This window comes from Nicotiana tabacum, chromosome 22, assembly GCF_000715075.1.
Source record: "Nicotiana tabacum cultivar K326 chromosome 22, ASM71507v2, whole genome shotgun sequence".
NCBI lineage: Eukaryota > Viridiplantae > Streptophyta > Magnoliopsida > Solanales > Solanaceae > Nicotiana > Nicotiana tabacum.
This window is the reverse complement of record NC_134101.1, coordinates 67,228,022-67,300,110: the sequence shown is the minus strand read 5'-3', so window position 1 is coordinate 67,300,110 and position 72,089 is coordinate 67,228,022. Positions and strand designations below refer to the sequence as shown.

Sequence of the window (72,089 nt, the reverse complement as noted above, 5' to 3'; positions counted from 1 at the left end):
CATATCAATTTGTATCGTACTCGGCCTCGAAGAGGACTCGGTAAAATCTTACATTATTATTACATCGTATCCGGCCTCAAGAGATCTCGGTTGTACCCGGTCTCATTAAAGCTCGGCGCACCCGTTCTCAGAAGGACTCGGTCGTACCTGGCCACACAAGGGCTTGGTAATATTTTATATCACATCACTCCATACACGGTCATATATAGGACTAGGTCGTACCCGATCACACAAAAGCTCGGTAGCATTTCATATTGTAACTCATCATACCCAACTGATCAGTGGTTTCACAATAGGTATCATACCTGGCCGTCTATAGCATGGCTCGGTAGTGTAAAATAAATACATACATATATATAAGTGCAATGTATGATCATTTTCAAGATACACTAAGACTTCACTCAAATGAAACAGAATCCTACTTTCTTTCCTCAAGACACTATCTGGGAACATCTTCAGACTTTAAAAGAAAGGCTATTGGTTGGAAAATACAAGAACATGAACAACATTTTTGGGAAGGGCTTAGAGCAAACTAATTTTCAACATAGAAATCCTTTAGAGGGAGGGAGGGAGAGAGAGAGACTTACACCAAATCATGATAAGACAGAAAGACGCCTTACATACCTTGTTGTAGAAATAGTTACGTTTCTATGATGGTTACTCTTCTCCCAACGAATCTCCAGAATTAATACAACGAGATAATAGATATTCTAGTGACGATTCCAATCTCCTACACGTTAATCCTACTAGATTCAATTTCGATTGTCTTAGACTATTTTGGGAGTTTTAAAGGGGGTTTGAGAGTATTTTGGGAGAACTGATGTTGGTGATATCTTCTAGAATGAGGGAGAAGAGGGATGCACTATTTTGTTTATACTATACCATGCCCAGGATATTCCTCATTATTCACATGCAAAATAGGTCGCCCCGCCCTGGTTATAGCACCTGGTAGGACAACTAGCGCACGTCTAATGAAACATGTAGCCACATTCTATCCTCGTACGTGTTACTGGTTGTTTAGCCACGCCAAACTTACCAAGATTTACTATATGTGTGGGGTGTAACATCATACCCCCTTCGAAATATTCATCCTCGAATGTTGAATCGTAGTCACTCCTTGCGAACGTCTTTTTCATTTTGGGCTATGCCCGTCATGGTAATCCTTTCGTTGCTTCTTGTTATAAGGAACAAATGGGGGTACATGGATTTCATATCTTTCTCATCTTCCCAGGTTATTTCTTCTATGTTATTGTTTCTCCAAAGTACTTTAACCGAAGCTACCTCTGTGATTCGCAACATGCGCACTTGACGGTGTAGGATATCCACCGAAATTTCTTCATAGGATAGGTCCTCCCTAACTTGAATATCTTCAATAGGGGTAACATGCTAGGGGTCACCCCAAGCACTTGCAAAGCATGGACACATGGAATACCGAATGCACTGCTTCTAATTCCGGGGTAATTCAAGCTTATAAGCCACTTGACCGATTTTCTGAGTAATTCAATATGGTCCGATATACCTAGGGCTGAGTTTGCCTTTCTTACCAAACCTCATCATGCCTTTCATAGGCGACACTTTCAAAAATACCCAGTCTCCTTCATAAAACTCCAAATCTCATCATCGGTTATCTGAATAGGATTCTTTCCTGATCGGAGCGGTTAATAAATAATGAATCATTTTCACCTTTTCTACAGCATGTTGCACCAACTCAAGGCCCAATAACTTTGTTTTACCAACTTTGAACCAGTCGATAGGAGATCTATACTTTCATCCGTATAGGGCCTCATACGGTGCCATCTGAATACTAGCATGGTAGTTGTTGTTGTAAGAACATTCGATGAGTGGTAGATGGTCCTCCCAATTTCTTATAAAATAAAAAAAACAGGCTCGTAACATGTCCTAGTACCCAATTCTTTTTGGATAGATCTCCAAATATTAGCCATAATTTGGGCACCTCTATCTGATATGATGGAAATCATAATCCCATGGATTCAAACTATTTCTTTGATGTACTACTTAGCATAATCTTCAGCTAAGAAGGTAGTCTTAACTGGTAGTAAGTTAGCCGGCTTGGTGAATTGATCTACGATAACCCATACGAAATCAAATCTTCTGCGCGATCGCGGTAGTGCGGTGAAAAAATCCATGTTGATAACCTCCCATTTCTAGGTTGGAATTTCCATATTTTGAAGTAACTCTCCCAATTCTGGTGTTCAACCTTAACTTGTTGGCAATTTGGACATTAGGCGACATATTCAGAGATGTTCCTCTTCATGACATTCCACCATTGAAGATCAGGGTACATCTTGGTTGACCCCTGATGAACAAAATACCGGGACTGATGAATCTCCGCCATGATTTGCTCTCGGAGTACACCGACATCAGGTACAGACATACGGTCCTTGTATCAAAGGACTCCATCCTCAGATAACTCGAACACTTGCTTATTTTGAGAGGGAATGCTTTATCTTATTTTCACCAAAGATGGGTAATCAAATTGTCGTGCTTTTACTTCAGCCATTAGCAACGATTCGGCAGTATTTCGAACTATGGATCCTCCGTTACCGGTATCGATCAATCATACACTTAAGTCAGTCAATCGGTACAATTCTTTGGTCACCTCCAACTTATGCTTTTTCACATTTTGTAGACTACTCATAGCTTTCCGACTTAATGTATCAGCCACAATGTTTGCATTCCTAAGGTGATATAGAATATTAATATCGTAATCTTTTAACAATTCAAGCTACCTCCGCTGCCTCAGATTTATTTCTTTTTGCTTGAATATGTACTGCAAGCTCTTGTGATCGGTGAATATGTAAACATGAACTCCATACAAATAGTGAAACCACATCTTTAAGGCAAGTATAACAGCTGCTAGATCCAAGTCGTGAGTTGGGTAATTTTTCTCGTATTTCCTTAGTTGTCTCGAAGCATAAGCAACAACTCTCTCGTATTGCATCAAAACAATGCCCAATCCTATTCTAGAGGCTTCATAATATAAAACGTACCCCTCAGGTCCTTCAAGAAGAGTTAGAGCCGACGCCGAGGTTAACCTATCCTTTTACTCTTGGAATCTCTTATCACAAACATCGGTCCGCCATAAGTTTGCTTCCTTATGTGTCAACTTTGTTAAGGGAGCAGCTATAGATATGAAATTTGCTACAAATATTTGGTAGCAACCGGCTAATCCTAAGAAACTGTGTACCTGCATAGGATTAGTGGGCCTTGGCCAATTCTTAACCGCTTCAATCTTTTTGACTATCAATTTGGATACCCTCACTCGACACTATGTGCCCAAGGAAAGCCACCGAGCTCAGCCAGAACTCGCGTTTAGAAAACTTAGTGTACAACTGGTGATCCCGGAGTGTGCATAGGACCTTTCGTAAATGTTTTGTGTGCTCTGATTCTGATCGAGAATACACCAAAATATCGTCTATGAACACGATCACGAAAAAATTCAAAAATAGCTTGAACACCCGATTCATCAGATCCATGAAGGCCTTTGGTGCATTGGTTAGGCCAAAGCACATGACGACAAACTCGTAATGGCGAAACCTGGTCTAAAAGGTTGTCTTCGGAACATATTCTTCCTTGATCCTTAATTGATGATACCTAGATCTGAGATTGATCTTTGAGAAATACTTAGCGCCTTGCAATTGATCAAAAAAATCATCAATTTTCGGAAGAGGGTACTTGTTGTTAATGCTTACCTTATTCAGCTGTTGGTAATCACTATTCATCCTCAACGAAACATCTTTCTTTCGAACAAATAGAACGGGGGCTTCCCACAGAGAAGTACTAGGTCGGATAAAGCCCTTATCAAGAAGGTCCTTCAACTGATCCTTTAGTTTCTTCAACTCGACAGGAGCCATCCTGTACGGAAGAATAGATATCGGTTGCATATCGGGTGGCACATCGATGGCAAAATTGATCTCTCTCTTGGGTGAAACTCCCGGGAGCTCATCAAGGAACACATCGAGAAATTCACTAACAACCGGAAGCGATTGAAGGGTTGGAGGTTTTGCCTCCGCATCAAATAATAGAAACACCCTTTCGTGATTATCTTTTGAGCCTTAAGGTAAGAAATAAAATTTCCTTTTGGCGCTACTACATCACCCTTCCAATAAAAAATGGGCTCTCCCAGAAAGTGCGAATAACTTTTTTCCAACAATCCACCGTAGCATAACAAGAGGCTAGCAAATTTATCCCCATAATAGCATTAAATTCTATCATTTCTAACTCATTCAAATCAGCTAAGGTATGGTGATCATCAATCATCACATCACAACCTCAATATACCTTCCTAACTACCATGGACTCGCCCACGGGCGTGGACACTTCAAATAATTTTTGTAACAATTCAGGTACTTTACCACATTTACCAGCAACAAATGGAGTAATATATGACAAGGTAGAGCCTTGATCTATTAGAGCATACGCACTAATGAAAAATATGGATAGCATACATGCGACCACGTCCGGTGATGACTCCAGGTTTTGTCAGCCTGACAATGCATAAATACGGTTTTGTTGTTCGCTTGAGCTAGTCACTCTGCCTCAACCTCTACCTCTTCCCACCTGCGGTTGCATACCTTGCTCATGAGGATGTGTTGTCAATGAAGAAGTTGTTGTTGATCACGTTGGCGGTATCCCGCCACCCACGTTTCTCATTGGGCAAAAGCGCATGATATGACCAGGCTGCCCATAAGAATAATGCAAGTCTTAGCCCTGGCGGCAATGTCCAAAATAATTTCTACCACATGCCATAATGTGGCACCGGAGGCCTCATCTTACTAGGGTCTACACTATATTGTGAGCTCTATCCTCGGGGATTCTGACCCTGGCCGGAGTAGGTGATCCGATCACGACATTGACCTTAGAATTGTGATGTCGTGCTATCCACCAGATTAGATGGATGTCAGGGAAAATAATGTCTAAACTTATCTCATAACTCTGCCATATCGCTTATAGACCGGGCTCTCTTATGTTGGCCCCAATCATGCTCTCGAGCGGCTCGCTATTGCCTCTTACGATCCTCCAGGTTCTGCGCATAGGTTTGAATACGGTCAATATCCATAATTGGATTCAAAGAAGTTGTGGTGCATTCATTTTTCAGATGTGGTCCCAAACCGTCCACAAATTGATATACCCGATCACTCATCTCAGCCACCACCAAGGGAGCATACCTAGCCAAGGAGTTAAATTGCATGCTATACTCGCGGACACTCATATTACCTTGCTCCAACCATAAGAATATGTCTTGTTTTGCTCGACGGAGCTCAACGGGCAAATACTGCTGCAAGAATGCCTCAGAGAATTCCCTCCACCCTATTGCTGGGGCAACAGATCCCCCAGACTATTCTCAAGTCTCATACCAAGTCACAGCTGTATTCCACAATCAGTAAAAGGCAAGCTCTATGGACTCAGTATCAGTGGCATGCATAACTCGTAAAATCCGATGTATTTGATTTAGAAAATTTTGGGGATCTTTATTTGGATTTTTTTCCAGTTAATACTGGGGGTCCAAATTAATGAAATCACGAACTCTTCCACTGACCGTTCTATCTGAAGTGTTGGGGGCCTGCTATTGGGCCTGAGAGGCCACTAACCGAATCAACAACTATACAACACTTCTCATATCTAAATCATGTTCAGTAGTAATCGGGGGAGGAACAGGAGGTACACTAGTTTCCCTCTGATGTTCCAGGGGAAATGGTGTTGTCCCTGAAACCTGAGTACCAGCCTTATCGTGAGATCCATGTTGGACTATAGGGTCAGGTGGCACCTGACTGGTACCTTCTCCCGCTTCTTCATTAAATCCCTGAAAAATTGTCTGATGTCTCGTTTTAGGCATCACTATAATCATAAACAAGATGGGGATTAGAAGTAAATACTTACGACTCAGCTCTATCACATGATCTAGATTAGAAAGAAAGGTATCCACCTAAGATATCCCGTAGCCTCCTATTTATAAGTATGGTGCATAACATACCCATAAACAAGACTCTAAGATACGTCTTACAGACTTTCTAGGACACGACTTACTCTGATACCAAGTTTGTCACACCCCAATCTTAGAAGGTGTCGCTGGCAGCCGATGCGGCCAAAGGCTCATGAAAACCGGCGTCCATGCATACATATTTTTAATCATGAGACCTGGGCCAATGAGGCCTATACATACTAATAACAGAGTTAAAATGTATACAACTGACTTACAAAAGAAATATTACCATTTTATACATAATCATAGTTGTACCCATCAAGTCATAACCCACTCTTTAACCGAACACTAACACTAGTCTGCAAGTCTCTAAGAGTACCAAAAGAAATTTTGTATTTACACAACTTGGTCAGGACAAGGCTCCACCATGCCCAAAATGATTAAAACACATATACTTCAGTACCTATTGACTTTTGAACAGCTACTCCAAAGAAGTGGAGTACAACGGCCATCAGTTGAACGTGTACCTACTGGGGAGGGGCGTCACCGGGTCTATCTGTACCTGTAGGCATAAACACAGTGCTTAAAATAAAGGGGCGTCAGTACAGTAAATATACTGAGTAAGTAAGACTAGGAAGAAGGGTAAATACAAGTCATAGCATAAAAGATATGAATATATGATTTCAACCTCGATACCGAAGACAAGCCACAAGGGGCATAAACTGTAGAAACCATCAAACCCAAAGTATGCTAGTTTTACAAAAGGTTAAGCCACTCATGGAGACTATATATTAATTATAATATAATAATACTCAGCCGCTCATTGGGACATATCATTTCATACCGTACCCGACCTCGAAGAGGACTCGGTAATGTCTTCCATTATTATCACATCGTACCCGGCCTCAAGAGATCTTGGTCATACCCGGTCTCAGTAAAACTCACTCTACCCAGTCTTAGAAGGACTCGGTCGTACCCGACTACAGAAAGGCTCGGTAATATTTCATATCACATCATTCCATACTCGGCCTCATAGAGGACTCAATCGTACCCGTCACACATGGGCTCGGTAGCATTTCACATTGTAAGTATATATATGTATGTATGTATGTATATATAAGTGCAATGTATGGATATTTTCAAGAGACACTAAGACTTCACTTAAACAAATTAGAATTCAACTTTCTGACCTCATGACACTATCTGGGAATATTTTCAGACTTTAAAAGAAAGGCTACCAATAAGAACGTACAAGAACAGGAATAACATTATTGGGAAGGGCTTAGAGCAAACCAATTTTCAATATAGAAATCCTTTAGAAGGAGAGAGAGAGAGAGAGAGAGAGAGAGAGAGAGAGAGAGAGAGAGAGAGAGAGAGAGAGAGAGAGACTTACACCAAATCATGCCAAGAAAGAAAGTCATCGTACATACCTTGTTTAGATATAGCTACGCTTCTACGATGGTTACTCTGCCTCCAACGAATCTCCAAAATTAATACAACGAGATAATAGATATTCTAGTGACAATTCCAAGCTCCTTCATGTTGAATCCTGCTTGATTCACTTTCGACTGCCTTAGATTGTCTTGGAAATTTTGAAGAGGGTTGCACTACTTTTTTTATACTATACCATGCCTAGGCGATTTTGCCATATTCACATGCAAAATAGGTCGCTCCACCCCGGTTACAGCACCTGGTGGGACAGATGGCATGCGTCTAATGATACATGTAGCCACCTTCTATCCTCGTACGCGTCGTCGGCTGGTTGGCCGCACCAAACTTACCATGCTTTACTTATGCGTGGGGTGTAACATCAGGCCTTGTGCCACTCCGACTTATTCCTTAGGATCCAAAATTTTGTCTAACTCCTAAAATTTCAAAACAAATTGGTAGAGTTTCCTGCGTAACTGGAGTTATCAAAAAAATTCAACTTGTCCAAACCACTCAACAATAATATTTTTCACCTCTAGCTACTCGATCCAATAATTTACAATGTCAAGGCCCACCGATATACCACTAAAGCCACTTTACCTCACTATAAGCACAAATATATCATAACTTCCCAATCTAAGTATTTTAAAGCATAAAATGAATTATGTACCTGAAATCTCGAACAAATAAGGATACTTTTCCTTTATAGCTTCCTTAGGCTCCCACGTGGCTTCCTCAGTTGAATGGTTGCTCCATATTACTTTTACAGAAGCCACATCTTTTGTTCGAAGTCTACTAACTTGCCTGTCTATTATAGCTACATGGGCCTCCTCATATGGAAGAGTATCATCAAACTCTATCTCTTGCCTATGAATTACATGACTCGAATCGTGAAAGTACTTTTTTATCATGGACACATGAAAAACTGAATGCATCGAAAATAACTCTGGAGGTAAAGCTAGACGATACGCGACAAGCCCAATCCTTTCAAGAATTGGATAAGGCCCTATATATCTTTGGCTAAGCTTCCCTTTTATACCAAACCTCATGATGCCCTTCATTGGAGACACCTTTAAAAATACATAGTCACCCACTTTGAACTCAAGATCGCGGCGTCTAACTTTTATGCATATGACTTTTGTCTGCTTTGAGCTATTTTAAGTCATTTCTGAATCAGTTTCAACCTTTTCAAGGCATCTTGTACTATATTTGGTCCAATAAGCTTCGTTTTACCTATCTCAAACCATCCTATAGGTAAACGACACCTCCTCCCACATAGGGCCTCGGATAGGCCATCTGAATACTTGCATGATAACTGTTATTATATGTAAACTTAATCAAAGATAGATGATCATCCCAATTATTTTTAAAAATCAAGAACATATGCTCATAACATATCTTCCAAGGATTGAATAATCCTCTCGGCTTGCCCGTCTGTTTGGGGGTGAAAGATTGTACTTAGATTAACTTGGGTACCAAGACATTCCTGAAAACTCTTCCAGAACTAGGCAGTAAACTGAGGACCCATGTCAAAAATAATGGACACAATAGAACCATACAATCGAGTAATTTCTTTTATGTATAATGATGCATATTGAGGAGATGTGTAGGTTGTTTTGAGTGGTAAAAAGTGAGTTGACTTAGTGAGTTGGTCTATTATGACCCAAATGGAATCATGTTTCTTAAAAGTTCGCGATAAGCCAACCATAAAATCCATATTTATTTGTTCCTATTTCCATTCTGGTATTTCAATGACTTGAGTTAAGCCGTCTGGTCTCTGATATTCTGTTTTTACTTGCTGATAGTTAAGGCACCGTGGTACATAATCTGCAATATCTCATTTCATATTATTCCACCAATAAATATCTTTTTAATCATGATACATTTTAGTAGAACCCGAATGTATTGAATATCTTGAGCTATAACTTCTACCATAATTGCCCTTCAAAGATCATCTATGTTAGGCACACATAAGCGACCATCAAGTTTTATCACACCATTCTCATCAAGTACAAAATTTTTAATCTTGCCACTAAGAACACCTTCCTTGAGCTTAATCAAGCTAGCGTCATCGAATTGTTTGGTTTTAATTTGCTCTACTAAAGTAGACTTAGAACCCATACTTGCTATAAACCTACAATCATACCTCTCATCTAGACGAATCCCTTGGCTAGCTATTTGTAGGGCTTCCTTTACTATTGGACGTTCCACCACAGAAAACCTGACCAAACTCCCCAGGGATTTTCTACTCAGAGCTCAGCAACCACATTCGCTTTACCCGGATAATAAATGATATTACAATCAAAATCCTTAAGCAATTTCAACTACCTGTGTTCTCTCATGTTAAACTTTTTCTGCTTGAATATATATTACAAACTTTTGTGATTGTATAAATGCCACACTGCTCTCTATAAAGGTAGTGACATCATATTCTTAGTACAAAAATAACTGATGCTAGTTCAAGATTGAGGGTAGGTTAATTTCTCTCATGATTATTTAACTACTAGAAGCATAAGAAATTACCTTGTCATTGTGCATAAGAACACATCCTAACCCCCACTCTGGAAGCATCACAATAGATCACATATCTACATGTAGGGGTAGGTAGAGTTAATATTGAGGTTATAGTCAACTTGTTTTTGAGTTCCTGAAAACTTTTCTCACAAGTTTCAGACCATTGAAACTTTACATTTTTCTGGGTTAACTTTGTCAATGGGACAGCCAGTGAAGAGAACCCTTCTACAAAACGACGGTAGTAACCTACCAATCCTAGAAAACTATGAATCTTTGCAGGGGTCATCGGCCTAGGCTATTTTTAACTGCTTTATTTTCTATGGATCTACTCTAATGCCTTTTCTTGAGACCACGTGTCCCAAAAATATAATTGTATCGAGCCAAAATTCATATTTGGAGAATTTGGCATAAAGCTGACGCTCCTTGAGTATCTGAAGAACTATTCTCAAATGTTTTTCATGCTCTTCATGGCTGCATGAATATGCCAAAATATTATCGATAAATACTATGATAAAAGTATCTAAGAAAGTCTTGAAGACTCTGTTCATTATGTACATAAAAGTCGCTGGTGCATTGGTCAATCCAACGGACACTACTAAAAATTTATAACGACCATATTGAGTCCTGAAAGATATTTTTGGAATATTTGCTTCTCTAATTTTTAACTAATAGTATCTCGATCTTAGATCTATTTTTAAGAAATACCTAGCACCTTGTAAATGATCAATAAGTCATCTATCTTGGGCAGTGGATATTTATATTTTATAGTAACCTTATTCAGGTGGTAGAAATCTATGCACATCTATAGAGAACCATCTTTTTTCTTCACGAACAATATTGAAGCACCCTAGGGTAAAACACTTGGTCGAATAAAACCCTTATCTAAAAGGTATTGTAATTGCATGATAATTTAACTATCTTAGTGTGGCAATCAACTATAGCATGATAAGAGGATAACCAGTCCATGCCAGCTATGATATCAAAGTCAACCATATCTAACAAGTTTAAATCAGCTAATGTTTCTCGGCCCTAAACTGTGATGATGCAATCTCTGAATATATATTCAACTTTAACAGATTTCTCTATGGGTGTGGAAACCTCAAACGGAACCCCCTAATGTTTCTGGTGCTTTCACAAAGTCGACACAGAAATAAGGAGACACATAGGAGAAAGTTTAACCTGGATCAATTAATACATAACCAAGGCAACCACAAACTAAGAGCATACCTATAATAACTTTGTTAGATATCTCAGCATTCTTTATGTCTAGAACTGCATAGAGTCTGGCTGGTCCGCCTCTTCCCCGAGATTCACCTTTATTTGTACCACGCCTAGTCTGAGTATTAGGTTCCCGAACTGGAGGAGGTAAAATTAAAGAATTACATGTGGATGCTACCTGGGCTACTAGAGCCTTCCATGGAGCATGCCCAAGTTGTGGACAATCTTTCATAAGGTGACATGGGTCATAGCAGTAATAACATCCTCTCTAACCAAAAAGGCATTGCTCGAGATGATTTTTGTTGCACACGGAACAAATTGGATAGGAGAACCAAGTCTGGCCTTGACTAGTTAAACTGTGCCCCATATAGGCTTAACCATTACTCTGTTGACCCTGTCTGAATGGAGCTGGATAAGAAGACAAGTGAGATGTTGACTGACTCTGAGCTGAGTGATTCATGTTCTTTTCCCCAATTGAAAGTCCACTATAACTACCTATAGCTCTTGCCTTCTTTTCATTCTCTGTAGCTTCCCTGGCAATTTTATCAAAGACCTCCTTGCATGTAGCAATATTAACTACCTAAAGGTAAGTCTTATCATCCTGGTGCGAAGTCATATCTTTGGCCATATATGGATTCAAGCCATCAATGAAATCGTCTGACTTTTTCTCTCTGTGTCGGTATCAAATTAGGTGCATACTTTACCAAGTTTGTGAATTCCATCTCGTATTGAGCCACTAACATGGTGCTATATTTAAGATGTTCAAACTAACACCAGAGATCATCATACGACTGTAGGGGTACTTTCAGGCGAATATTTATGCTTAACAGTTCGGCTTATCGGTTTATAAATATGTTAATCTGCTAGCTATTCAATAAGACATTGGTGAATTGGTCTAAGATTAATGATTATCGGGCGATTTATAACCTAAATCAAATAGACAAAGAGTCTATTAGCGTAATTCCTTCTTCATTTAGAAACTGCTTGAAAATGAGTAATATATTGCTTGGTGAGCATCACATGGCAAGCTAAGTGATTATGGGATGTCTATCCTTATGGAAGAAAGTTCTGACTTAAAATGAAGTTGTTGTCTAGCTGAGCAAATATTTAAATATTCTCAACAAGAAAAACTTTTGAACGTTACATATTCTATGACGAGATTAGGAATTTGTGAAAAAATTTAATTAGGAATTAAGGTGATAGAGAAGAGAGAAGAGATGACTATTGCGGGCTGCTATTCCTGGTGTTGAATTGAGATTTAATAAATTAGGGATTTAGGGTTTCAAATATTACTTATAAACATAGGAGTAAAGTGTAAATATAAAAATCCTTAATAGGTAAATAATTTATCCGATAAGAAAATTGAGTATTCCACTCCCAAACCATTAAGAAATTAATTATAAAATTTCAATTAGTTCATCAACCATTATCCCGATAACTCGATATCAATAAACCAATAAGTTATTTTTACTGTTCGGTTAACTGTTATGGTTTGATTTTTAACAGCCCTATCCGACTGCTAGGCAAAAACTTGGCCCTAAAAGCTTATTTAAATTGTGTCCAAGTAAGTGGCGATAATATGAAATCTCTAGCCTTCTTGTAACCTCTCCACCATTTTCCTGTTGTACCCTTCAACCGAAACCTAATTAACTTTGTGGCTAATATTTCAAGGCAATCCAAAAAAATAAACATTTCCTCTATCTCTTCCGAAAATAGCATTGGCTCATTCGGCTTGTTTGTACCATTATAAGTAGGAGGTTTTAATCTCAGAAAGACATGTGGATCGATTCTTCCTGTTGGTAACTGCACTGGCTGGGCAATATATTTGCAGGGACAGGAAGAGGTGGTATCCCAGGTAGAGCCTGAAAATAATGTTCTATAACCTCTTCATCAGAATCATGAAGGTCATGAGGAGGAGTATGAATAGGTGCAGCCCGACCATCTACTGGAGGGGCTAGGGACTCCAGAAAATCCAAAATTCTATCATTTCGATCATCACGTTGTTGTGGTTGATTCACCCTGAGTGGGTTAGGAGGGGGTGTGACTTTAATCTGATCATTATCAACCTACTGAGGTGGAGTCTGTGCCTTTCCAGTGGCCCTACAACGAGCCCGATTACCTCTGGCATTTTCACCTTTACTCGTGGCATTCTGATCTCGACCTCTACCTATACCTCTTCCACGTTCTCTAATTGTAGTTGGTGCCTTTGGTGCAGTCTGTACCTCTGGTACTTCTTCTTGATGATTAGAAGCTGGTATCCCAACATTGTTAGCAGTAGAGGATGAAGTTGATCTTGTTTAGAAATGAGAGACAAAGGACTGTTAGAATTTTGAAACATTTAGTTCTAACTCATAATGTAAGAATCAAAGAAAAGGTAATTTCTTAACATGTCCTACAGCCTCCCAGATATAAGTATGGTGCACAACATACCTATAAGTAAGACTCTACTAGACATGACTCATGATTTTCTAGGACTCCCTAAACCTAATCATCTGGTATCAACTTGTCATGCCCCAAAAGCTAAGGTGGGACGTGATTGGCACCCGACCTAAGGAACTGTAGAGTGAACACTTAACAAAGTTGTACTGAGAATAATGATAACTGAAGTAACCCAAAATGAGGCCATGACATATTTATTAACTAAAAAAATTTAATTCAAACTGAGAGTTAAGTCATAAATCTCAACAAAATACCCAATTGAGAATAAAAATTGTATAATACCCACTGGACTAAGTCATGAGCCTCTAAGAATATCGAACATTTACGTCCTTGGGGCACACTGCAAATGATAAAATAATATAAATAAATACTAAATTTGAGACCCACCAAGAAGAGAATCGGGAAAAGTTGTGGTGGAAGCTATTCCTATCATGTAGTGTCGGGAACGTGATCAGCAATATCTGCATCAATGATAAATCAAAACAAGCCCTCACAGGCTAAATATCACGACGGGATACCCAACAAGTCTCATAGGCTTCCTCCTAAGAAGGCGGGGTGAGACCTTCTGGGATAAATATAACAAGAAGGAAAAAATATCCATATAAAGCATGTAAGCAATTTAAGGTTTGAAAACTGATAGCAGGCAAGACTAAAACTATAAGCTGAACATGTAAACAGATAACTGAAAACTAAAACTTTAAAATAATAGTTAAAATGGAATGGAATTTAAGTTACGTATAGTGACCATGTGTACATGTGATTTGACAACACACACAGGGGAGTGTCGGCCTATCTCCCCAACAAATAATAGTTTCTGCGATAGTAGGGTAGCTAATCCTAGCCCTGGTGTCACTCACGCACAGGGAGGTTGTCTAGCTCTCCCTTCCGAATATGAACATATAAATGCATGAATGAATAAATGATGAAACTAAATACTAAAGTGAATGTAAATATCGCAAATAAAAGTACATAACAAGTAGTAATACAAGTAAGCATGTAATTCTATCACATATAAAGTAGTACTAAATAAAAGTGGAAGTAATAAAGTACAAGAAGATAGGGATTAGATTTGTTGAACACATGGATCATGTAGGTTTTAATAAAATTTTCTACTGGGAGAGTACGCCTCAACTCACCTAAAAGCTACGTGCTCACTGTAATTCACGCTTTTTTCAAGAAATCCCGATTTACAAGTCTATCTACATGATAAAGGGGATCAATTTACATCTATACAAGAACTAAATGTATAACTTAATTCATTTAGTTCATGAATATTTAGGCTTAACCTGTACAACTTGTGAGTTCTAATTCAATATGCACAAATTAAGTCCACGCGTTCCAAGTTCTATCAATTAATAGATTTAAACAATCTTCAAGTACACCCCAAGTTATAATAATCGGCACCCATTAATGTTTCACCATCTTTCACCACCACGCTTATATCCAAAGTTTCAAGTACTCGAAACATAGAAATAACTGATAAACTAGCATAAATAATGTTACTTACACAACATCAACTATTCTGATATTTTCGAAATATTGATACAATAGCTTTAATCTAGATGTATTTACTTAGTTGAAAAGCTGTAATATTTAATAAAAAATATTTCTTTTAAACCCAAAGCATGCTCATTCACCCCATTTGTAACCAAACACGGAAGATGACTTGAATTTGTCAGAATGTCAATGAATCGAGTAAAGTATACTTTGTTCCAAAATTTATTCTTTAAATTATATATGATAATACCCACAACAATAAAGATGTACGCAATACTCTTACATTGAATTTCTTCTTCACCGCTTGAAACAATGCTTCGGGATACCTAATTCTCCTTTCCTCCCTTACTGCTACATTTTTTTGTGTCTAAGAAATTCCAAACCCCTTGCCCTTAATCCCCACACTAACAGGCGTGGGCTTGGCCCATTATCTCATTATTTACATAGTTTCTTTTTCTTTTCTCTTATTTTTTTTCTCATTCTTTGTTCAAATTATTATTTCAAGCACTTTAGATCCATATCTTGCACTCACATGTATATTTCCAGATAATATGCGTGAAGTGTGTGGGTCTTTATACTCCCCGGGTAATTTAATTATATCATTAAATCCGTAATTACTGAAATTTTAAGCCTAGAAACTTATGATGCCTTACAGAAACCTCAAAAATAGAGCAACAGAAGAAAGGGAAAGTAGGATTTACGATTTTTTAGATCAGGAAGTGTAATAAAATTTTCTTTCTTTTTTCCTTTTGGGTATTTTAAATAGCGTCGTATGAATAATGAATTGGAGAGTTGAAGAAGAAAGGGGCATGAGTGTGGGTCTGAACGAGAGAAGAATGTGAGAAAGTTGCAACATCCATTTATCGGAGTTCATTTCTAAGAAGGTCACTGAACTTGAACTAATGAAATTTATTCTTGAAAGTCACTTTACTTTGTTTTATAACCGAAAAGTCATCATACTTTGAATTATAACTCAAAAGTCACTCAACATATTTAGGGTATATTAAATATTATTTTTTTATTTTTTTAAAACTCAATCAATTAAACAATAAAAAGCCACCCATTTAACCCGTGACTCAACCCGCTCTTTGACCCGACCCACTTTCTCTTATTTTTGTTACAAATAACGTAAATATTACTTTGTTGTTAATTATCTCGATTTTCAACATACTAGTTTAAGTAAAATATTAAAGCAGTTCGACTAGAAATGGTCTTTTAGTAACATTATTTTTACTATAAGCAATGCGCGTTCTTGTTCTAAAACATCGGGGATGTTGTCTTTTAATTTACTCTTATATTAATATTTGTCGGTCAAAATTTCAAGCGTAAATAACTTTTTTCATTTTTCCTTCCTCTTTTTTATTTTATTCCACTTAAACGCTGCTAATATTTTTGTTTGACTTTCAAATTTAACTCTAGTTTGTTAAGATTAATTTAACTCTAGTTGACAAGTGAGGATTGCTCAGTTGGTAAAGCTCCTCCACCCACGACCGTAAAGTCCTGGGTTCGAGTCACGCTGGAGGGGAAGTGTGAAAACAGTATAGATCCTCCTAATTTGGGAGGGGTTTAAAAAAAAGATTAATTTCTTATTATCTATCTAATACTTTGCTTAAACCAGTGTATACATTCAGTATAATTATATTGAAAACTAATATAATACACTATAGCAAAATAATATTTACGTTTTTATAATAGAAATAAGAGAAAATGGGTCGGGTCATGGAATGGTCGAGTCATGGTTTAAATGGATTTTTTGATTTTTTAAATGGTTGGGTTGTAAAGAAATATGAAAAATAATGATTAATAATACCCTAAAAGTGTTGAGTGAATTTTGAGTTACAATGTGCAAAGTATAATGACTTTCCTGTTACAAAATTAAAAAAAAAAATAACTTTCATAAACAATTTTTATTAGTTCAGTGACCATACGAGAAATGGACTCCCATTTATCCGTATGTGTTGTGTTTTATGTAAACTTTTAATCAAATAAGAGCACATTTAGGAGTAATTAGAAAAATGAGGAAGAGAGAGATTATAGAAAGTGCAAATGAAAATGGGCATACGAATGTGTCCAAGTTGTTAATATGGTTACTAATCTTTAATACTCCATTTTTTTATGGATAATTTAAGAGACCTCCCTTCAAGTTTCGTCCTATCACACTGACCTTCATTGCGTTTATAATATTACGCCGCCCTCCTTTTTTGATTTTCTTGTAATCATTATTTAAACTCATTTTAAATAAATATAAATAAAATATAATTTGATAAATTTGCCCTTTTTAGTATTGAAAAATACGAACCAACCCAATCTATATACACTCCTACATGTATATTTCCTTTTAGTAACGAGATGATAATTTACACTACAAATAGACTATAATTGTTAAGCTTTTAATTTATTCTATGTAACAAAACTTCTAAAATAGTGGTTACGTCCGTTTCATTAGTTCTTATGTTGTTTTCAAGGATCATTTTGATGACGAGAAAAATCAAACTTTCTCTAACAGTAATTAAATTCAAAGTAATTTATCTAATTGAAAGAAATTAACATTAAAAAGGGCAAATCTGTCAAATTATATTTTATTTATATTTATTTTAAATGAGTTTAAAGAATAGTTACAAAAAAATCAAAATAAGGGAGGTAGGTGTAATATTGTAAACCACAAGAGAGATAACTGTGATAGGGCGAAACCTGAAGGGAGATTAGTGTGATAGGGAGAAACATGGAGGAGCACTCTCAATTTATCCGTTTCTTTTTAAGAAAAATATTTTCCACTCACTTGGTCTAATTTGTGACGCACACGATAGTAATAATTGGTTAGAAAATTTGACCTTTTCTACGTGGTGTAAATAAAGCACTAAAGCGAAGTTGCTTTCAGGGGTTATATTGATGGTGATGGAGTAATGGACTAGTGGTAATGGTAATGATAATTGTCTAAATTATATGAAATTTAAGGCCTCCAGTTTTTGTTGATAATTTCTTGCACGCAAATGAAATATTCAGCCTATAATAATTTGCACGAAAGAATAGGGCACTGACGTGAGTTTACCTCACCTTCATAATTGCAGCTTTACTTTCCCATCTTAACATTCGTTATTTTATAAAAAAATGAATTTGATTATAAGCAGACATAATTTATACATAATAAAAGGAGAAGCCAACTTGTATTCTATATATTGATAAGTTCGTGTTACAGCCCAAATCAGCTTCCTTTCATACAAATATCATATTAGAAAACCAAACAGAAAAACCATGAAACAACATCAAACAAACCTTGTCAAAAAGATTTGGAGATGGTCAGTTTCATGGTTGTAGTTTTATTAATACTACAAAGCTTTTAAAACACATAATATATTTTTGGGCCAGCTAATGACCATGTTCATCAGCAGTTGCAAGGGTCACATTTGCAGTTTGCTCCGCACTTGCAGCCATTTCCTCCTTCTGTTGCTTTCTCAGCAGATCCCTCGTAGCTTCAATTCATGAAAAAAAATTATCAGTTTCTTGCTATACAAAAATTATTTCTTCTTTCAAGTTTATTTTCATTATGCGATTACTAGATCTGTCATTTAACCCTAATTAAATTCAACATAATTTAGAGAGATTTAACTCATATAAGCGGATCGCAACATAGACTCAATGGATAACTGAACCTAGTAATTTTAACCCATAACATGAATATATATAATTCGAAAAATTACTTAAATTTCAATAAAATATTAAGTTTTGAACTCATAATTGGGAAAGTGTAATAAGTTTAGTGGTCAGAACATAAAGTTCTAACCTATGAAGTCTAGATCGTGAATCCAACTCCGCTACACGTGTAAAGATTTTTATACTAAGGTGTTTTAATTTCAAACTTCTTGTAGTAGGTTTATATGCTTTAGTTTTGAGGTTATTAATCCTTTGTCACGACAGTTACCTATAGTTATGTTTTAGTTGACCTGATAATATTTTTGAAATTAAATTAAATATAGAGAAGGGAAAGTTAAAATTAGACTAACTTCTTCATAGGTGCAACTCCCTCAATGATGGTAAAGGTGGTGGTGTTCTCCAAGTCGGGGTACATCCCACATCTGCAATTTAATCAAAATCAAAGAAACAAATAAATGGAGTCAAAGGAAAAATAAATTGTCAACAGGATCAGTTATATATGTTAGTACTAAATATTTACTCAGAACTTACCCTCCACAGCCACTGCCGCATTTGCAACCAGATCCACAGCCACAGCTTCCTCCACAGCAAGACATGTTTTTTTTTTCTTGGAAAAAGACTAGGAATCAATTTATCAAAAAGAGTTTGTGAATTGTGTTTAGAATGGTGAAGCAGAGACGGGGATTTATAGCAGAAGGCAGGAGACTATTGGTGATTGTGTGATCATACACCTGACACGTCGACAAATAGTGGGGTTATTTGAATTGTATTTCCTAATAGAATATTATCCATGATAAAATATTTATTTAATCTAACTTTTATTTATTTAATCAACCAATGTTCCAAAAACCTATCGGCCCCACTAATTCGATTTCGCGTTCTTGAAGTTTACTTTGATGGTTTTAGGGATTCTTAACATAGAGGACTCCATTTTTAGGAATTCAAGATTTTTGTTCATTCCACCATATTCCCCTCATTTTTTATTCAATTGGCTTACTAAAAAGTGAGCTAAAAGATGATGATGAAATTCATGCGGATCTAATGAGGACATAATGAAGGAAAAATAATTTACATAGGCAATACAAATGAGTTTGGATTAAATTCTTTTTGTCATGTTGATATATTTAAATAAAATTTCGTTTTTGGCCAAAGATTTTGTCTTATTAGAGATTTGTGTTAGTAAAAAAAAGTATAGAAAACTTTTAGTGTTTTATTACATATTTTTAAATTTTTATCTAAACTATATTAAATTGAAATAACTTAAATAGAGCAACATGAAAGTTAAAGATTTATTTAGTGATGCCAAAGTTGCTTCATATTGAGACGTAAGTGATGTAACTTGCTAAAACTAAAAGTAGGGGCGTACATAGGTCGGGTTGATTCGGATTTTTTAATTACCAAACCATTCAATGGTGTCGGGTTTTTAAATTTATAAACCAAACCAAACCAATAAAGTCGGATTTTTCATTCTCGGGTTTTTTGATTTTTCGGATTTTTTCCCGGTAAAGTCTCAATAGCACAAAATATGTAATTTGTGCTCCAAATATTTATTTTAGTACTAGTAGGATACAACTATATAATGTATTTTTCAAGAAAATAAAATAATAATATGAGATGAGTCATAACATTGTACTAAAATTCAATAACATAGATAATAAAATCTCACAAAGAAAATATTACTAATTAATACACCATAATAAAAATTAACAACTAATAAATACTATTAATTACACAACTAAGCATAAAAAAAAAGATAAATTAGGTTATACATTTTTATTATAAATTAATGCAAAATTAAAAAATAGATATCCAACATTATTATCATTCCTAGTGTTGAATTGAATTTCCTTTATTAGTATTAGTATTTGATTTGAATTTTATTTAACTTAACTACTTTTATGGGCTATAAAATTTATTGGACCATTCAAGAATGTTAAGTCCAAATTTTAAATAATACTTTTAAAGATAAAACTGTGAACAAGTTTACGAAATATTTATAAATTATATTACAATAAATATTTATATGCATAAAATATTTTTTAAAGTTGTATAAATGTAATGTCGGGTTGGTTTGGTTTCGGTTTGACTTTTTTTAGTTAAAACCAAACCAAACCAAATCAATTATGGTCGAGTTTTTTTTTAACACCAAATCACAATCGGGTTTTTTCTCTGTTTGACTCGAATAATCGAGTTGGTGCGATTTATCGATTTTCTTTGTACACCCTAACTAAAAGTAATGTTTGTGCTTTTAATGTTGTTTAATAGCTCATAAAAATGGGTGAGGAACTTGTTAGAATTCGCCTAATCATACTAAAACTAATAAGTAAAACTTAGATCTTTTGAATAAACCGTGGAAAAGAGAATAAGGTATGAAGCTTGCTTGAGTGCAATGAGAATTTGATTTCTTTTTGAAGCCAAGAAAATTGAGAATCAGCACAAATAATATCTTACTAACATTCCTAACGTGGGGTCCTTGATAATATATTATGTACAATTACTCCACAAAATCAGGTGAAATTTCTTTGCTGACATTGATCTCCATTTTGGGTTTCGCCGTCAATCTCAAGATTCGTAGACTTTGCTCTCCTAAATATAGTTTTTAACTCCATTAATTCATTATATATGTTAGATGTCCAGCTGGAGGCCTATTGTTGTTGGAAAATTGTCAAAAGAGAATTATTTTTTTATGCAACTTGCATTTGCTTATAAACAGATAATGCTAAAACTACTGATAAGAACATATTCATTTGCTGTCTATGTCATTGTTTTGTATATAGACGATGCAATCAACTTGCATTTATTTCGATTAATTCATTGAGTATATAATTATTTTTCCTAGGCACAAGTACAAGATAATTTCGCTTATCAAAACTTAAACAATTGGACTAATTCGTCTAGTGTTGTTCTTTTAAGATGGTTTATCCTTAAAATTGGATAACAATTAAATTTATAAGAAGATTCTAAGGATACGCAATTTCACTTAATACCGATAGACAAATATGAAAATTAATAACATAAATGAATTATAAAATAAGGCGAACCAGTATTGAAACGTAATTCAACCCTCTATGGTGCCCTTGAACTTACTGATACCAAAATAGTTGAAAATAAAGCAAAATTAAGGAACAATCGTATCAACAGGAAAGAAAATTGTATTGCTTTTTAACGTGAGAACTGTGTCTTACAAATGGTTAATACTCCCCTTTATATAGTAGAGGAGTTCTACTTATAGTATAACTCTAATTACAGAAGGAGATCCCATGATTAGCTAATTAACCGTTTCTGATTTGATCTGTTTCGAGATTTACGCCATGATCCTCGACCAGTCACCGAGATTTACGCCGTGATCTTCGACCAGTCACAGATATCTCGCCTTTCTGTTATTGTGCTATCTTCTATCTTGCTCGATGTCTATCTTGTTTGGCTTCGATCGCTACTAGCCTCGATCTTGACAGGTATCTCGGTTCTGAACTCGGTACCCTATCCTTGTAATATGGCATATTCCGTTACGAGGCCATCCATCGATGCTAACTCCCAGTCTCGGTCAAGTAGTAAAATCGGATGGTCCCGATTTTCACCGTATACAGATAGTCCCCTCATTTTTGGAGTATAACATCAAGGAACGAATTCAGTCTTCGATTCTCTAGCTTGACCTATCATGATGTCATCATTGTCATGACGTCATCCTCGTAAATGGCCGAAAACATCCCGTCAGTACGGTTCCCCGAGACATTAATGAGCGTCAGCTGGTGGCCGGCCACTAGTGTTTTTGAACCGTCGCTGTAAATCCCATAAATAGGCCCTCTCTTCATTGACTCAAATTTTACTTTCACTTTCTTCTCCAAAGCCTTTACCTCTTTCGCGTTTCTCCATTTTGTGAAATCCTCAGGTTTTGTTGTTAACCCCTTCTCAAAAATACCAAGTCCTTCTACTTCCTTCTTTCTTCAAACTCATACGAAAAAATGGCAAAAACATAAAAAAATGGTACCACAAAAAGAAGCTGCTTCATCTTCTCAACACGCCAGCACGAAATCGCCGGTGGAACCCCATATTGAGGAGTGTATTCCCTGGGGTGTGCGTTAAACTCCGATTTCAAAACCAATAAGGCTTCATCGGTTCCAGGTCTATGCGAGCCTGTGTCAAGATATTTATGCTCAATAATAGAGAAATACCTCGAGCAGGTAAAGAAAGACTGGATAAAGAGGTGGTGATCCCGACCACCGAAGAAGACATAACTACCCAAATAAAAGGGTTTCAAAGTGTTTATACTTACCCTTTCATGTTGGGGGGTCCCGATCCCATCGTCGTTGATTTTTGTCGTCAGTATCAAATAACCCTAGGTCAAATCCATCCTTATTTTTGGCGAATTGTTATTTTGCTCTGATTCTTTGTGAGCAAAGTCGAGGGGATGCCTTTCACCCTCGACCACCTCATCAGGTTATACAGCCCCCGTCTCTATCGAGGCGGGTTAATAAAATTCCAATATCGGGCCACTAAAGTGTTGTTCTCGAGCATAGACGAGGACAAGGAACGAGGCTGGATGGGCTGGTTCGTTCGAGTGAGGACTTCCGACCTAATCTCAGCTGAGATGTCATTTCCTGAGAGATGGAATATGAAGCGTAAGTATAATCCCACTGTTAATCCTTATTTATTGTTTTGCCCCTTTTACTTCTTCTTATCGATATCCCTTTTCATAATGTAGCGGTTGCTTGGATGCCTTGTGTAATTCCTAATCTCAAGAACTGGGCTCGGGACCTAACTTCGACCTCTACGTACGCCAAGTTCTCATGGCGCGATTAATCAAAGGGTCGATGGGAGGCCAAAAATCATGGTAAGCCTCATTTTCATATATCTGATGATTTGATCAAAATGTCTTTATTATACTTAACCAATTTTCTTGTGTGTAGGCCTGGCAAAGATGCGGTCATGAGACTCTCGTCTGGCGAGGAAAAGACTTCGGCCCTGGTTCCGAATCCGGCAAAGGACAACAAGAGAAAAAGGGCCTCGACCTCCGAGGATCCAGAACTTAAGAAAAGGACGACTCATAAGCCGATGAAGAACATCATCCCTCTGACCGAAGAATCTGTTCGATGTCTAAGGGATGATGATGAAGAAGAAGAAAATGACGTCTACGTACTAGTGGCCCGAGTGAAGAAAATCATCGATGCCCCAAAGGCAGCTGGATCGATGGCAGTTGATGAGGCTCCGTCTCGAACTGAGGGGATATCGGAGAAGGACCCGGGCAAAGTCCTCGAGTCGTTGGAGATCGAAGATGCCTCCCACCGAAGTGAACAAACGGTGGGTATATCTGAAGGGACCGGCCCTGAAGCCCTTCGAACTGAGGAGAACGCCCCAAGTGACTCACTTGGGAAAATAGTAATCGGAGACTCGTCCACTCTCCTTGCTTTTTCCGAATGGGCTATTCGGGAAGCCCGAGCTTTGGGGACCCTCGAGGTAGACGGGGCTCATGAGGCAGATGACCTCTTCTGTGATTTTCTTACAGGTATAGAGGATGATGCCGGCCCGAGTGACACATCGGGTAGGTCTCGATTCCCTTTGTTAATGTCATATTCTTCCATTTTCTTCCTAACTTTTTCTCTTTTTCATATAGGCTTTAGCTCTTTATCAAGAGGCATTTTCCAAGTCTCGGGTAGAGTTGAGCCGATGTGAGGCTGACTTCTGAGGGATTTCGGGGGAGAGAAATGCCCTCAAACTTCTTAGTTGGCAAAAAGAGGAAGAGATCAAGGATCTTCGAGCCGAGTTGGCCAAGGCTTACCAAGATCGGACAGACCTGATCGGGCAGGTAATGAGAATTTTAAAAACCCACGGGCTCTATTCAGGAACAGTGGCTAATATTTTAGTCTCTCAGCTGCAGCAGAAGATTGAGAGGATCGAGAAGTTCCACGAGAAGATCAGTACGATAAAGGCGGAGTCCTTGGGGTGGAAAAAGGTATAGACGGCCTTGCTGCAAAAAAAGAGACTGTTCGGGCCCAATTGTCATCGGCCGAAAGTCAGCTCCTAGGCTTGAAGGAGAATAGTTCAGCTCAGGCAAAGAAGATAGGGGAGCTCGAGGCTCAGTTGGCTTCCGAACTTACAAGGGCCAAAACTGAAGTCGAAAAAGCAAAGGTCGAGGCTGAGGCTATCGTGGCCGTCTACGGGCTGATGCTGCAACTGCTTAAGCCCAAGAGAGAGAGGCTACCGAGACTGCTCAAACTCGAGCATATTGGATTGCCGAACTCGCCAAATGCCAATCTCGGAGGGAAACCCTCGAGGATATCCACGCTCGAGGTTTCGATCTTACCAACGAGATAGTAAAGGATAGAGAGCATGAAGCCAAAGCTGGAGCACTGGCCACTTCCGATGATGATGATGATGGCAGCAAGAGCGGGTCTGAGAATGGGGAGGACCTCGATAGAGAAGAAGCTGCCCCCGGAGGAGATCAGGAACCTTAGGATTTTTCACTCTTTGATCTTTTGTATAGGATCATGATCGGACCTTGTAAATATTCTCATATATATAAAGATCTTTTTCCTTTCCGACTTGTCTTTATTTCATTTATGCATTGTGAAAGTTTTATTTTATTTATGCCTTATGAAAGTTTTGTTCATAAGTTCAAGGCTTAGGCAATTTGATCGAAACTGAACTAGTGTAGTTTTTATAATCGAGTCAGTACTTGCTCGAACTCGGAGTTGGGTGACCCTTAGGTTTTAATTGAGTGAGGATGATTTCTTCGAACTCAAAATAAACTGGCCTTTTAGGCTCTTGAATTAGGCCGATACAGTCATAGAAAAAAGAATGGCTTTCTCACCCTTTTCGGCTTGAAAAGTTTATCGTTTAATCATATAAATTATGTTGTGCCTTAACAAGAAATAAAGGATTTGCTCGAGAGTTCGAACTGTTCCTTACCCATTAGGATTTTCAAGGGTCGATATTATCGAGACCCTTTATTTCATAATGACTTAGCATAAAATAAAGAATTTGTTTGAGAGTTCGAATGCCTTTGTATCCATTAGGGTTTTCGAGGGTCGATATTATCGAAACCCTTAGAAATTTAGCCGAGGGTAGCCTTTTTTAATCGGTTTGTGAAATTATTTTAAGGCATGATTAATGACGAAAATCGGACGTCTCCGAACCGTGTTGATTTGGTTATAGCCTTTAACTTGGGATTCACCTTTTGGGCTTGTTCCCCTGTTATACTTCGAACTTGTTCGAAGAATCAGTCCCCGAGTGGGGTGGCCGTGGTTTATAAAGTCGAGGATCGCCTTTTTAAGGTTTTACGATCTCGAGGTTTAATAATTTGATCGTGTTAATTTTTTGGACGGCAGTCCCCGGGTATCGGGTAAATTATTTGAACTTCAGTTGTGATCGGCACTTAAGCTAGTTTCCACCATAGATCATAAGTATGAAATTGTAAAGTATAAATTTTTCTAAAACATGGAGCATCTGGTAAGAAAAAATACTTCTTCCAATAGATTATACATGCGTACATGTTTTGCCATTAGGGCTCGAGTAATCTATATAGACACAGTTCATATGACCGTTTGGTCCTCTACAAAATTTACCTATCGAGACCCTGTCGACACGAAGTATTTTCCTTGTAACTATCCGAGGCTGATGCCCTCCAGTATTCGAGGTTGATTGTAAAGGAGCCTCAGATAATGTTGAATTGCTCTAAGTTATCACGAACAATGGTTGCCTCGTTAAAAACCTCGCCAGAAAAATCCATTTGGGATAAAAACCAGTCTAAGGGAAAAAGAGTGCAACGCGTGCTTTCAGACCTAAGGAATGCGTTTGAAGAATCCTTTGATGTCTTCGATTAAACACCTGCAAATGGTTAGTATAAAAGATAAAAAAAAATGGAGAAGGTCGTACCTTAGCAGTAATATCGTTTGAGGAGTGATATATTCCAATTGTTTGGTAATTGTTCACCGTTTGCCATGCCAAGTTTGTAGGATCCTTTTCCGATGATATCGAGGACCTGGTATGGTCCCTGCCAGTTTGGACCAAATTTTCCTTTGTTTGGGTCTCGAGTATTGAAGGTGGCCTTCCTCAGAACCAAGTCCCCGATTTTGAAGTGTCGAAGATTGGCTCTTCGATTGTAGTACCCTTCGATCTGTTGTTTCTGTGCGGCCATTCAAACGAGGGCGGCCTCCCGTGTTTCATCTAGCAATTCGATGCTTATATTCATAGCCTCGTGATTTGACTCTTCCATTGCATATCGAAACCTGACGCTGGGTTCCTCGATTTCAACCGGGATCAGAGCTTCGGCATTGTATATTAAAGAAAATGGTGTTTCCCCCGTACTGGATTTTGACAACGTTCGATACGCCCAAAGGACTTCGGGCAATATTTCTCTCCATTTTCCTTTGGCGCCGTTCAATTTTTTATTTAGATTTTGAATGATGGTTTTGTTTGTCGATTCGGCATGTCCGTTCCAACTAGGATGATATGGAGTCAACATGATCCTCTTTATTTTGTGATCTTAGAGAAATTTTGTCACTTTGCCGCCGACGAATTGCTTTCCATTGTCGCATACGATCTCGGCATACATCCCGAATCAGCATATAATGTGGTCCCAGATGAAATCTATGACTTTTTTCCCACTAATTTTCTCGAAAGCCTGCACTTCAACCCACTTAGAGAAATAGTCACTCATAAATAAAATAAATTAGCTTTACTTGGGGCCGATGGTAGAGGGCCGACGATATCCATTCCCCACTTCATGAATGACCATGGGGATAAGACTGGGTGGAGTTGCTCTCTGGGCTGGTGAATCATCGGCGCAGATCTTTGATATTTGTCGCACTTTCGAACAAACTATTTTGTATCCTTCTCCATATCGGCCCAAGTCAACTTGCATTTATTTTAGTAAATGCAAGCTTACTCGATATATTTGTTCCTCCAATCCCAAGTCAAACTTGTGGAGTTGATTTTAGAGTGGCCTTCTTCGATTACTGATATTGAAAGTTGTACGACAGTCCCCGAGCTAATCTCGCCATCTTCGACTGATGATCCCAAATTTGCAAGGGCATCGGCCTCGCTGTTTTGTTCTCGAGACACATGTTGTAAGGTCCATTCAATAAATCGATGTAGAGTCACATGTAATTTGTTCAAGTACCTCTACATTCAATCTTCTCGGACCTCGAAAGTTCTGTTGACTTGGTTTACTACGAGCAGGGAGTCACATTTTGCCTCGATGACTTCTGCTCCCAAACCTTTAGCTAGCTCGAGACCTACAATCATGGCCTCATACTCGGCCTCATTGTTAGTTAACTTGGAAGTTTTGATAGCTTGCCTAATTGTATTACCCGTGGGCGGCTTCAAAACGATGCCTAGCCCGGACCCCTTCACGTTCGAAGCACCGTCAATGAAGAGGGTCCACACCCCCGATGATGTACCCGATTTTAATAATAGTTCCTTTTCGACCTTGGGTACGAGGGCTAATGTAAAGTCGGCTACGAAGTCCGCTAATATTTGAGACTTCCATTTGGTCCGTCGGCCTGAAAGTTCGAGTTTATGCAAAATATTGCGAAGGGGATAAGTAGTAACCACACAGATCGGGTGACACTGAAAATATGGTTTTAATTTCCTAGAGGCGCTTATTAGGGCCAGCGCTAATTTTTCTAAGTATGGGTATCGGGTATCGGCCTCGTCTAAAGTTTGACTAACATAGTAAACATGAAATTGCGTACCTTTCTCTTCTCGAACTAGGACTCCACTTACCGCGATTTCCGAGACTGCTAAGTACACGTAGAGTTGCTCGTCTGATTTAAGAGTATGAAGCAGTGGAGGGCACGAGAGGTACCGCTTTAATTCTTCCAATGCTTGTTGGCATTCCGGGATCCATGCAAAATTGTTCTTCTTTTTGAGCAGCAAGAAGAACTTGTGACTTCTATCTGAAGACTTTGAGATGAATCGGCCTAGGGCGGCTATGCGCCCTGTTAATCTTTGTACGGCCTTAACATTATCCACGACTGTGATGTCTTCGATCGCCTTAATCTTATCGGGGTTGATTTCGATACCCCGATTTGATACGATAAAGCTGAGGAACTTGCCTGAGCCGACCCCGAATGCACATTTCTCCGGGTTGAGTTTCATGTTATATTTTCTTAGTATATCGAAGGTCTCCTGCAAATGTGTCAAATGGTCCTCTGCTCGCAGGGACTTAACTAGCATATCGTCAATATAAACTTCCATTGACTTACCTATTTGTTGTTCGAACATTAGATTTACTAAGCGATGATAAGTGGCACCAACATGTTTTAGTCCAAACGACATTACATTATAACAATAGGTGTCGTACTTAATAATGAACGAAGTTTTTTACTGATTCTCCGGGTTCATTTGTATTTGATTGTACCCGGAGTAGGCATCGAGAAAATTAAGGATCTCATGGTTGGCCTTGGAATCGATCATGCAATCGATATTCGGTAGAGGAAAAGAGTCTTTAGGACATGTTTTGCTTAAATCATTATAGTCTATGCACATTCTAAGTTTATTTCCCCTTTTAGGGACTACGACTATGTTTGCTAACCATTCGGGATATTTTACCTCCCGAATGGATCCTATTTTGAGAAGTTTGGTTACCTCGTCCTTGATGAATGCATGTTTTACCTCGGACTGAGGTCTTCTCTTTTGTTTTACTAGGCGGAACTTCGGGTCCAAGCTCAGTCGATTTGTAGCGATTTCTGGCGGGATCCCTGTCATATCTATATAGGACAAAGCAAAACAATCCATATTATTGATAAGAAACTTAATGAGCTTTTCCCTGAGCTCGAGGGTTAACCCCGTTCCTAGGTATACCTTTCGATCGGGTAGATGCTCGATTAGTATGACTTGCTCCAGTTCCTCGACCGTCGATTTGGTGGCATCGGAATCCTCGGGAATTATGAAGGATCGAGGGATCCAATAGTCATCGTCCTTGTCCATTCCTTGCTTCTCCGATTGAGTCAAGGCTGGCAGTTGTGGTTGCTATTTAGCTTCTTGTTTTCCTTTGGACTCCGATCCTTTTGTTGACGAAAGTGCCGATACCGGTATCACTTCGTCGACGGCGAACATCTCTTTGGCAACATGTTGTTCCCCATACACCGTTGTTACTCCATATAGTGTTGGGAACTTCAGTATTTTGTGAAGGGTTGAGGGGACCACCCTCATATTGTGAATCGAGGGTCTTCTGAGCAGTACGTTGTATCTCATATCGCCTTCAATCACATGGAACTTTGTTTCTTGAATAATTCCGGCTACATTTACTGGTAGGATGATTTCACCTTTAGTTGTTTCGCTTGCCATGTTAAATCCATTGAGAATCCGAGCTGCGGGTAGGATCTGATCTTGTAGGCCGAGCTGCTCCACGACCCTCGATCGAATAATATTGGCCGAACTTCCTAGATCAATTAAAACACGTTTAACCTGAATTTTATTCATAAGGATAGAGACTACCAAAGCATCATTGTGGGGTTGTGAAATCCCTTCTGCTTCCTCATCATTGAATGATAAGGCGCCTTCTAGAACATAGTCTCGAGATCATTTTTCTCTGGTGATTGATACTTTAGTGTGTTTGAACACGGGCCCTTGTGGAATATCGACCCCACCAACGATCATGTGAATCACGTATTGTGGTTCTTACTGCTCTTTTTTCCTATTTGCTTCTCTATCTCTGAAATGGTTTTTAGCTCGGTCGCTCAAGAATTCTCGAAGGTGACCCTCGTTGAATAAACGGGCCACATCCTCTCTTAGTTGTCTGCAGTCTCCGATTTTATGACCATGTGTACCATGGTATTTGCATGTTTGATTGGGGTTCCTTTGGGATAGATCGGTTTGTAGGGGTCTGGGCCATCTAGTATCTTTGATTCTCCCAATGGCTGACACAATATTTGATGTGTCGATGCTGAAGTTGTATTCTCATGAGCCCTCGAGAACTCGGTCTTCGATCATTTCAGATGGGATTGCGTCCTGGGCCGGGGTTCTCTGTCGATATCCCTTTGAGTTTTGCCGATGGGCCTGTTTGGATAAGCGGAATCGGAAGGGGTCCCCAATTGATCATCCTTGACCCTGATCTTCAACTGGTACCGATTATGTATATCGGACCAGGTTACTGCTGGATATTCAATTAAATTCTGCTCTAGCTATTGTGATGCCACCGAACTTCGTTCGTTCAAACCTTGAGTAAAGGCCTGAACAGCCCAATCGTCTGTGACCGGTGGTAGATCCATGCATTCCATCTGAAACTGAGATAAGAATTCCCTCAACATTTCGTTGTCTTTCTGTTTTACATTGAAGAGGTCCGATTTTCTAGTCACAACTTTTATTGCTTCAGCATGTGCCTTTATGAAGGAGTCTGCAAGCATGGCGAAGGAATCGATGGAATTAGGCAGCAAATTGTGGTACTATATCATTGCTCCTTTCGACAAGGTTTCTCCAAATTTCTTCAGTAGAACGGATTTAATCTCATCATCTTCTAAGTCATTTCCCTTTTATTGCGCATGTATAAGAAGTGACATGTTCATTAGGGTCGGTGGTCCCATTATACTTAGGAATTTATGGCATTCGGAATTTCTTCGGAATGGGTTTCGGTGCCGCACTTGGAGGGAAAGGCTTTTGTACAAATTTATTCGAATCCATACCTTTTAGAATTGGCGGCGGCCCCGGTATTTTGTCAACCCGGGAGTTGTATGTCTCTACTTTCTTGTCATTTGCCTCGATTTTTTTTTCTCCCGATTTAATCCGTTTAGTGAGCTCCTCGAACATTTTCATAATGGAGGGCCAGTCCCCGATTCGTTGGCATTCGACCTTTCCAACACAGGCTCGGTCCTTTGAACGACTTCTGGTTTGATCCTACTCGGTGTTCGATGTTGATTTTGTAGTTGTGCTATAGCGGCCTGTTTGAGCCTGTAACATTTCGAATGTCAATTGAAGGCTAACTCCATTATCTTCTCCACCCTGCGTACCTCAACCACCTGATCTAACTTCCCTGTGTATACTACCTTCGGGCTCAACGCCCAAATTTGTATTTAGGGCGATATGTGAACTGACATCAACGGGATTTGCAATTTGTGCTCCCTCGAGGTTGGCCTGAGGCACCTCGATTCATGGGGCGGCTATGTTGTCATTTTCCCTGTGAAATACAAGGTTGTTGTTACCATGTGTGGGTGTTGCTTGTGAGTTCGACATGATTATCCTGAAAATAAAGATTCTTACGAGAACAAGTGTAAAGCAGTGTGTGTTATTGAAATTAGTATTAAGTAATCACTATTATCCTTAGCCCCACGGCGGGAACCAAACTGTTTACCCTTAAAATTGGATAACAATTAAATTTATAAGGAGGTTCTAAGGATACGCAATTTCACTTAATACCGATAGACAAATATAAAGATTAATAACAGAAATTAACTATAAAATAAAGCGAACCAGTATTGAAATGGAATTCGACCCTCTAAGGTGCCCTCGAACTGACTGATACCAAAATATTTGAAAATAAAACAAAATTGATGAACAATTGTATCAACATGAAAGAAAATTGTATTGTTTTATTACATGAGAACTGTGTCTTACAAATGGTTAATACTCCCTTTTATATAGTAGAGGAGTTCTACTTATGGTATAACTCTAATTAGAGAAGGAGATCCCATTAATAGCTAATTAACCTTTTTGATTTAATCCGTTCCGAGATTTACGCCATGATCCTCAACCAGTTACCGAGATGTACGTTGTGATCCTCAACCAGTCACGGATATCTCGCCTTTCTGTTATTGTGCTATCTTCGATCTTGCTCGATGTCTGTCTTGTTTGGCTTCGATCGCTACTAGCCTCGATCTTGACATGTAACTCGGTTCTGAACTCGGTACCTTATCCTCGTAATATGGCCTATTCCGTTACGAGGCCATCCTTCGATGCAAACTCCTGGTCCCGGTCAAGTAGTAAAATTGAAAAATTATTTACCTTTAAAATTAGATAACAATTAAATTTATAAGGAGGTTCTAAGGATACGCAATTTCACTTAATACCGATAGACAAATATGAAGATTAATAACAGAAATAAACTATAAAATAAAGCGAACCAGTATTGAAACAGAATTCAATCCTCTAGGGTGCCCCGAACTGACAGATACCAAAATAGTTGAAAATAAAGCAAAATTGATGAACAATCGTATCAACAGGAAAGAAAATTGTATTGCTTTTTTACGTGAGAAATGTGCCTTACAAATAGTTAATACTCCCTTTTATATAGTAGAGGAGTTCTACTTATGGTATAACTCTAATTACAGAAGGAGACCCCATGATTAGCTAATTAACCGTTTCTGATTTGATCCGTTCTGAGATTTACGCTATGATCCTCGACCAGTCACCGAGATTTACGTCGTGATCCTCGACCAGTCACGGATATCTTGCCTTTCTGTTATTGTGTTATCTTCGATCTTGCTCGATGTCTGTTTTGTTTGGCTTCGATCGCTACTAGCCTCGATCTTTACAGGTAACTCAATTCTGAACTCGGTACCCTATCCTCGTAATATGGCCTATTCCGTTACGAGGCCATCCTTCGATGCAAACTCCCGGTCTCGGTCAAGTAGTAAAATCGGGTAGGCCCGATTTTAATCGTATACAAAGATTCAGCTCCCAGAGTTATTACTCCAACTGTTCAGTCACTAGGCAACTCCTTGGAGACGGAGACCATTTAGATGATCCAGAAAACTTGTTGATCACTAAACTCTTGTAAAACGTAATTCATTTTGTTAATATTGTTTTCTCTTCCTATTGTCTCTGTAATGAAAAATAGAAAGTGCCTTTTTGTACTTTTATTTCCAACCATCCAATGCAGTAGTAGTCATAGATCATCAATCTACTTCTGCTTTATAAAGCACAGGCCACACTTCTCCAATTTAGTCTACCTCCTATTCCTTTTTAATTAGGCTATTTAAAATTCTGATGGTGGAGAGAACAAGATGCTTCACATATCTTTTTATACGGAAAGAAACGCATCTCTGTTTTCAAGCACTAGCAATAGTGCGAGGATTCGTCGCATGGCATTCAACGGTTGTAAAGGAAGTAATAGAAATAAAGACCATCAAATATGAGATTGTTATCAAATAAATAAAGACAGTAAAGTAAAGACACGTATAGAGAAGACATAGAGAGAAACTGATATATTATTCAAACTTCAAATTTATGTATATAATAAGTTGAATTCTCCTTTATTTATAAAAGAAAAGAAGCTGCTGTGTAAGCTGCTTGTAAGCTGTTGTGCCAGATATAGATAATCTTCTACCATGAGTAATATTTATCCATAACAGAGTACCGAAAGGATAAGTTTCTTCAGGAGACTTATTTTCAATGGAGTACTAAATAGATAAACATATTTACGGCGGAGCCTCATATGGATAAGCTTCTTCATGAAGCTTATTTACAATGGAGTACTAAATGAATATGCATAATATAATATATTTATAACACTCCCCTTGGATATTCATTAAAAGATAATGTGCTTCATTAAAACCTTACTAGAAAAAAATTCCGTGGGAAAAAATCCTAGTAAAGAAAAAAGAGTACACATATTTAGTAATACGCATTGCTAGTTGCCTCATTAAAAACCTTATAAGGAAAATCCCGTGGGAAAAAACTTTAGTAAGGAAAAAAGAGTACATCGCGTATTTTACTCCCCCTGATGAAAATCTTGTTTTAAATATTTAAGTCTCCGCATTACAATCTTGTATACCATTTTCTCAAAAGTTAAAGTTGGTAAAGATTTAGTGAATAAATCTGTCGGATTGTTACTTGAACGGATTTGTTGCACATCAATGTCACCATTTTTCTGAAGATCGTGTGTGTAGAATAATTTTGGTGAAATGTGCTTCGTTCTATCTCATTTTATAAATTTCTCCCTTCAATTGAGCTATGCATGCAGCATTGTCTTCGTATAAAATTGTGGGTCTTTTCTCACATTCTAAACTATATTTTTCTCGAATAAAATAAATTATTGATCTCAACCATACACATTCCCTACACTACAAGAAATTTAATTTTTAACGACCATTTCTTAACGAAGGGACATAAATTCGGTCATTGTAAGTGTACTTATAGCAACCAAATCTTCTTCCGATCATTAAAACTAATTATTAGTTCAATATTAACGAAGGGATAATATTCGGTCCTTAAAATATAACATAGCCCGTCGTTAAATAATTTATTAATATAAATTGGCGCTAATATTTCCCTCTTTTTTCCCAAACCCACACCTGGATCGCCAACCACCCCCCAAAAAGAAGGAAAAAAACCCTAAACTTATTTTGGTAAACCTGCTATTTCTCCTGTCGTGAACACTAATTTTGGTCACCTCCATTAAAACTGTTGCTCAACTTCGAGTTTCTTCTCATCAAGGTAAGGTTCGAAATTGTACCATTTTTATGTTAATTTTAGTTTAGATGAAACCTCAGTTCCAAACCATGGCTGTTCAAATTTAATTTTTAATTTCGAACAGAAAAAGTGAGTGAAAAACTAGGGTTTTAAGGGCAAAAATCTTCTCTGCTCTTGAGTTTTCTTCTTCGATTTTCTGTTCGCGTTTCGAATTTCAGAAGAAAAAAAATACAAAAAGAGATATACAAAGATTTAAGTTTTCTTCTCTGATTTTCGGCTATTACTCCTCTAATTTTGGGGTTAAGTTTCTTTCATATATATATATATATATATATATATATATATATATATATATATATATATATATATATATTAGTTTCTGCCCTGTTGATCTTCATTCGCGGATCTTGCTTGAGTTTGGTTGGTGTTTTGCGTTGTTCAGATGTGACTGTTCGAGGACGACGTTCACGGTTCCGAGTTCAATTAGTCATTTTTTTCTTACTTGAATTTTGGAGTCAAAATCTGTGTAATTGCTGATTTTTCAATTGCTATTAAGGAAAGTTTTGGCTTAACAGGTCTATTTGTGTCACTCCCTTTCTATTTTATCTAATTAATTGTGAATCGAACTTCAAAATGAGTCGTTTAAGGATAAGTCGAGTTTGGGGTATAAATTGTTTGGTTAGATAATTGATTTATTTACGAATTCATTCATTTAAAATTAAGTAAAACTATCTTGTTGATTCTCTGAATTTGTTTTAGAGTTGCCCTTTAAGAGAGTATCTTGATAATGAATTAGTTGGAAAGTCTTTGTTCATTAAAACAGTATGTTGTTGGATTGCGCTTTTGATTAGATCCATATTGGGTGCTTCTGGTTTGGTACTGAAATAGCATTTTGTTAGCTAGTTCAAGGAGGTGAATTTTCATGGATTAACTGCTGGTTCTAATTCCTGACAGTTCAATGATAGTTGATGTTGCTATGTAGCTATGAAGTCATATTCCTACGTAGCTGTATTTTGTAGAGTGTTAAATATATTAATACGAAATGAAAGGTGACTGCATGTGCTTTGTGGTAATGTTGCTGCATACGATGTTTATGAACTACTAAGTTGTATTAATTAATGTTTGTTGGTTAAGAGATTATTACACCTAGTTTTATAACTTCCTATACCGACGTGGTACTGCAATTCTTTTATCCGTGATTACATGTACATTATTGACAAAATAAAGTTATTTGTTGTCCTTATTTTCAGAAACTCTGAATTTTAGTTACAAGCACCGTCAACCTAAAAAGGTAAGTTATGCTATTTTACCTAACACAATCAATTTGCATAAACTATTATTTTGTACATGATTAATAAAAGCTAGTATTATTTTGTATCTATCATTAGTATGAGTGAAGTGTTCTTTGTGTCAATTGTTAAGTTATTTGTGCTCTTCGCGTTAATAATTTCATGATATAATTTGTGTCATTTGTGTTTACTTTGCTGTGCACACTTTGAATGAGGAAGCTCTGCTTTTCGTTGTCTCTATTTGGGATCTGTGTTAGAAAAACAAAAAGTGAAACAAAAGCGTTTCTGATAAATTTGTCAATCAATGTAGCTGTTGAACTTAGCTTTATTAAGGTAAGAGTATCAATATCCTGAAAATAGAAGTTATGAAATGAAACTAAGATGACTTGAGACTTACAGGCTTCGTCTTTTTGAACATTCTATTATTAATGATAAAGTGATACATGCTTCGTCCTTCTAAAGTCATAAGAGACTCATCTTCCCTCTTGAAAGAGGTTTAAAGTACCACTTCTATTCTCGATATAGTCTATAACACGATGATTAATTGTGATTGTGTGCACAATTGCCTACGCTTCTGACTCTGTTCTGCTCTGCTAATTGACTTAATTAGACAAATTCTTCAGATAAGAGCTTAAATTACAATGCAAAAATAAATACCCACTATTGTTAATCTACTTGAGTACACCCGCTGATAGCTGAAAATTGAATAGTCGCATAAGTGACTATTGTATTGTCCTAAATCCAAGACAACCTACCCACTTCATTCTTGGACATATGGATGTACTCCTCCATCGCCTTTATAAAGCATCATCATTAGTAGTAGGGTCCAATAGAAATTGTTTCTCCTTTTCTCCGGTAACTAGGTTATGAAAATAATATAGACTGAGTACTTTTAGTAGTTGGAATAGGTTCAGTTAGTAATTTTTAGTTTTGTTTTATATTTAAAGGGTAAACTATTTCTTTGTTCCTTTTCTGTTTACCAAACTTGAACTAGACTTTCCTTTTTCATTAACCTTGTAATTTTTCTAATAACATGCTCAATGATTAGACTTGTCCAAATTAGAGCCTTACCCCTGTTTGAAGTTTTATATTTCCTTGAGACAAGTTGGGAATATTTGTTGTACTACCATTTAGGAATTTTGATATGCTTGATGTGTTTCTTTAACTATTAGTCTGATTGGCAGTTTGAGATTCAGGTTATGATTGAGGGAACATCGTTCATTCACAACAAATGCAACAGTTGAATTTTATTTTGCTATAGAATTTTTGTGGTATCACTATCAGTATAGTGTATATAATGAAGGACAATCATGATTCAACTTTATGGTGACAGATTAATTTGTAAGAATGAGATCCTAATCGGTTTGATATCGCGCCATCCAATTGCTATATGAATTCCCCTTCTACCATGACTGCAAACCACTTGTCCTTCCAAAACTTGATATGTTGACCATTCCCTACTACAAAGTGTTTGTTCACTAAGAATTCTTCCCGTAGCTTACAAATGTTCTTCCTGACTCCAACTCCATTGGGTGCTCTTGATAATTTAGTGCAAAAATGATTCAGGACTCCATGTTTGGCGTTGACAACTTCCTTCCAAAGACATTGCTCATCCTGTGTGTACCTAATATGAACATTAATATAATATATTTTTAGTAGGTGCTAGTTTAAATATGTATTATCTGTTTGCTAAATCCAAATGCTAGTATAATAACCTGTGAGCAACTTAACTGGGTCGAGTATTTTCTTATCTTCCCTGCTAGATTTTTTCCACCTCTAAATTTGGAGTTTGGCAATCTTTGTGAGCTTATCATGCTTTAGTCTCTTCATTCACTGTGCCCATGTGTTTCATGTCATTTAAATGTCTTGATATGCCCCTATAAAACTGTTCATGAATGTGTTGTATTTTACTAGTGTTAATTGTGTAAGAGTGCTCATATAACTAAAGCAATACCCTTTGGTTTGAAGTTAGTGTCAGTACTACAGTGCAGGTGGAACGCAGGAGGTAGGAGTGTTCATGTTAGGCTCTTAGTTTCTTAGAGGAAAACTAAAGGAAGTACTGAATAGAGGTTGAGTATCATACCATTAGAATTATTTTCAAATATTGAAAGCAAAAGGATCAGCATTAATAATGATTAACAGTTCTTGAACTCCTGGATCTTGAGTAACTGACTGAAAAAGCTCTTGGGTCTTGTATTTGAAACATATACAATGTGCTGGGACTGACCGATCCTAAAAGTTATTTATCTTTCCCTTTTAACACAATGAGTCTCAATTTTAACATGCAATTCCAAAACTTGAAGCAAAAATATCTTACTATTACTCAATACTTACATAAGGCTAACATCCGTATGATGTGTTAGACAGTAAATACGCACAGCTTGCAAGTGCAGTATTTGATCAGCCTTCATCACCATCTTTAATTGAGCAGTAGATTGAATCATTTAACAGGTTAGTAGCTTGAAATCCTATTGTATTCTGTGATAAAATTATTGCAGTTTATTCATGTACCAAAACAGACAGTCGAAGTGATAAATGCTGTTGTTTACCGGCTGAACTATGAAACTAAATCATTTCATTCAGTAGACTGCTGATTGAACATGAACTTGTAGGACATGAAAATATTGGTTCAAATTCAGATACCGTTTTACTAGATTTAACCCTGAAGAACTATTTATGGTGTCAACAGATGAAAAATATGAATTATATCTGGCTAGGCAGAGAGGATATTATGATTCATAGAAACTTCTACAACATTTTCAGTAACTTGGGTTGTTATGTTGCCAAATTGCTGTAGAAGTCTCCGAGGAGAAGTCATCCGTTGCACACAGACTCTGGTTGTATCTCATCCCAGAGTGGAGATAGCACTCGTAATTTCCTAGAAGAGGGTGAAAAGGGCAGGAAATTTCATGCAAATCTAGGGGAACAACCAAAGATAAAAGGGGAAAAGACAGTTAAAGTATAGAATAATATGGCTACCACAAATTCTAAAGTAATAATTTATTCAATTCGCATTATCTTCCTTGTCAGTATGTTAAGTTTGAAGACAGCTAAAATGTTACCAATTACTGTAGTTAAATACCTAGGCAAAACTGTTTCCTGTGTGATATCTCCTCAGCTACTTTCTGAATAACTAAAATAAAAATGTTAAATAGAAACTAAAAAGACAATTCAGCAATAAACTCTGGTCGTGACATCACCTATAGATGCGACTACATCCCTCTTCCTTCTTTGCACAGGGTAGAGGAAACAGGAATTGCTCCACCAAAATTCAGCAACCTGGATCAACATTTGGGGAGATTAAGAAAATAAACTTACAATAAAGTTAAGGTACATAAAGATAAGATTAATTGTTGGAGGATGTAAAAGAAGTAGAGGATTTCCTAATATAGCTGAAAAGATATCAAATTAAAGTTGTACTTTCACTTGATTGAAACACCTTCCCTTCAAGGAAATAACGCGTGTATCCTTTTATTAAAGCAAAGTCAGCAACTCTTCTAATGTCTCAGTTTTCTGATCATTGTACATAGACATAGAAAATTCAATGCATCATTTTTCTGCTACGATATTGTCCACTATTATGTCATCTAATCTTTGTATTATTTAAATTTCTTGTTTATGGCCATCAATGTAGCCTTTAATAGAATTAGTAAACAGATAGCCTTCTGTTGGAGGTTGCCAATGCTAAGAATAGTTGGGAAAATTGATAAGAATTGAGGATAAAGATGAGCTATTGGAGTTTGCCAATGCTAATGCCGATTCATTGGCTAGTGTTGTTATATATCATGTCTCTCTTCCCAAATCTGACTACTTCAAACAACTTAACTCTTTCTTTTTTATGTATAAAATGTTCATTAATTCAAGAATCAATGAGTTAAGGTATGAACGATACTGAATGGGAAATAGAAAACCTTCATGTGTTGGTACTTTTGCTATATTGCTTTCTTCTTCTAAGATATGAATTTTATGTGGTTTGTATGTTCACAAGGTTGAATGTCGAGACACAGTCATTTAGTCTTTCCTGAAATTGGAAATAAAATGGTGAAACCATGTTACAGATTAGTTTTTACATTAATCGTTTTCCAAAATATGTGGATATGAGGTGATTTTGTAGTGTGCTAGGTGGATAATATGTCATTGTTTGTCAACTGTTGGGCATTTACTCAATGATCTAGTTTCTCCCATGCACCATTTATGTGTCATTCTGATTTGGGTTTCAATTGGAAGTTGCCTCTATTTAAGTGTGCACTTGTTATGAAAAATAATTTAATTTATTATGTTAACATCTAGATATGATCTTTCTTTATTAAATTGGCATACATCTAATTTTTTTTCTTTAGTTTTTTATTTTTTGTTACTAAACTGGCACACATTTGTTATGTTAACAGATCAAACATTTGAAGTCCGAAGACCTATCCTTGATGAAAGTGTAGAGCAAGTTGAAGTACAAGAGGTTTATGTTTTGTTAGGGATGGTTTAAAGACACTGTACATATGCTGCAATTTTATGTTTCTCTTTTAGGAATTATTAAAAATGATGTCATACAATTCAGATTGGTTCTGTTAAATATGATACTTTAGTTCTTTGTATTAATAAAGATATCAAGTATTTGGTTTATTTTCAAGTGTTGTGTGTGTGTATGAAATCATATAAATATTTATTTCTATTTATCAAATTTAAATTTTTGTAATTTAAATTTGGTTCTTAAAAGTAGTACAACTAACGAAGGGAATAACGGTCGCTATAAGCACTTGTAATGACTAAATTAGTTGTTATCATTAAAGACTTTTAACGACTGGATAATAAATTAGCGAAGGGAAAATCTTGCCGTTAAAAGGGATGTATAACGACCAGAAATTATGTTGTCGCTAAAGGATCTTTAACGATCGGATTGTAATCCGGTCGTTAACTTTTAACGTCGGGGCTTTTAATGACCGGATTTTTTCTGGCCGTTAACATGTTATAACGACCGAATTTGGATTTTTAACGACCTTATTTCCCCTCGCTAAAGGCCTATTTTCTTGTAGTGATTCAAGTCAATGATAAGAAGCAAACACGCATGATTTGAAGAAGTAGCAACAATAGATTGCTTTGTGGAGCGCCATGATATGATAGTACCTCCACATGTAAAAACGTACCCGATTTGAGATCTAGCTTTATGGGGATCAGATAAATAACCTGCATCTGCATAACCAATAAGATCTGCACTATCTTTGTTAGCATAAAACAAACCCATATCAAGAGTTTCCTTTAAATATCGCAATATATGCTTAATCCCGTTCCAATGTCTCCGTGTAGGAGAAGAACTATATCTTGCTAGTAAATTAACAGAAAATGCTATGTCAGGCCTTATAGCATTAGCAAGATACATTAGTGCACCAATTATACTGAGATAGGGTACTTTGGGACCAAGGAGTTCCTCATCCTCTTCTGGAGGTCAGAACAAATCTTTATTCATTTCAAGTGATCAAACAACCATTGGTGTACTTAATGAGTGCGTTTTGTCCATGTAAAAGCGTTTTAAGACCCTTTCTGTATAGGCAAATTGATGGATAAAGATCCCGTCTGCTAAGTGTTCAATTTGCAGACCAAGACAAAGTTTTGTCTTTCCAAGATCTTTCATCTCAAATTCTTTCTTAAGATATTCAATTGCCTTTTGGAGCTCTTCTGAAGTTCCAACAAGATTTATGCCATCAACATAAACAGTAAGTATAACAAATTCTGAAGCCATTTTCTTTATAAAAATACATGGACAAATAATGTCATTTATGTAACCCTCTTTCAGTAAATATTCACTAAGGCGATTATACCACATGCGCCCAAATTGCTTTAAACCGTACAAAGATCTTTGTAATCTGATTGAGTACATTTCCCGAGATTTTGAATATGCTTCAGGCATTTTAAATCATTAAGGAATTTTCATGTAAATTTCAATATCAAGTGACCCGTACAGATAAGCTATAACCACATCCATTAGATGTATTTCAAGCCTTTCACGTAAGGCTAAACTGATGAGATATCGAAATGTTATGGCATCCATAACGGGTGAATATGTTTCTTCATAATCGACTCCAGGTCGTTGTGAGAATCCTTGTGCAACAAGGCAAGCCTTGTATCTTTCAACTTCATTTTTATCATTCTTTTTTCGCACAAAAACCCATTTATGACCAACTGGCTTTATACCAGCAGGTGTTTGGACTACTGGTCCAAAGACCTCTCTTTTAGCAAGTGACTTCAATTCCGATTGAATTGACTCTTGTCATTTTGTCCAATCAGATCTTTGTCGACATTCTTCGACAGATCAGGGTTTAAGATTCTCTCTATCTTGTATAATGTTAAGTGCAACATTACATGCAAAAATATTATCCACCCACTATTTCAGATCGATTTAAATTAATCCCATCACCAGTAGAACTTATTAAAGTTCCTCACTCACTTGAGTCTCGGGTTCATTGATTTCTTCAGGAATCTCAGAACTAATCAGATCTTGGGTCTCTTCAGGAGATCCCTTCTTAATATCATTTTGATCATTTGTCGATTTTCTTTTTTTAGGATTTCGATCCTTAGAATAGGTTTACCACGCTTCAGGCGTGCTTTAGGTTCACTAGCTCTCATGCTAGTAGATGGTCCTGCTGGGACATCAATTCGGATAGGCACATTCTCTGCAGGGATATGCAACTTAGCTATCCTTTTCAAATCAGTAAATGCATCTGGCATTTGATTTGCTATATTCTGTAAATGGATGATCTTCTGGACCTCCTCATTACATATAGGGGTATGTGGATCAAAGTGAGATAATGATGAAACTTTTCACACAATTTCTCTTTTGATTTCCTTTTTCTCTCCCCCTAATTGTGAAAAATTTATTTCATCAAATCGACAATCTGCAAATCGAGCAGTAAATAAATCTCCCGTCAATGGTTCAAGATAGCGAATAATAGAGGATGATTCAAACCCAATATATATTTCTAACCTTCTTTGGGGGCCTATATTACTGCGTTGTGGTGGTAATACTGGCACATATACAGTACATCCAAAAATTCGTAGATAGGCAATATTTGGTTCATGACCAAAAATTAATTGTGACGGAGGATATTTATTATAATGTGTTGGTCTGAGACGGATAAGTGATACTGCGTGCAAGATAGCATGGCCCCAAACAGTAGTAGGCAATTTTGTTTTCATAAGTAGTGGTCTTGCTATCAATTGCAGTCGTTTAATAAATGACTCTGCAAGGCCATTTTGAGTGTGAACATAAGTTACAGGATGTTCAACTTTTATCCCAACCGATAGATAGTAATCATCAAAATCTTTAGATGAGAATTCTCCAGCATTATCAAGGCGAATAGCCTTTATATGATAATCTGAGAATTGTGCCCTTAATCGAATTATTTGGGCTAATAACTTTGCAAATGCCAGGTTGCGAGATGATAGTAAACACACATGAGACCATCTTGAAGATGCATCTATTAGGACCATAAAATATCTAAATAACCCACTTGGTGGGTGAATAGGTCCACATATATCCCCATATATATGTTCTAAAAAGGTAGGGGACTCAATGCTAATCTTCATTGGTGATGGTCTAGTGATCATTTTGCCTTGATAACAAGCATCACAAGAAAATTCATCATTTGTAAGAATCTCCAGGTTCTTTAATGGATGCCCACTCGAATTTTCAGTAATTCGTCTCATCATTATTGTTCCAGGATGGCCCATACGGCCATGCCAAAGCACAAAAGTATTTGAATCAGTAAACTTCTGGTTTACGATAGAGTGTGCTTCAACTGTACTAATCTTTGAATAGTATAAGCCTGAAGATAAAGTTGGTAACTTTTCTACAATGCATTTCTGGCCAGAAATATTCTTTGTAATACAAAGATATTCCACGTTCATTTCATCTATTGTCTCAACATGATACCCATTTCGACGGATATCTATAAAACTCAACAAGTTTCTTCGGGACTTAGAGGAGAACAATGCATTGTCGATAATAAGTTTTGTTCCCTTAGACAGAAATACAGTAGCTCTTCCGGAGCCTTCAATCAAACTTATATTATCAGATATTATTGAAACATTTGCTTTTTCCTTATGCAAATAAAAAAAGTATTTCTGATCTTTGAATATGGCATGAGTTGTTTCACTATCAATTACACAAATATCTTCTTGATTGGTCTTTAATCCAAACATAATTTGAGGATTATCCATATTCTTCAAAATGACATAAACAAAATAAATATGATAGTAAACATGATTGTCAAAGCATAACTTTTATTTATGTACAACAATTACATAACCATACTATCTACTATAAAAATTAAAATATTTACATTTCTACAGATTCACTACCGATCACATGACTTCTTTCTCCTTCCGGGAGTGCAAAATAATCAGCTACATCCAAATGCATAAAGTCTAAATTATCTTCAGAAATAAAATTTGCTTCAGCATTTTTCTCTGTCTTCTTCAGGGAGGCTTGATACAGCTCAATCAGGTGCTTTGGCGTACGACATGTACGTGACCAATGCCCTTTTCCTCCACATCTATAGCATGCATTTTCTGGCTTTGCTGCTTGCACCGCTTCATGCTTTTGTTCCTTCCTTTTCCACTGCTGGTGGTGAGGAGGGTTCTTTGGTGCATTGTTATTACCACGATTAGAGTTTCCTCCCCGACCACGGCCATGACCACGACTGGGGCCACGTCCTCTTCCACGCTTAGCTTGGTGGAAGTTCGTCTCATTCACTTCAGGGAATGGACAAGAACCAGTAGGTCGGCTTTCATGATTTTTCATTAATAGCCCATTATGTTGCTCGGCTACAAGAAGATGTGAGATAAGTTCAGAATACTTTTTGAATCCCATCTCTCGATATTGCTGCTGCAGGAGCATATTCGAGGCATGAAAAGTGGTAAAAGTTTTCTCCAACATATCATGATCAGTAATATTATCACCACATAGTTTCAATTGGGAAATAATTCTGAACATAGCAGAATTATACTCACTAATAGATTTAAAATCTTGTAGCCTTAGATGAGTCCAATCATAACGTGCCTGTGGAAGAATGACCATCTTCAGGTGGTCATATCTATCTTTCAAATTATTCCACAGTATGACTGGATCTTTAACAATAAGATATTCCATTTTCAGGCCCTCATCAAGGTGATGGCATATGAATATCATTGCTTTGGCACGATCTTGGTTTGATGCCTGATTTTTATCTTTGATGGTGTCTTCCAGACCCATCGCATCAAGATGAATTTCGGCATCAAGCACCCAAGACATGTAACTTTTGCCCGATATATCCAAGGCTACAAACTCAAGTTTAGAAAGATTTGACATTATTTAGAAAAAGAAAGTTTGTACCTCTGATACTTTCAAAGTATTTTCTCGAGATAGCAGAGTCTTGTGCTGATAACGTGTTATAAAATAAAGACAGTAAAGTAAAGACACATATAGAGAGAAACTGATATATTATTCAAACTTCAAACTTATGTACATAATGAACTGAATTCTCCTCTATTTATAGAAGAAAGGAAGCTGCTTGTAAGCTGCTGCTGTAAGGTGCTGTGTAAGCTGTTGTGTAAGCTGCTTGTAAGCTGCTACTTTAAGCTGTTGTGCCAGATATAGATAATCTTCTACCATGGGTAATATTTATCCATAACGGAGTACCGAAAGGATAAGCTTCTTCAGGAGGCTTATTTCCAATGGAGTACTAAATAGATAAACATATTTACGGCGGAGTCTCATATGGATAAGCTTCTTCATGAAGCTTTTTTATAATGGAGTACTAAATGAACATCCATAATATAATATATTTATAACACTCCCCCTTGAATAACTTAATTATGGTTCACACAATATTTACTATTTGCAAATGGTAAAATATGCTTAATTCATGAAGTATTTCTTACGTATTATTAATCTATATTTCGCTATCATTAAATCATTTTAGAGCTCTGGAAAATGAAACAAACATTTTTTGTACTCTATTAATGTACCACTACAAGAAAATAGGCCTTTAGCGAGGAAACTAAATCCGGATTATTAGTCAATAACAATCGGGAAAAAATCAATTGTCGCCGATCTCTGAAAGCCCGATGTTGAAAGTTCTGTAGCTAAAGTACACGGTCGGAATTCAATCTGGTCGTAGAATCCTTTTAGCGAGGACAAGAATGTCGGTCGTTATACCTTCTTTTACCAGTCAAAAAGGTCTGCAACATATACCAATGTCAGATACAAAACTGAACATCTATTTTTTGCAGAGCTTTGTCAAAATATTGTGGTAAAGTGTGTCATTTTTCCAAGGAAAAAGAGTATATATTAACAGCAGATAATCTAGTGTAGGATTAGACGATGCCACATAATCATCATGTTAACTAAACTACTCCTATTTGTCCGACTCATGATTGTTCACCATTATATTGACGAATATCCTTAATTAGACCTTGCTTCTTCCAGCTTTAGTTTCCTATAGGACTTCATAAACTGGGATTTCATACAGAATCAGCCCCAGAATTAGCACATACATATGAACATGAAACATATATATGACACTAGCCGAAAGCAACGTTAAATCAACTATAAAAGCTAGCTCATTAGGTGAGTGAGGATTGACAAAAGATAACATATATGGATTGACCTAGTTTGGCATCGGAGAAACACTTTTTTACTACTGAACTGAACATATTAATCGTGTAAATATATACATTGAGCAAAACCAAAATTCATGTACAAAAATCAATCAAGATGAATTACAGAATAGGAACAACAGGTAATTAACTCTACAAACTCAAGGACAGCTAAGTTCTTCCAAAAGATCATTGAAGATCATGTCCTCTAATTCAAGTGCCAGACATTCACTTTCTAACTGGAGGTTCATCCAACCATCATCCTTTTTCAAATCTCGATCTACAATGGCATCGATTGATTCTTGCTCTGGTTTCAACCTTAACAAGGTACCTACATTTTTGCATACTTCTTCAACCATTCGATTTTCTGGCAATGGACGAACACGACAACTATAGGATAAGGCCTTAGCGTAGTATGTGAATGATCTATCATATATTTGGACTAAAACCTCATTAACTAAATCAAATAGCAGATGATGATGACAGCAGAAGTAGAAGTCATCTAGACAGCAGTACTCTTGTTCTTGATGCCAAAAGGACTCAAGTTCCTGAATTACTGAAGGGTTTAATACTTGAGCAGCTGAATACCATGTTGTCTTGAAGAAATTGCTTGAGAAACCTGAATGCTCAAGAATATCCCTCACATAAAACAAGTCCGCATTTTCCTTTCTGTAGGATTTATTGCGACGATCTGCTTTTGCAAGAGTATCAACATCAACATTGTGTTTAAGAACCAAACCTGAGCCACAAGAAACCAATTAAGTAGAAGTTATTAAAGGGAATGCCTTAGTATATACAAATACTAAAAATATTTGATGATTAATGAATAAAAAAAAGCATACCTTCTGAAATTTGGAACTCTTCACAGCTGGGAATGTCTTCTTCTTCAGAATTTGGAAGCACATCACTTAGGATTGATTCACTGCATTTCATCTCTTGTTCTTTATAAGAGTTTCCTTTGAACACTGTTACATCATTAATGTTCTCCGAAAGGTCTTCAACTTCAGCATTACCTTCCTCATTTGTCTTTGGTTTTAAGCTTGTTGTAGTTTCTACTGTCTTACTATTCTCAATTCTTTCTACTTTTTCACTTTCACTTCCAGTCTCTTCACTGGCGTAGCTGATAGTAGGATTGTATATCGACTTCGCTTCTCTCTCAGTTTCAGCTCTGATATGTGAGTTTGTCTCCTCTAAAGTCCTAATTAGCCATTCTGAAAATTGTGCATCACCAGGAACCCCATTTGATAGAGAACGGATCCTTCTGAATGGCATCTCGTATTCACTAGTCAATTTCAAACTCCTGGAGGGATTCAAGTTCACTTCCTTTTTAGAAGTATGTTTAAATAATTTGGTATATCTATCCATGGACTCATTTAGAGAGGAACTTCTCCTGTGCACGATCGTAGTTTTTCTAATATCAAATCCATCAATTTCACAATAACTATTGGACTTACTTTCATAGTCTGTTCCCACCTTATGCTCTTCATGAAAGTCTCCATTCAAATCTTCAAACAATTCATAAGTAGAGCCATGCTTATTTGCTTCTTCTACATCGACGAGCTCTTCATTATTTTCTTTATTATCAACTGCTCCGTTGATACTGTGGCAGGCAAAGCTAGACGACTTCTCTAGCTTCACGTTCCCACCATCGTCATCCAGGAGCCCTAAACTTGTGAAGAGAGTCTTTGCATAATTCGACAAAGATCTTGATTGAGCACCACTTGTCAATCTTTCCCCTTTTGCAAAAGACCAAACTTCATTCTTCTTGTCCTCAAGCTTACTTGGTTTGAAATTTGTTCTTTGTGACAAATGAGACACAGGGTATGATCCTGACTTAGTTAATCTTGCCTTTTTCTTTGAAGTCAGCTGACCGTTGGAAAAGTTCTGATATCCTACTTCTGTTTCCCTTAAAATTTCCAAAAATAATTCAGCATGATCTTTAAGTTGAAATTTTAAAGCATTCTTATCAATGGAAGTATCATATTCGTCGATGGCCTTGATCTGTTTCTTATCTAGTGAGCTAGTGGCTCCATTCTCCACATTCTTGTTGCTGCATATTTCGCTTAGGTCATTTTCGGTTGGTTCATAGTGATGAATTGAAGAAGTTCTCTGGAACTTAGGTTGGTTAGAAGAGCCTGATTTCTTCTGCTTAGACCTCTTTTTTCCCTTATGCATCTCCTCAGCAATTAAAGCTTTTATTTTAGCCTTTAGAGACCTTTTGTTGGGCAACCCTGAATTTCTGGTGCTCTTATCAACCTAAGGATATGACAATATTAGTTTCATTCATCAATTTGAAACATTGTGACACTGATTAACTTACAAACGGTTATTATCAAGCAATAAATACTTACCAAGAACTGACTTTCATTATCATCCAAAAGCATTTCTAGTTCACTGGAATCTTGGATAAGGAATCTTTCTTTGGAAAGACGATCGCCTATTGAAGGAAGAATACAAGAATTTGTTAGACATTGAATTGAACAAAACCAGATAGTCCAGAATGAGAGTTTAAGTTTTGTACACCGATAGTATAATATTTTATACTTGCCAGCAATAACTGTTTGTAAGAAACATGATATTATAATTAATCCCAACAATAACCGATAGTCTTTAAACGGTAACTATATATAACGTAAATCTCCCATATATATATTTCATTTAAGAATGACTTACTTCCGATTCTGGGCAGAGATTTCTTCTTTACACGAGAGTGCCAACTATGGTAGCCAAAGGCATGTATGAGCCCCCACATGCAACCTGGATGTATATTCTCATCTTCATGATCTACATGCCTAGTCCACTTGTTCTTTCCCATAATATTAATTTTGCTGAAATCTAGCCTGGTAAAAAATAAACAATCCAATACTCAAAATCCCTTCATGAATTTCTTAAATTGCACAAAAGTAAACATATACTAACACATACAGATGTATAGTGATGAGTTGAAAAATTAAGAAGTGAATTGTAAGACTTAAAAAGAACTTTGCAGAAATTTAGGTGCAGGCAATTAGGTGAACTGCAACGTATTCAACAGATATAGTTGATGTAGCTACTCTGCTTTATGTAACAGTTCCTTGTTTCCTTTGACAATATCCATAACAATCCTCACATAGATAAAAACGTATGGGGAATCAAGAAGTAAACACAATAGAATCAAACATGTTTTTTCACAATAAAATAATCCTTTAGTACAAGAAAAAAAATATTCCCAGAAGGCAAAGGAGAAGATTACCTATTTCCTATTACTAGTAAATAGTTAAAAATTAGAAATCCATGATCTTGAAAGTAAAGGCAAAACAAGAAAAATAAACTGACAATTAATTAATGGAACAGCGGAAGAATTCTAACAGAGACTACCACTAATGGAAAGAAAAACAGAAAGAAACACCAAAAAAGCAGAAATATCGTCACCTTTGAGCAGAGAAGCTGAGAGTAAAAGCTAACAGAGGCTGAAAAGGAGAAAAAGCAGGAAGAGTTTCCCAAAGACAGGAGTTAAAACTGCTGATCTTTGGCTGCTTTTGGAATTAAGGAGGACAGATAAATTAATAGAAAGATCAGAAATTTATTGGATTTGGTAAGTGTAACAGAAATCACTTAATAATAAAACTGCCTAGGCTATAACGTAAGTGGCAGAAGAAAAAAGCAGGACGAGAAGAACAGGGAAAAGGTCAAGTTTTATCAACCACTTTCAAATAGGACCAAAAGTAGCAGACGCCAAAGACTCCATTTTAGGCGCCCTTTTACCCGTCAAACTACTCTCTTTCTATTATAAATTAGTTGAGCTTTAATTTTTGTATATAAACAAATTTAGAATATGAGAAACTATTTATAACATGTGATTAGTAAATTAAAAAATAAAACACGTAATTTGTTATGGCATGTTAAACTACACGGATTATGTAAACAAGTTATCTCATGATTAATTATCTCGGGTTAGTTATCCCGAGATTGTTATCCCACCCTCGGATACAAGAAACATTACAATCTCGGGATAACTAATCTCGGAATTAGTTATACCGCGATTTTATTCCAACCAAATATGAGATAAAATCATTTACAAATTTAATTCGGAGATTAATTATCCCTTATTCCTCGTATCAAACGAACCATTAAGGTATATAAGTTAAATTCTGAATTTTAAGTACATAATAAGTAATGTATGCATATATTTAATAGTTAAGTGTGGATATAGGACAGTAAATTAGAAGCCAAGACTCCATAGAATAGGTCAATATGGGTCAGTGAGAGAGATAGAGTCTTTGATTAGATAACCAACCGCGAAATTAAAATAACAATTGAGAAAATGAAGTGAAGATAGAGGTCAGACCAACTTCCGTTAATCTCTGTTGATTTATACTTTATTGTATGCACTTAGGTCTAATTTAGTGCTGAACTGCTCATTTTGGAGGGGACACTATTTAGTTGGTTAGTTGTTGGATGTTCTTGCCAAAAGACTACTCCCTCCTTTATCCAAAAGATAGCAAAATGTGAGAATTAATAAACTTTCGGTACGAATACGAACATATTTTGAATTATATAAAAATATTATAAATCATAACTTTTATAGTTAAAAGGATCTAGAATGTTTGAAATATCATAGTCAATGGAAAAAATTATCTTTTCAATGGGAATATGTTTTTGTCATCTTAAAATGTTTAGGTGTATGCTTTTGGCTAATCGACGCTAGATGAGTCTTTTTAAACCACTGTTTATATTTGATCACATTAAGAAAAAAATTGAGAAAATAGCCTCTCGTCGTAATTTTAAAGTATGCTCGTCGGAATTTTAAAGCACTAGAAATTTTGTGATCATCAGAATTTTGAAGCACCAAATATTCTAACGGTTGTCAAATTTTTCAGCCAGAATGCTAAAATATTCTGGTGATTCGTCAGCATTTGAGGCAAAATCCTGATGATCGCCATAATTACTGAAATTATGTCCAGAGTGCTTTAAAATTCTGGTGATTGGGAAAAATTCTGGCCACCGTGTTTTAACACTCTTACATAGGGGTTTTCTTCTTCTCAAAACTTCTATTATTGGGTCCAAAAATCAGTGGCACAATATTATCCTATTTTTGTCATTCTCCCTATGCTTTTTAGGTTTCTTTTAGCTATATCAAAGATTTTCCACTTAAAAAATATAAAGAACTTGTACTTTTATTTTTATTATTAATTTGTATAATGTTGGATTGAGATGATCTTACACGGAAAATTATGATTAGTAATATTTCATTTCATATAGTCGACCTCATATTGTTTAGAATCTAGGCAAAATACTTTTTTATAACCATCAAATTTGAAGTTTTATTTTATTTTATTAAGTGAACTTTGACTAATATTTTAGAACTTTGAATTAAACTATTCAAATCTTCATATCTATCAATAAATTTTTTTGCCAACAAGAATTAAGATAGTGTATTGAAACAAATGGATAACATATAACATATAACATATAGAGTAACAACAACAACAACCCAGTAAAGTCACACTAATGGGGTCTGGAGAGGGTAGTGTGTACGCAGACCTTGCCCCTACCCCGAAGGAGTAGAGAGGCTGTTTCCGAAAGACCCTCGGCTCAAAAAAACAAAAAGACAAAAGGGGCAAAAAGGGAGACAATATTAGTATCACAACAACAATCATAGGATAAATAGAAACACCATAAAATCCAGAAGAAAGATGCAAAGTAAAGGGAGACAATATTAGTAAATATTAGTATCACCACAACAGTCATAAGAAAAATAGGAACCTCATGAAATCTAGAAGAAAGATGTAAAGCAAAAGCGATAGCTAGTAAATAGGACCTGCACTGAAAAGAGAAATAGTAAGCCACAATATTCCCACTAGTTATCTTAGGAAAAAAGAAAAAAGAAGAAGAAAAAAAAACCCTACATGGCTAGACTCAACTACCTCCTAACCTACAACCCTAATACTCGACCTCCACATCTTCCTATCAAGTGTCATATCCTCGGAAATCTGGAGCCTCGCCATATCCTGCCTGATCACCTCTCCCCAATACTTCTTAGGCCGCCCTCTACCTCTTCTCATGCCCTCCGTAACCAGCTGCTCACCCTCCGTACCGGAGCATCTGGGCTTCTCCTCTGAACATGTCCGAATCATCTAAGTCTCGCTTCCCGCATCTTGTCATCAATGGGAGCCACATGCACCTTCTTCCCGAATATCATCATTCCTAATCTTATCTATCTTAGTGTGCCCGCACATCCACCGCAACATCCTCATTTCTGCTACTTTCATCTTCTGGATATGTGAGTTCTTAACAGGCCAACACTCAGACCCATACATCATGGCCGGTCTAACCACCGCTTTATAAAACTTACCTTTGAGTATCGGTGGCACTCTCTTGTCACACATGACTCCAGATGCTAACCTCCACTTCATCCATCCTACCCCAATACGGTGTGTGACATCCTCGTCGATCTCCCCTTCCCCCTGGATAACTGAACCAAGGTACTTGAAGCTGCCTCTACTCGGGATGACCTGCGAATCAAGCCTCACATCCACACCCACTTCCCCTGGCTCAGCGCTGAACTTACACTCTAGGTATTCCGTCTTCGTCCTGCTCAACTTGAAACCTTTAGACTCAAGAGCTTGTCTCCAAACCTCCAGCCTCTCGTTAACACCGGCTCGCGACTCATCAATTAGAACTATGTCATCGGCGAATAGCATGCACCATGGCACATCCCCTTGAATATGGTGTGTTAACGCATCCATCACCAGGGCGAATAAGAACGGACTGAGCGTAGAACTTTGGTGTAGCCCCATTACAACAGAAAAATTCTCAGAGTCACCTCCTACTGTCCTAACCTGAGTCTTAGGCCCATTATACATGTCCTTAATCGCCATAATGTAGGGAACCGACACACCTTTTGCCTCCAGGCATCTCCAGAGAATTTCTCTAGGAACCTTGTCATACACTTTCTCTAGGTCAATAAACACCATGTGCAAATCCTTCTTCTTCTCTCTGTATAGTTCCACCAACCTTCTAACAAGGTGTATAGCTTCTGTAGTCGAAATACCCGGCATGAATCCGAACTGGTTGTCGGATACAGACACCGCCATCCTCACCCTCGCTTCAACCACCCTCTCCCGTACTTTTATGGTATGACTTAGTAATTTGATACCCCTATAATTGTTACAACTCTGGATATCATCTTTGTTCTTATACAATGGAACCACCGTACTCCACCTCCACTCATCCGACATCATTTTTCCCTTAAAAATAATATTAAACAACCTAGTCAACCACTCCAAACCTGCTCTCCCCACACACTTCCAAAATTCCACCGGAATCTTATCTGGCCCGGTCGCTCTGTCCCTACTCATCTTACGCATAGCTCCCACGACCTCCTCAACCTCGATACGCCTACAGTACCCAAAGTCACGGTGACTCTCAGAATGCTCCAATTTGCCTAGCACAATATCCCGATCCCCTTCTTCATTCAGAAGTTTACAAAAGTAAGTCTACCATCTCCTCTTAATCTGAGCATCTTCCATCAATACTCTACCATCTTCGTCCTTGATGCATCTCACTTGGTCCAAATCCCGAGCCTTCCTCTCTCTCAACTTGGCTAGCCGGAATAACTTCTTCTCCCCACCTTTTTCCCCCAATTCCTCGTACATACGACCATAAGCTGCAGCCTTAGCCTCTGTGACCGCCAGCTTAGCCTCCTTCCTAGCTGCCTTATACCTATCCATGCACACTCGCCTCTCCTCCTCGCCTATGCTCCCCACTAACTTCAGGTATGCCACCTTATTTGCTTTCACTTTACCTTGGACCACTTTATTCCACCACCAGTCTCCTTTGTGCCTACCAGAGACGCCCATCGATACCCCTATCACCTCTCTCGCAGCCTCCCTAATACAGTCTGTTATCGTTGACCACATAGTGCTCGCGTCACCACTGCTCCTCCAAGCTCCCATAGCCGACAACCGCCCCTCCAACGCTTGGGCTTTATCCTTAGTTAAGGCTCCCCACCTGATTCTCGGTCTTCCTCGAGTAGACCTTTTCCTCCTCTTTAACATAATACTAACGTCCATCACCAAGAGCCTATGCTGCGTCGCGAGTATCTCACCCGAAATCACCTTGCAATCCTTGCACAACCCTCTGTCACACCTCCTGAGGAGGAGATAGTCAATCTGGGTCTTCGCCACCGCATTTTGAAAAGTAACCAAATGCCCCTCCCTCTTCTGAAAGCTAGAGTTCGCAATCACCAACCCAAAAGCCTTAGCGAAGTCCAACAACGATGTACCTCCTCCGTTCCTCTCCCCAAAACCAAAGCCTCCATGCACCTCGCCATAACCACCTGCAATCGACCCAATATGCCCATTGAAATCCCCTCCTATGAATAGCTTCTCAGCAGGTGGAACCTGACGCACAATCTCATCTAACCCTTCCCAGAAACGTCGTTTAACCTCCTCATCTAGGCCCACATGCGGCGCATAGGCGCTAACGATGTTTAGGGTGCACTCTCCAACACCAACTTAATAGTCATCAATCTATCATTCACTCGTCTAACCTCAACCACCGACTCTCTAAGTTCCCTATCCACCAAGATGCCCACTCCATTCTTACCTTTCTGGACTCCTGAGTACCAAAGTTTATACCCGTCCACGTCTCTCGCCCTCGACCCTACCCACCTTGTCTCCTGGACACACGCTATATTGACCCTCCTCTTCTGGAGGATCTTCACCAACTCTATAGATTTATCCGTCAATGTACCTACATTCTATGACCCAATTCTCAACCTACAGACACCCTTGTTCCCTTTACCTCCCTTGCCTCCCGCCCCACCCCCTAAACCCTGCCCTACCTCCCGCCCCACCCCCCGTTCCCCCCGAGGACATGACCTCACTCGACCATCCCAGACCACAGCCACTCTACCTACGGCATAGTAAGGGGAATCACTATCACACAAGGTAACAGACCAAACCAGAAGAATACAAGTTGCAACAACATGCATACTAATATGGTAAATAAACTAGTACGAGGTAAGATGTCAGCAATTTAAGTCACACAACAAAGGAAAACTGGAAAACGGGAGGTACCAACTCCGGCGAGCAGAAAAAATACAATAAAAATACCGATACCACGAGTACCAGATATAGAACGAAAGAACCTGGAGCAAGTTTTCCTGAAGCGTGTCGGATCTGCTCAAGAGCACTGGCAAGTCCTGCTGTGTCCCGCCTGAAAGTTGTTCGGAAGTCGCCGGAATTTACGAAACTTGCCGGCAATCTGAACACACCGGGAAATAGTCTGTCCTCGCCGGGAAGAAGCTGCACAAATTGATTTTGCCGGGCCGGCAAAAGAGATCGTGAGTTCGGCTTCTGATTTAGAGTGACAAAGTGAGGGTGAAGAAAAAATCTCTGATTTGCTTAGCCGATCTACACTGCTAAAATGGGATAACATATAGAGTAACTCTCAAAATAATAAAAATGGACCCATATAAACGGGTAACATATGTTTTAAGATTTAAACGTAACCTATCTTCACTAAGACTCTCGGGCTCCTCATTCATTGAGTCAAGAGCCTTGTATATAAATAGGTCAACATAAAATACTATGAAAATTACATCAAATAACACATCAATTCAACAGTGCACTCTGTATAATCTTGTCGAAGTTACTTCACATTATATAAGTAATATAATTTTATCGGACCTTGTAATTATCAATACTGCATATCAAAGGTTTAGAAGATTATTTTGGTAGTGGATACTGTATTTTTATTTGATGAATTGTCCCCTCATGCAAGTTGAAAATATTGGTGGCTATTCCAAAAGTTCAACCTCAATATGCCATAATTATAAGGAAGAAATATCCTATAATGAAATCTCTTCTGCGTGTTTACATTGATCCAACTAAATTAGTAGCCGCTAAAATTTCCTTGAATTAACCCTTGTCACTACAATACTTAAAATCTGCAAGCAAGGCAAGATTCTATAGGACTACCCGTTGCTACCTACAGTGGCCGAGGGGAGAGAAAATGTAATCATGCACAGCCGAGTGCAAAATACTATAGAAAAATAAGCTCCTAATGCATTTAAGATCGTATAAAAAATATCATCTTCACAGGGATTGGATTAAATAGTATTCTAGTAATTTTTGATTTAATACTATTTAAGATGAATAAATTTTTGATTTGAGATAATTAAAAATCATAAGCAACAGACGCAAAGTGTACAAGTAAGATTGATCTCAATAAACTCGAGAGTTGAGCTATGAAAGGTTAACTATCAATATAAAAAATAAGAGTCACGACAAGACAGACACAAAATTACTATTCATGATCTAACTCTGTTCAAATTCACTTTTAAGATTCTATTAATTCTTAAAAATTCAATAGGTAATTAGCTTATTCTTATAGTTAAGATTTTTCTTTCGAATGAACTCAATCTCTACCGAATAGGCTAATTATAAGAATAGTAAAAATATGCAAGAACATGTTGATAGGAATGATCTCAAGAGAAACATCTCATAAATATTTTCCTATCTTAATTGAAATACTCAGAAAGCTATGATGATTACTTTAAAGAATCATCGAAATAAACTAAAGTATACGCTGCAATGATATTTAATAAATTATTTCTCTTTCGATTAAATAAGATAAAGAATAACTTCACAACTAAAGTTAAAGCTCATTTAACTAATTTAAGTATTTAAACAAGAGTTAAATTCATAGATAACAATCAAAATACTAAGTCTATCAAAACCCTAAGGTAAACTATTGCATAACTGCGGAGGAGTTCATCACGGACAAATTCAAAGACAGAGAAAATATTAAACCAATTTTACAAAACTCCCGTGTTAAGCTGATTATTACTTGGAAATTAATGAATTCTTGTGTCTCCACGCTCTAGCTATTTTCCAAATCTTTCTTGGATCGAATTATCATTCAAAACAACCGTTCTTTCTAGCAGGTGCAATAGCGCACTAGGATTTTCAAATATTAAGAACTGGAACTCCTCGGCATTGTGTTTATAAAATATTTATATCGTGTACAAATAACACTTGACCGAAATACCCTTAATTAGGCGAATTGCAAAACCTGGTAGCGAAAATGGCTTCACATATCTCGAGCCGTGTCGCTATACACTACTAGGGTGTACATGGACCGGATTGATTCGATTTTTATCAATACCAAACCAAACCAACTATATCGGTTTGGATTGGTTTGGTTTTGTCGAGTTTTTCGGGTTTTCGGATTTTTTGTTACTTAAATATTATTTCAATCTTACTTTGTTAAATATTTGATAAGTAAATATATATTTAGTAAAAATATAAAAAAAATTAAAAACATATTATCGATTAAAATATTCTTATGGGAGAATTCTATTAGTAACACATAATAGTTATTTTTTTAGTCGCCTGACAATAATTTTTCGTTGATGTACACTTTCAGGTTAACCAAATTTAGTAATTAAACATAAAAATCAATATGATACATAAATATTAATAATCACTTCACATTCGAAAAAGATATAAAAATTTAATAGATCTTAACATATAATATGAATATGGAAGAACAAAGAGATAGACGCATTTCAGTAACACTTGATAAGAATGTCACGACCCAAAATTCAACTAGTCGTGATGGCACCTAACCCAACCCGCTAGGTAAGCCAACTTTCAATTATCCAATTCCAATAATAATTATTAAAGCAATTTAAGTAAATAAAGATCTTAATCTTATACATTTCCCAAGAACTGGTAGTACAAATCATGAGCTTCTAAGAATAGAGTATACAAAGCTGGTATGAAGTAAATACATCATCTGTTTGAAAATTACATAAACAAAGTTTTTATGAATCTAAGGCTACCATGAACAAGAGGTAGCTACAACCGGGATGCAGGTACGTCTTCAGATCCAGCTCCCAACGAACACAGTATCATCAACAGCAGTGTAGTATGAGTACAGCAGTGTAGTATTATCAACACGCAAGGTACAGAAGTGTAGTATGAGTACAACCGACACATGTACTCAATAAGTAACAAACCTAACCTTAGGTTGAAAGTAGTGACGAGCTTGTACCAAGGTCGGGTCCCAACTTCAATAACCAATAATAGTTCATAACAACATAAAGCAAATAATACAAGAAGTAACTTAGAGATAAAATGCTTAGCTTAATCATGATTTCTGAAAATAGTTCTTCCTTTCAAGAATATCAATGAAAACCCAAATCGTTTACCGGAGTTGCCAAAACTATGAATAAGTTTGAAAACAATAATTTTTTCAAAAATCCTTTCAATAATAAATAAGATATTTTTTTTTTCTTTTCAGATAACTAGTGTAAAACAAATGCATCACTATGCCCATCGGCCAACATGTGTGAGAAATTATGAATGATGTGATACCGTACAATATGAGAAAAACACATCTCTATGCATGTATGTCATGTGTGCATGTTAATGCAATGTATCTCAGAGATGAATCAAGTGAGCACCTAATTTTTGACTATATTTGAATTTTTACCACCTTCTACTGTTAAATATTTTAGAAATTTAAAATATATTTTTTTAGCTTTGTTACATTTTTTTTATATATAGGGTAAGAATTAAAAATAATTTAAAAGGTCAAATTATTACTATTAGAATTATTTTTATTTTTTATCTTTATTTTAAAAATAAAAAATAAAAAAAAACCGAAAAAATTAAATATTTATTTTTAATTTTCGGATGGGAATAAAATAATAAAAAAATTAAAAGTATGGAATAAAAAAATAAAAGTAAAAGTAGGTGGAAATTATTTTTAAAAAAAAGTAAAAGAAAGTGGAAAATTAAAAAAAATAAAAGTAAAAGAATGTGAAAATATAAAAAAATAAAAAGTAAAAGAAAGATGAAATTAAAAAATAAAATTAAAGGTAGCTGAAAATTTTAAAAACAAAGTAAAAGAAAGTAAAAATTTAAAAACAAAAAGTAAAATAAGTGGAAATAAAAAAAAAGTAAAATAAGTAGAAAAATAAAAAAAAGTAAAGCAAACAAAGTGGGAAATTTAAAAATAAAAGTAAAGGAAAGTGGAGAATTATTTTTTTTTAAAACAAAAAGAAAAATGGAAAGTGGGAATTCTTTTTAATTAAAAAGAAATTAAAATAAATCTGAAAAAATTCCGAAATTCTTTTTCTATAAATAGAAGAGAAATGTGAGGAGAAAAAGAAGGAGAAGGAGAAAAAAGGGAAGAGGGAATTAAGAGAAATTGTTTTTCTTCTTAACGCTAAGGGAATTCTACTCGTGTTATTCTTTCTTCGTCTTTCTTTCAAAATATCCAGCAAGTCATCACCCAAAACCCAACAAAAATACTTCATAACATCCCTTTTTACACGCCAAAAAGTGGAGTCAATAGTCGAGGTCGAGGATTCCGTTGGAGCTCCGTTCACTAGATTTGATGATATTCGTCGATTATGCTTGTTCGACGTTCGTCTGAGTTATTGTACTTGTTCTTGGATACTCATTTAATTGGAAATTTTGCATTAAAGGTTTATTCTTCCCTCTGTTTTTTTTAATCTTATTTCATATGATTTTATTTATTTGCCTTTAAACTTTATAAATAATAATGTAAGTTAGTCCTTAAATGTTATATGCTTAATCATGTTTTTGGAAATATGGTATTCAAACTTACTTTAAAGTTGGGAAGATTTGGACCCTAATGAGTTTGAGTTTCAATTGTTGGGTTGTAGGGTATTAGTATATGATGGTTTATTTATTCAAATATCTAAAATCATACACTTCATCCACAAGTAATTCCATAATTCATGGCCTTCACATTAATCTCAAACTTAGGAAAGAAAGAAATCATGAATGCGCTAGAATGCTTTAGGCGTACTCTTAATTAATTGAATCACCGTGATTATGTATACGTTCGCGTGACATAATTACGATTCCCAAAACTAAAATCAAGGTATGCGTTCGCGCAACTTTGGGCGAAACAACCTTAAATATAATAAAAATGCTATTGATTGCGTGTACGTACACGTGGCATGATTTTGGCACAATAAACAAAACGGATTCACACACGTGACTCGTTTCAAAGATAATTCCATATTTTAATATAAAAGCGAATATATAAAACGTGGAAACCAATAAATCACAGTTTATCTAAAATTAATTCAAGCCAAGTTGTAGTCAATAAAGCGACCGTGCTAGAACTACGGGACTCGGAGAATGCCTTACACCTCCCCGATCAACAGAATTCCTTACCCGAACTTTGTTTTCGCAGACCAATAATAATATAGTCAAACCTTTTTTTGACTAGGGATTCAAATAAAAGGTGACTTGGAAGACCCAAAAAATTAATTCCAAGTGACGACTCTGTAAATAAAATAATCTTTATTCAAATTTGTCACTTTAATTGGAAAAAACTCTTTAACCCACAACAATCCATAACACATATATCTTTTGGGGCAAAAAGAGGTGTGACAGCTCTGGCGACTCTGCTGGGGACAAGAACCCAGAACTTCTGGTTCAGGGTTCAGAATTCGAGCTTGTAATGTGATCTATACTTGGCTTTCTTGATTGTTGATATTACTGTGTTTGTGGGCCTAATGTGCTAATTGCCGCTCATTTACCGCTTTGATATTATTTTAACTATATAAACTGCCTTCTTACGTCTCCCTTCTGAGTTTTCTGAATTTATGGTGCATACGTGCGCGTAGCCCACTTTTCTGTTAGAGGTTATACCAAATAGAATGAGGTTGGACCAGTAACTAGGCCGGGTAGACTTTTATGCTCTCGGTACATTGCCCCCACCTCGGCTCGAGCTCTCTCCGCTTGGGTAAGCCAGGTCTAAAACACTCCCCCGGAATTTTAAACCTACAATAGCATAGCCCCATGTCGGATCCCTAGTAGGAATGTTGCATCATGTGCATTTGACTTTGGGGACTCAATACAAGAGTTGGGTCCGTCTAGGACAGGTGTACCCAAAAATAAAAGATCATCCTAATGCATCCTATGTGCTATTTGTGCATTTATTTATTTCGTCTTACATGTTGATCGACTTCTATAATAGGGGAGGAAATCAAGAAAAATCAAGAGCGGGGTAGGAAAAGGAAATTCACCCAGTTCTGAAAAACCCAGTTATTTGAAACATTCTGAAATTCTGCCGAAATTTTAAAAAACAAAAAAGAGGAAAAGAGAAATCCCAAAGAAAAACTAAAATAAAAAAAATAAAAACCAAAAATATTTTCTTTCTTTTTAGAAGTCTTTTATTCGAAAAAGAAAATCAAATCAAAATCCAAAAATATATTTTTATTCCTTCTTTAGAAGTCTTTTTTCGGAAAAAATAAAATAAAAATTGAAATTCAAAAAACAAATTCTTTCTTCTTTAGAAGTCTTTCTTTTAAATTTTTTTTTTAAAAAAAAATCAAAATCCAAAAAATATATTTTCTTTTAAAAATTACCAAAAAAACATAAAAAATCAAAATCCAAAAATATTTTCTTTATTCTTAAAGAAGTTTTCCTTTTAAAAATTCCCCCCCAAAAAAATAAATTCAAAAATATTTTCCTTGTTAGAAGCTTTCGTGATCTATTTTGTATATGAGTAAAAAAAGAGTTAGTTTATTTACTATTCTTGATCTTCCCTCGAACTACACAAGATCTGATTCATGCGGTGTCATGATACGTAGGCAATCGCCATCGGATTCGATCATAGCCATTAAATAATTTGAGTGAGAAAAAAGAAAAGAAAAGAGTGACAAAAAAAAAAGCAAGAGTGAAAAATCCAAAAAGAGAACTCTATGTCCAGAAAACCGCGGAATAATTTTGGGAATATGCTGTCAAATGGCGCAAGCAAGCCGCCAGGGTAAAGCCTCAAATGAACGAACCATATATGGCTACGATTTTCCTACAGGCCCAAGAGGCGGACTATTTGCAGAACATGATGTCTGCTATGGGTAGACTGTTCGCCGAGACTATCAAAATTGGGGATATTTTTGAAAATGGTTGAAAAACGGGCCGAATCTTGAGTCATGTTGCCTTTAAGGCCACATCGCACGCCGTTCAGAGTGGTTCAGAGGGTTTGATGAACATAAATTGGAGAGATGAGGAATTTGATTTGGCACTGAAGGTCATAAGCCGAGACAGAAGAAAAGCAAAAAAACGGTCGCCAAACCTGAAAGTTCTCCATCAGACGGGAGTTTCGGTAGCCAGTCTTGCTATCCTTTCTGCGTCCGGATTATCTCAGGGTGTGATCCAGATGTTTTACTTTATTGTCTTACTTTCCGATGTAACCCTTCTATTTTTAAAATTCAAAAAAAAATTGAATGAAATTAATATTTCATTGTCCAAGAATGTCTCTTTTCTTAATTTTGTCACTTTTTCTTATTCTCTTTTCAGTTCTGTTAATGCAGATTTTAATAACATGACATACTTGCGGACTTCATGCCCAGATCCTAAAACGCTGTCAGACCTCGAAATAATGAATCAAGACGCAAAATATTTTGATGACAAGGCTTATAAGAAAATAAATAGAAAATTGGAACGAAGTTGAGATTCCCTCTCTTCCGATCATTGTTGAAGCTGAGATTGAGGATAAAGATTGGGTCAAGAACCGATTTGAACAATTGACACTGATTGATGAAAAATGATTGGTTGGAATTTGCCACGGGCATTTGTACCAACAAAGAATGGCTCGTGTCTACAACAAGAAAGTGCGGCCCAGGAAATTTGAAATAGAACAACTCATTATGACACGTATCCTCCCACCTCATGAAGAAGCTAAAGGAAAATTGGCTCAAAATTAGAAAGGTCCATACATTGTAACGAGAGTACTGCCAAAAGAGAGTATTGTACCTGGGAAGCATCGAAGTAAATGTCCCTGAAACAACTGTCAACGCGGATACAATCAAAAGGTACTATGTTTGACCCTCTATGTAGTGTTAATGTTCTCTGATTGGGATGACGAAGGCTTTCATTCTCGCTATCCAAACACTATCAACCCTTTTCGAACAGGTTACCTTTCTTTGATTACCCTCTTTGGAACCTGAAGATGTTATAAAAAAAAGGAAAAAGAAAAATAAGAAAAAAGAAAAAAAATTGAAAAAGAAAGAGAACAAAACAGACAAAAACAAAAACAAAATCCAAACAAGTTCACATTGAACTACGTTCAACTTGATTCCGAAAGGATACGTAGGCAGCCTCTCTCTAGGGTTCAGTCACACCAAAATAAAAATCCACACTTCCCCAAAAGTGAAACTGGGGCAGATGATATAATGGTTTGGCGATGTTTTCGCCTGAAAGATTCTAAAGTTGTAATTCAGTCAAAATTATTTTTACCCAAATCCTGTTCAAGTCCTTCCGATCAATTGGCAAAGAGATTCAAAATGGGAGGATACAGTTACTTAGATCTGATACAACAAAATGAGAGAAATAAAATGAGAGAGTATTATTGGTGAAAACTTCATGAGCGTCGTAAGGCAATGGTGAGTAAAGAAACTAAAATGAGAGAGTTTTTTTAGTGAAAATCCACAAAGGGCGCCACTGATCAAAACAAGGATCCTCACAACCATAGGCATCGACACAATCCTGGGCAAGGTTTCTCGATTTCGAGGCAAAAGTTGTGATGAATTTCCAAGAGTCTAACGGTTTACACAGATCAGGCATCCAGTCCAAAAGGCATGTCATGTTCATTGAAGTCTGCATGTACTTCAGATAAGTCCTTTCCTTTTCCCGAAAGGGATACCTCTTGTCTATATTCATTGTCCATTCCATTGTTTGTTGTTCTTTGAATCCCTTTCGGTCTAACTCTATTCCAAAAACTAAGGCAAAGAAAGGATGGCAAGACTGATTTACACGACTCTCGTTTGATATAAACTAATATACAAAAAAAGTCACCCAGACTCGGCAGGGGTATCAAGTCAACCCCGACTGGCCATGGCGGCAGATGCTTAGAAATCAAAAACTCTTGTAAGGAGGAAATCAAATTGAAAGTGCCTACAAGACAAAATGAAGTTGAATTGGTTAAGTCCCAAGTGGCTAACCATTTTGACAAAGTTTGAAAAGCCAAAGGTTCCCCAATGCTCTGAAATTGAAAATTTTGGAGGAAAGAAGTCGAAAGTGAAATGCCACAAAGGCAAAAATAAATTTGAAAAGGTTAAGTCCTACGCGACCAAACGTCATGTAAAAGTTTGAAAAGTCCAAGGCTCTTTGAGACCAGAAATACAAGTGGTATTCACGAAATATCTAGTGGGAGGTTGAAATCATCATCAAAAGAAGATGGGCACAAAGCCAAGATGCCAAAGACATCAAGGCTACAAACCGACCGCCACTTTTAAAACTCACAATTTTTCTTTGTTTGCAGCAGGAACAAAGCAGTGCAGAATGGCGATTCTTAAAGAACGAATGTCACCAAAGGTGAGTTTCACAAAATCTCTATTTTCTTTTATTTTCAGCATGCATCACTATTACAGATTATTTTCGTAGCTTAACCCAGGTAGAACCGTTTCGCCTAAGGGGATTCACCTCATAGTTCTGGGTATAAGTACTATTTGCCCAGGCTGTATTTCGTAGCATAACCTAGGTAGAACCTTTTCGCCTAGGGGGATCCAGCTCATAGTTCCGGATAGAAGTACTCTTCGCTCGGGTTGTTTTACATAGCTTAACCCAGGTATAACCTTTTCTAGGGGGATCCAGCTCATAGTTTCTGGGTATAAGTACTCTTCGCTCAGGTTGTTTTACGTAGCTTAACCCAGGTAGAACCTTTTCGCCTAGAGGAATCTAGCTCATAGTTTCTGGGTAGAAGTACACTTCGCTCAGGTTGTTTTACATAGCTTAACCTAGGTATAACCTTTTAGCCTAGGGGATCCAGCTCATAGTTTCCGGGTAGAAGTACTCTTCGTTCAGGTTGTTTTACGTAGCTTAACCCAGGTAGAACCTTTTTGCCTATGGGGATCCAGATCATAGTTCCGGGTAGAAGTACTTTTCGCTCAGGTTGTTTTATGTAGCTTAACCCAGGTAGAACCTTTTTGCCTAGGGGGATCCAGCTCGTAGTTCCGGGTAGAAGTACTCTTCACTCATGTTATTTTACGTAGGTTAACCCAGGTATAACCTTTACGCCTAGGGGGATCCAGCTCATAGTTCCGGGTAGAAGTACTCTTCGCTCAGGTTGTTTTACGTAGCTTAACCCAGGAATAACCTTTTTGCCTAGGGGGATCCAACTCATAGTTCCGGGTAGAAGTACTCTTCACTCAGGATGTTTTACGTAACTTAACCCAGGTAGAACCTTTTCGCCTAGGGGGATCTAGCTCATAGTTTTCGGATAGAAGTACTCTTCGCTCAGGTTGTTTTACGTTGCTTAACCCAGGTATAACCTTTTTTCCTAGGGGGATCCAGCTCATAGTTTTCGGGTAGAAGTACTCTTCGCTCAGGTTGTTTTACGTTGCTTAACCCACGTAGAACCTTTTCACCTAGGGGGATCTAGCTCATAGTTCCAGGTAGAAGTACTTTTCGCTCAGGTTATTTTACGTAGCTTAACCCAGGTAGAACCTTTTTTCCTAGGATGATCCAGCTCATAGTTCCGGGTAGAAGTACTCTTCGCTCACGTTGTTTTACGTAGCTTAACCCAAGTAGAACCTTTTCGCCTAGGGGGATCCAGCTCATAGTTTCCGGGTAGAAGTACTCTTCGCTTAGGGTTTTTTACGTAGCTTAACCCAGGTAGAACCTTTTTGCCTAGGGGGATCCAGATCATAGTTCTGGGTAGAAGTACTCTTCGCTCAGGATGTTTTATGTAGCTTAACCCAGGTAAAACCTTTTTGCCTAGGAGGATCCAGCTCGTAGTTCTGGGTAGAAGTACTCTTCGCTCATGTTGTTTTACGTAGGTTAACCCAGGTAGAACCTTTACGCCTAGGGGGATCTAGATCATAGTTCCGGGTAGAAGTACTCTTCGCTCAGGTTGTTTTACGTAGCTTAACCCAGGTAGAACCATTTTGCCTAGGGGGATCCAGCTCATAGTTCCGGGTAGAAGTACTCTTCACCCAGGATGTTTTTCGTAGCTTAACCCAGGCAGAACTTTTTCGCCTAGGGGGATCCAGCTCATAGTTCCGGGTAGAAGTACTCTTCGCCCAGGCTGTTTTACGTAGCTTAACCCAGGTAGAACTTTTTCGCCTAGGGGGATCCAGTTTATAGTTCCGGGTAGAAGTACTCTTCGCTCGGGTTGTTTTACGTAGTTTAACCCAGGTAGAACCTTTTAGCCTAGAGGGATCCAACTCATAGTTCTAGGTTGAAGTACTCTTCGCTCAGGTTGTTTTACGTAGTTTAACCCAGGTAGAAACTTTTAGCCTAGGGGGATCCAGCTCTTATTCCGGGTAGAAGTACTCTTCGCCCAGGCTCACTTTTCGGAGTTTAACCCAAGTAGAACCTTTTTGCCTAGGGGATTCATTTTTATTTCAGTAATATAGGGAACCAATCCCTGGTTACATTTATTTTTCGTAATACAGGGTGTCATTCCTTGTTTACATTTCCTTTCAGTAATACAGGACACCATCCCATGACTACATTCTTTTCAGTAATACAGGGTACCAACCCATAATTACATTCTTTTTCTGTAATACAGGGTATCAACCCCTGGTTATATTGGCTTACCAGTATTAGGGTACACCAATCCCTAGTCGCTTTTTCAATATAGGGTCTCCACTCCCTAGTTTCTTTCATTTTAGACATAGGGTCTCCATTCCCTAGTCTCTGTTTGTTTTTTGGGGTACACCATTCCCGACCTTTTATTGCTTTCAATAAAGAAGTAGTTCAGAATTTTGTTACAATAACTCACGAAATTTTCCTAGTACAAACTAAGGCAGAAAAATTCCGTTCGTTTGTTTGTTTGTTTTGGTGTCTGAGTAGGTTTTACCTCGAGGCACAGGGTTCGAGATGGCCAAAAGAAGAAGTTTCAATTCAGAATAAAAGAAAAGAAAAAATAGGCAAATCCAAAATGCAAAAGCAGTTGAAAAGATGTGGAATGCTTAAGACATGATTGAAGCCATGAGTATTGGAGTCCCGTTTTAATTAGAAGAGGCTATAGAACAATGAACTAGCACCTACAGCTAGCGAGCATCAAGGTTTAGATCAGAGTCTACCTGAAGAACCATTCAAGATTCACGATCAAGTTTCAGAAGACTCATAGATAGGAATCTTGTTACTCATAGCTGATAGGCTTGTTTAGTTTCTTTTTTATAATAGCAGGACCGCGGGCTGGAGCCTCGATGGAACCACACTCGACTGCTCAACTCATCATTCCACCATTTTTCTTGAACTACACGTGACCTGATTCCCCTATAACCCGGAATATGTAGGATGTCCAAAACCAGGACTCGGTTGCACCCTATCTTTTATTTCTTTACTTTTTGAATAACGGTTTGGTAAAAAACTAGTCATATTGCTTACCTAGTCTTTGCCTGAAAACTCTTCATGTTTCCAAGCAAAGAGGGGCAGTTGTGAGCACCTAATTTTTTACTATATTTGAATTTTTGCCACCTTCTGCTATTAAATATTTTAGAAATTTAATATATATTTTTTTTAGCTTTGTTACATTTATTTATATATAGGGTAAGAATTAAAAATAATTTAAAAGGTCAAATTATTACTATTAGTATTATTTGTATTTTTTATCTTTATTTTAAAATAAAAAAATTGAAAAAACCGAAAAAATTAAATATTTTTTAAATTTTCGGATGGGAATAAAATAATAGGAAAATTAAAGTATGGAATAAAAAAATAAAAGTAAAAGTAGGTGAAAATTATTTTTTTTAAAAAGTAAAAGAAAGTGGAAAATTAAAAAAATAAAAGTAAAAGAATGTGAAAATTTAAAAAAATAAAAAGTAAAAGAAAGATGAAATTAAAAAAAAAAAAAGAAGTAAAGGTAGCTGAAAATTTTAAAAACACAGTAAAAGAAAGTGGAAATTTAAAAACGAAAAGTAAAATAAGTGGAAATAAAAAAAAAAGTAAAATAAGTGAAAAATAAAAAAAGTAAAGCAAACAAAGTGGGAAATTAAAAAATAAAAGTAAAGGAAAGTGGAGAATTATTTTTTTTAAAAGAAAAAGAAAAATGAGAAGTCGGAATTCTTTTTAATTAAAAAGAAATTAAAATAAATCTAAAAAAATCCGAAATTCTTTTTCTATAAATAGAAGAGAAATGTGAGGAGAAAAAGAAGGAGAAGGAGAAAAAAGGGAGAAGAGAATTAAGAGAAATTGTTTTTCTTCTTAACGCTAAGGGAATTTCTACTCGTGTTATTCTTTCTTCGTCTTTCTTTCAAAATATCCAGCAAGTCATCACCCAAAACCCAACAAAAATACTTCATAACATTCCTTTTTACACGCCAAAAAGTAGAGTCAATAGTCGAGGTCGAGGATTCCGTTGGTGCTCCGTTCACTAGATTTGATGATATTCGTCGATTATGCTTGTTCGACGTTCGTCTGAGTTATTGTACTTGTTCTTGGAGACTCATTTAATTGGAAATTTTGCATTAAAGGTTTATTCTTCCCTCTGTTTTTTTTATCTTATTTCATATGATTTTATTTATTTGCCTTTAAACTTTATAAATAATAATGTAAGTTAGTCCTTAAATGCTATATGCTTAATCATGTTTTTGGAAATATGGTATTCAAACTTACTTTAAAGTTGGGAAGATTTGGACCCTAATGAGTTTGAGCTTCAATTGTTGGGTTGTAGGGTATTGGTATATGATGGTTTATTTGTTCAAATATCTAAAATCATACACTTCATCCACAAGTAATTCCATAATTCATGGCCTTCACAATAATCTCAAACTTAGGAAAGAAAGAAATCATGAATGCGCTAGAATGCTTTAGGCGTACTCTTAATTAATTGAATCATCGTGATTATGTATACGTTCGCGTGACATAATTACGATTCCCAAAACTAAAATCAAGGTATGCGTTCGCGAAACTTTGGGCGAAACAACCTTAAATATAATAAAAATGCTATTGATTGTGTGTACGTACTCGTGGCATGATTTTGGCACAATAAACAAAACGGATTCACATACGTGACTCGTTTCAAAGATAATTCCATATTTTAATATAAAAGCGAATATATAAAACGTGAAAACCAATAAATCATAGTTTATCTAAAATTAATTCAAGCCAAGTTGTAGTCAATAAAGCGACCGTGCTAGAATTACGGGACTTGGGGAATGCCTTACACCTCCCCGATCAACAGAATTCCTTACCCGGACTTTATTTTCGCAGACCAATAATAATAGAGTCAAACCTTCCTTTGACTAGGGATTCAAATAAAAAGTGACTTGGAACACCCAAAAAATCAATTCCAAGTGGTGACCATGTAAATCAAATAATCCCTATTCAAATTTGTCACTTTAATTGAAAAAACTCTTTAACCCACAACAATCCATAACACATATATCTTTTGGGACAAAAAGAGTGTGATAAATCATGTACTCATACTCTAAGAGTACTCATTCTCACTGTCTCACACTTTCACTCATCATGCTCAATCACTTGGTACTGTATATGGCCCATACGGCCCAAAGAAGATCCACCCCAGAATATATACATCACTGACCATCAGTTACTCAGTACCGAGGAAGGCCAATCCGGCCCCATGGAGAAGATCTATCTCCAGGTATATAAATACTTCGGACAAGATCCATGTTCAAGGAAGATCCATCCCTCAATATAATCAAACAAGCTCATAGTGGGTGTACAGACTCTGGAGGGGCTCCTTCAGCCCAAGCGCTATAAACCGCACGCATAACTCACGTGCTGCACGGATAACTCACGTGCTATAGTACAAAAATCTGGATCCGCACGGACAACTCACGTGCTTCACGGACAACTCACGTGCTATATAAAGCCTATAAGGCCTGCTGCAGGCGGGCATCCCCGATCCACATAATAATAATAATGTATATAAAGCCAACATGGACGGCTGCAGCGTGCAACCCGATCCCATAAATAGCCTCACAGTCAGGCCCTCGACCTCCCTCAGTCATCAATCTCTCCAGTCTCTCTCTCATGGGCTCACAATGTCATGAAAATAGCCCGAAATAATGATATGATGTATCAATAAATAACAACAGAGACTGAGATATGATATGTAATGAATATGACTGGGTATGAATTTTTAATTTAAAATAAATAATTCACAACAATATGACCTATGTGAGTACCAATAACAATGGCACATAGCCTCAATATGATTTTTAATATGATTCTCAGCTCAATTTCTTTAACACATAAAAATGCATGGAAAATGCTAAGATTATTTGACTATAAAATTTCATGGAACAATTACGTCATTTCTATGGTGCACGCCCACACGCCCGTCACCTAGCATGTGCGTCACCTTCAACAATTCACATAATACGTATATTCAGGGTTCATACCCTCAGCTCCAAGATTAGAAGAGTTACTTACCTCGAACAAGACGAATCCAATGCCGAGCAAGCTAAACAATACTCCAGAAATCCCATTCTATGCCTATCAATTCCTGAACGGCTCGAATCTAGCCACAATAAATTTGATTCAATCCACACAATTTATAGGAATTAATCTCATATCAAAATACTAATATTTTCTCACAAAATCCGAAATTATACTCCAAAAATAGCCCAAGGGGCCCACGTCTCGGAATCCGACGAAACTTACAAAATCCGACAACCCATCCAATTACAAGTTCAACCATACTAATTTCACTCAATTCCGACTCCAAATCGATGTTCAAAACTCAAAAATTCATTTTTATGAAATAAAGTAATTTCCTTCAATTTCTCTTGAAGATTCGATAATCTTACATCAACAACGAAGATTAATTCATGAAATATAAGCACAAGAAAGTCAAAAATACTTACCCCAAGTTGTGTGAAATAATTACTCCCTAAAATCGCCCAAACCAAGCTTCAAAATCTAAAAATGGTGAAAAATCATGAACCCTTGAATTTAAAGGATTTTGCCCAGCACCTTCGCAGATGCGGTCAAGAGGTCGCACCAGCGACCCCCGCTTCTGCGGAAAAGTGGGCGCATTTGAGAGCCAGGTCGCTTCTGCGGAAAGCCAAGCGCAGATGCGACTCCCCATCTGCGGAAAAATTTATGACCTGCGAGCACTGCCCAACCAGCACTCCCTCGCTTCTGCGACCTCATCGTCGCTTCTGCGACCATCGCACA

At 36.9% G+C, this 72,089-nt stretch overlaps 2 protein-coding genes and 1 long non-coding RNA gene across 3 annotated transcripts; 1 reads left to right on the top strand and 2 right to left on the bottom strand.

Moving 5' to 3' along the window:
• Positions 1 to 18,174: 18,174 nt before the first annotated feature.
• Positions 18,175 to 19,486, bottom strand: LOC107799166 (metallothionein-like protein type 2). The gene is made up of 3 exons (XM_016622252.2): positions 19,223 to 19,486; positions 19,042 to 19,113; positions 18,175 to 18,510 (listed from the first exon to the last, which is right to left on the bottom strand). The coding sequence occupies exons 1-3, from the start codon at positions 19,285 to 19,287 to the stop codon at positions 18,423 to 18,425; spliced, it is 225 nt and encodes a 74-aa protein (XP_016477738.1). The 5' UTR covers positions 19,288 to 19,486; the 3' UTR covers positions 18,175 to 18,422.
• Positions 19,487 to 34,923: 15,437 nt separating this feature from the next.
• On the top strand, positions 34,924 to 40,864 carry LOC142176335 (uncharacterized). Its single transcript, XR_012704835.1, has 3 exons — positions 34,924 to 35,062; positions 36,289 to 36,329; positions 40,716 to 40,864. It is a non-coding gene; the product is annotated as an uncharacterized LOC142176335 (long non-coding RNA).
• A 6,104-nt stretch (positions 40,865 to 46,968) lies between these two features.
• On the bottom strand, positions 46,969 to 50,720 carry LOC107799165 (protein TRM32). The gene is made up of 5 exons (XM_016622251.2): positions 50,365 to 50,720; positions 49,627 to 49,793; positions 49,305 to 49,390; positions 47,796 to 49,209; positions 46,969 to 47,692 (listed from the first exon to the last, which is right to left on the bottom strand). Exons 2-5 carry the CDS (start codon positions 49,766 to 49,768, stop codon positions 47,115 to 47,117), a joined length of 2,220 nt encoding a protein of 739 aa, XP_016477737.1. The 5' UTR covers positions 49,769 to 49,793; positions 50,365 to 50,720; the 3' UTR covers positions 46,969 to 47,114.
• Between the last annotated feature and the right edge of the window lie 21,369 nt (positions 50,721 to 72,089).

Coding starts and splice junctions, on each gene's coding strand:
- LOC107799165 (XM_016622251.2), bottom strand. CDS start 49,768: ATGGGAAAGAACAAGTGGACTAGGCATGTAGATCATGAAGATGAGAAT. Junction 49,391..49,626: donor ATCTCTGCCCAGAATCGGAA/GTAAGTCATTCT, acceptor TTCCTTCAATAG/GCGATCGTCTTTCCAAAGAA. Junction 47,693..47,795: donor AGAGTTCCAAATTTCAGAAG/GTATGCTTTTTT, acceptor CTTGTGGCTCAG/GTTTGGTTCTTAAACACAAT.
- LOC107799166 (XM_016622252.2), bottom strand. CDS start 19,287: ATGTCTTGCTGTGGAGGAAGCTGTGGCTGTGGATCTGGTTGCAAATGC. Junction 19,114..19,222: donor TGCGGCAGTGGCTGTGGAGG/GTAAGTTCTGAG, acceptor ATTAAATTGCAG/ATGTGGGATGTACCCCGACT. Junction 18,511..19,041: donor GGAGTTGCACCTATGAAGAA/GTTAGTCTAATT, acceptor CATGAATTGAAG/CTACGAGGGATCTGCTGAGA.